The sequence below is a fragment of the Atractosteus spatula genome (genome assembly GCF_055471065.1).
Source record: "Atractosteus spatula isolate fAtrSpa1 chromosome 10 unlocalized genomic scaffold, fAtrSpa1.hap1 SUPER_10_unloc_2, whole genome shotgun sequence".
NCBI lineage: Eukaryota > Metazoa > Chordata > Actinopteri > Semionotiformes > Lepisosteidae > Atractosteus > Atractosteus spatula.
Window position 1 is genome coordinate 634658 of NW_028296622.1, and position 72089 is coordinate 706746.

General features: G+C 40.1%; 1 protein-coding gene and 1 non-coding gene across 2 annotated transcripts; both read left to right on the forward strand.

Moving 5' to 3' along the window:
- Window positions 1-10135: 10135 nt before the first annotated feature.
- Window positions 10136-19941, forward strand: LOC148812555 (uncharacterized). Its single transcript, XM_088908571.1, has 3 exons — window positions 10136-10182; window positions 17337-17482; window positions 17990-19941. Exons 2-3 carry the CDS (start codon window positions 17448-17450, stop codon window positions 19602-19604), a joined length of 1650 nt encoding a protein of 549 aa, XP_088764697.1. The 5' UTR covers window positions 10136-10182; window positions 17337-17447; the 3' UTR covers window positions 19605-19941.
- Window positions 19942-66304: 46363 nt separating this feature from the next.
- Window positions 66305-66376, forward strand: trnap-agg (transfer RNA proline (anticodon AGG)). Its single transcript has one exon. It is a non-coding gene; the product is annotated as a tRNA-Pro (tRNA).
- The last annotated feature ends 5713 nt before the right edge of the window (window positions 66377-72089 follow it).

Sequence of the window (72089 nt, forward strand, 5' to 3'; positions counted from 1 at the left end):
TCTCTCACTGTGTCTCCTGTCCAGTTGTGTGTGTTTATTGCTGAGGGATTCTCTGTGATCTCCTCTCTCTCACTGTGTCTCCTGTCCTGTTGTGTGTGTTTATTACTGAGGGATTCTCTGTGATCTCCTCTCTCTCATATTGTCTCCTGTCTTCTTGTGTGTGTGTTTACTGAGAGATTCTCTGTGATCTTGACTCTCTCATATTGTCTCCTGTCTTCTTGTGTGTGTGTTTACTGAGAGATTCTCTGTGATCTTGTCTCTCTCACTGTGTTTCCTGTTCGGTTGTGTGTGCTTATAAATGAGAGAGCCACCAGCTGTTAGGAAAAGAGCACAAAATAACAAACAAAATGGCAGCTACAGAGGTTCTTATGAAGAGTAAACACACTCATGGTTCTGATAAACGACAACTTTTCTCAGAAACGATAACCCTGTGAGAGGTGTGGAGACCTCTGCAGGACAGACACACTACTGGGGTCTGCCAGCTCTTATACAGTATACAGTACAGATACATGTGATGCAGGACAGACTCAGTGTATTATATGCCAACATTAACACCTGTGAAACAGTTACCCTGATGCTGTATCTGTTGTTGCAGGAGACTTTAATCGGGTCAACCTGTGGAAGGTTCTTCTTACCAGCATGTCTCCTGCCCAGCAAGGGGTGCAGATACTCTCGATCACTGATACACCTCTATCAAAGATGTCTACCGCTCCATACTCCACCCACTCTTCAGACAGTCAGATCATCTGTTAGTGCTTCTCCTGCCAGCTCACAAGCAGAAGCTGTTAGCTGGCAGTCCTGTGCGGACCAGCTGGCCACGGTGTTTATGAATATTTTTAATCTTTCACTTTAACAATCTTCCATTCCCATGTGTTTTAAGAAAACTACCATTATTCCAGTGCCAAAGAAAAATACTCCTGTTTTAATGATTACAGGCTAGTAGCACTCATATCCACCATAATGAAGTGATTTGAAAGGCTGCTCATGAGGCACATTAACACACTTGTACCTGAGTGCTTAGACCCCCTGCAGTTTGCATATGGTGCAACAGGTCCACTGACGACGCTATTTTCCTGGCTCTTCACACTGCCCTGGTTCACTTGGCTGACAAAGACACATACGTCGGAATTCTATTCATTGATTACAGCTCTGCCTTTAACACAGTAGCTCCTTCCAGACTGGTCAGGAAGCTTAATGACCTGGGCATCGGCACCTCTCTGTGCAAGGGTATTATGGGTTTCCTGACCAGCAAACCACAGACTGTGAGGGTAGATGGACAGCTTTCTTCCAAACTGACTATCAATATAGGTGTCCCTCAGGGCTGTGTGCTTACCTCCTGCTGTTCTCCTTGTTTACCCATGATTGTGTGGCCAGACACAGCTCCTATTCTATCTTCAAATATGCTGATGACACTACATTCACTGGCCGAATCACTGCTTATAAGGAGACAGCCTACAGGGATGAGTCAGGAACCTGGGGGAGTGGTGCACTGACAATAACCTCCCTCAATGTCAGCGAAATGAAAGAGCTGGTCATTGATTTCAGAAAGCAGGGTGGGGACCATACCCCTCTTCACATCAATGGAGTGGCTGTAGAGATGGTTAGCAGGTTCAAGTTCCTGGGTACCTTCATCGCCAACAGGGTCCCAGCATGTAACTGGAGCTACTGAGAAGGTACAACAGTGCCTTTACTTCCTCAGACAGCTGACGAAATTTGGACTGTCTTCAGCTGTCCTTACCACATGTTACAGGTGTGCTATTGAGAGTGGCTCCGGTGTGGGATTACAGTGTGGTTTGGCAGCAGCTTGTTGTCTGACTAGAAGGAGTTACAGGGGGTGATCAGGTCAGCCCAGTCCATCACTGGAGTACAGCTCCCTCTATTTCAGACATTTTTACTACTCGCTGTCTCAGGAAGGCTGGGAGTATCGTTAAGGACACCAGTCATCCTGGTTCCACACTGTTCTCCTCCCTTCTCCCTGGTGAGAGTTATAAGGGCATAAAGGCATGAATGTCTAGACTCAGAGACAGCTTCTTCCCTCAAGCTGTCAGATCACTGAACTCTACCCACACCACTCATACTGATGTGTTTTATTCTCTAGTTGGATGTTATTTAACTTGTTGTTATTGTTTCTGCTGTTCTGTGTTTTTGGTGTTTCCTTGATGTCTTGTATAGGAGCACACATGCAAATAAGCATCTCATTGCACTTGTGCAGATGACAAGAAACTGAACTGAACTTCTCTGTTCTGAACCTGTATTGCTACTGTACTGAAGATTCACAACTTAAACATTGTGTCTCTAGTCTTGTCCTTTCAAACCTTTACTTGTTCCTGTGCAGCCTGCTGACACAGAATTTTAAACAGGCATAAGGCTGTTTCTCCAGATTTTTTCTATGTGTAGGAACTTGAATGAAAAAGTGAACGTAATCTTTTTTTGTGAAATGCTCCTGTTTTATTTAGCCCTGGTGATGTTATATATGTCCTTGTTTGTATTGTATGTTATTTTCTGCTTGTTTTGTTTCTTCTTGCAATAAAAAACTTCTGCTTTCTGACCATCACTTGTTGTGGCACCCTGTGGTCAAGAGGGGGCGCCATTACATCACATTTCCTGACTGCTTCTCTGAGGCCTAGATCGCCGGACATGAAATCTCAGTAACAAAATAAATTCATGGATCATGTAGAAAAAATCTACATATTTTGAAATGAATCACAATAACTTGGACTTTGTGGAAGTACTGTCATTCACCATGTTGTCACAAACTCCCATTCCAGTTACCTCGAATGCTGATGTAATGCGGTCCTTCCTGCTCATTAGTCTCCATAATTACTGATGTACGAGTGAATAATTACAGGTTTTTCAGCAGACATTTCCCTGCAGAAATGTTTCAACTCTGCATGCAGAGTAAGTAGAGTTTGTCAGTAAAACCATCAGGAAGACGAGAGCACTATTTCCATCGGATCAAAAGAGATATTTTTACAAGCCGGCTTGTTTACAGTGTAATTGGGCTGCTTCACCTCACCAGAAGTTTTGTTGCCTTGTTCTGAATCACAGAACATGGCGCTGTGCAGACCTGGAAATTTCACTGTGTTGTGATGAACACTGAGGTTTTCATGTTACTGTGTCCATTTTACTTTTATTGTGTTTGAAATGCACCCATCAATGCTGAATCTTTCTAACCCTGGAATATAAGAATAGCGTTAAAGTACCCCTTTATTGACATGTCTGTCCTCAGAATAAAGGAAGTACAAGATGATAATAATAATTCTTTATGGCACCTTTTAACAGTCTAGTGTCCCTGTCACTAAACTGGGGCATTAGAACCCACACAGACCACAGGGTGAGTGTCCCATGCTGGCCCCACTAACGCCTCTTCCAGCAGCACTCTCACTATAAGAAATATCACCCCTGTGTGTGAGAGTAGGGGTGTGGACCCCAGTGTCCCGACTGCTGGTCAGTAGAAACAACAGTGAAATTAATAAAATGCCAGTATCTAATGACAAAAGAAATATGTTCTGTAGAGAGAACTGATGAAAGTAAAACAATACCTGTAATACAAATAATAATACTAATTTAAACTTATCAGAAATTGAATGTATACAAGAGATCTATGAAAAGAATTTGTGAAATATCAATGGTCAGTTTCTGAAGAAGAATAATCTGTGATCTTTCTCTCTGACAGGGGAGGCACCACAGCGTCTCTCAGAGATCAGGATCGTGCTGCTGGGGGAACGATGGTCTGGGAAGAGCTCAGCAGGAAACACTATCCTGGGCAGAGAGGAGTTTCAGACTAGGAACCATTGTGTGAGAAGTCAAGGTGAAATAGCTAAGAGGCAGGTCACTGTGGTCGACACTCCAGGCTGGGATCCACAGCAGGTCAGACAGGAAGTTATCAAAAAGGAGGTTGTGCGCAGTGTCTCTCTGTGCCTCCCAGGACCCCACGCTCTCGTCCTGGCCATACCTGTAGACTCCTCATTCACAGAGGAAGAAAGGAACACATTGGAGGAACACCTGCAGCTCCTCACTGACAGAGTCTGGAGACACACAATAGTGCTGTTTACCAGGGGGGGGACACTGAGACACACAACCATTGAGCAGCACATTGAGAGAGGAGGGAAGGAGCTCCAGTGGCTGGTGGAGAAATGTGGGAACAGGTATCATGTTCTCAACAACAAGAACAGGGGCGACCGCACTCAGGTCACAGAACTGCTGGAGAAGATAGAGGAGCTTGTGGAAGGAAACTTTGGGTGGCACTTTACTACTGAGACATATCAGGAAATGGAAGAGAGGATCAGACTTGATTATTTGAAACAGAGCAAGGAGGAGAGACAGAGAGAGACAGAGGAGCTGAGACAGAGGTTGGAGGAGAGACAGAGAGACATAGAGGAGCTGAGACAGCGGGTAGAGGAGAGACAGAGAGAGACAGAGGAGCTGAGACAGAAGTATGAAAGAAGGGAGAGAGAGAGAGAAGAGGAGCTCAGACAGAGGTTGGAGGAGTGGAGCAGGAGAGAAGAGGAGCTGAAGGAGAAGGTAAGAAAGACACTCAAGGAAGAGGAGCTGGAGAAAGAGACAGACTGCCTGTCAAGAGGAGGAACAGTGTGGAGTGGATTCCTCCTGCCAGTGAGTGTGATTGATGCTGTATTACCGAGTCACTTATCTTACTTGTCATCAAACCCAGGGATTCAACCATCTGGTGTCCTATAAGGAATTAAAATCATACTGTGCTCCACTCTGTACTGTATTAGTAACACACTGATATCTACCAACTTAAACTGGTCTTCTGTGCTGTACTTGAACTGTTTTCTATCATTGAGATCAGATTTAATCCATCACAGCGAAGTTCAGTCACACCAACAACCTCTCTGATCTGTTCCTCAAGACTGTCTGACCAACAGTGTCAAAGGCAGCTCTGAAGTCCAGCAGGACAGGAGTGGATGAAAGAGCCCATCAGCAGATCATTAGAAACTCTAACAAGAGGTGACTTAGTCCACTTTACTGTAATTGAACAAATTATTATCTGTTGAGTGAATGATACATTTCTACGTTTGATCTGAGCTCAAGAGTCTAAAATGCCAATAGAGCTGAAACTCCTCAGTTTATCTGACTGAGGATCACTGACAGAAGAGCTCAGAACAGGAGCAGAAGTCTGAATGAACAGAGGGCCATCAATTAATATTAATCTCCTCTCATGTTTAACCTCCCTGATGCTCCTGTCTCTCCTCCTGTTGCAGTGAGTGAAGGAGACCCTGCAGTTGAACCAGGAGGTCGAGTCCCAGATCAGACAGAGACAACTGCAGATCGTGAGGAAGAGAGAGAAGAGGAAACAGAGGGACGAGGAGAGCACTAGAAGGAGCTGCAGAACTACCTCCGCAGGATGGAGGAGGAGATCCAGACACGAGAGGAGAAGATCAGAGCGCTGGAGGAGCGGATAGCAGAGCTGGAGGAGAGGCTGAGGGAGGAGAGGGATGAGGAGAGGAGGAGAGAGCTGGAGGAGGAGCTGAGGAGAGAGAGGGGAGAGAGAGAGGCTGCAGAGAGAGATGGAGGAAGTGAGTGAGGAGCAGGAGAGGGAGAGGAGAGAGAGAGAGGAGACACACAGGAGGGAGATGGAGGAGCTCAGGCAGCGCTATGAGGAAAAGGCCAGAGAGAAGGCAGAAACGCTCCAGCAGGTCAGTGTGTTGACAACAGAGTTCACTCCAGCAGGACAGGACCACAGGAGCTTCAGGAGGTCTGAGGAGCTGAGAGAGACAGTAGAGAGACTCAATTGTAGACAGATACAGTACAGTAGTTTGTTATTTCAGTCCCCTGAAGCAGAAGAAACATACAAGAGATACAGGAGTGTGAATGAGAAGCAGAAGCAGCACACTGAGAGAAAGGCCACAGAAGATGATTGAGAGAAGGTGTTGCTTAAAACATTCTCTAATCTCTAATCATCTGAATTTATGTTATTGATGTATTTAACCTAAATTAAATGAATTCTGTTTAAAGAGAACAATAACAGCAGCTTTGCTCCCTCCCAGCTTGTATCCAATCACAGCAGCCTCCCATCTGAAGCCCCTCCCTCTTCCCTCATCCTACTTCCTGTTCCTGTGGCGACTCCAACATGGCAGAGACGGTATCTTAGCTCAATACTTCTCTTGAAGAAGGCTCCTTTTGCCAGTATTATTGTGTAATGACGTGATTGTTGTGTTGCCAAGTGCCTTGAAAACATTTACAGATGAAGGTTTTTCTATTAACTTTAGTCAAGTGAATCCCAGCTTTATCGATGAACATTTTAAGACGAACATTACCAACAGAAGGGACAGTACAATAGTATTACTTTATGTGCTGCATTGAAATGCTGAGATTTTATATATATATACAGTAATTGGAAGAAACTATTGAGATGTTTCACTGTGTATTAAACAGTAATTTGTGTATAAGGATCTTTCTCCTGTTTTTATACCTCATCAGTTTAATGGACCAATATTCTTAAGAGACTCAGAGAGGCTGGGCTCCAGAGTCAGGGGCAGTGAGATTCTACACTGGGCACTATCAGGTGATACAGACCAGCTCAGTGCTGTTACCCCTGGTGCTCCTCTGACCAGTCCAGACTGGGCTCATAATCATTATACACACTACACACACACACTAAACATTATTTTGAATATATTTCTATTCAAATAATCTTGTATTTTTACCCAATTGTTGACATTTTACTGGAGTTATTACAGTAAACTACCAGCTTCCTATAAAGTCTATATAACACTGTACCTCCCTGTATTCAGCACTAATGATACTTGTATTTATAAAGTATATTGTAACGCTTCAAGGTTCACGTAGGCGCCCTCGCCGCTACCGCATCAGGTCAGCCCCCCACTGACAAGGACTCAAACCCGGGCCTCTGGCATGACTCAACAGGGACCCAGCCTCTTGAGCCAAAAGGAAATCTCCACTCAACCCGACGGTCCCTGCTATTTACAGGGAAGGGCGGTGACGTCACCGCTCTGGTAAGCCAGCTCTCGCAAGCAATGGAGGCCGTTACAATATGAAGGGTTAATTGAAGAATCTTTCAGAAGCGTGGAGTAATAACAAGAAAACACACTCTTGTGTAACAGTGTTGTGAGTTCAGTGAAGTGTAGGTGCAGTGTGGGGAATTGTCCTGTTCAGTCGTGTGTGTGTGTTACAGAGTGTGAGAGTTTTTAAACGGGACAGTGTAACATCATCTGTAATGAGTGTAGGATGTACGAGACTGAGAGGAAGTTCCGCGATACCAGCTGCAGTTCTCCTGTTCTACAAGAACCTCTGGAAACGCCCCCATATTTTTACTAACTTTTTAGAAAAACTTTTAAAAAAGGGATCCAGTGTGAGTTTATCCTCTCAGCGCGCGTCTCTGACTGCAGCCAGCACAGTAAGGGGCCTGTGTGATGTCACCAAGGCCAGGCTGTGTGGGACTCGCCGTGCAGGAAGTTGACTAGGGGGGTTGTGGGAATTGTAGTTCGTAAGTAGTATCTATTGCCTGGTATGCTGAAGCGCTCAGACAGGGTTACACTTAGAGCAAACTTCCTGCCTCCATTAGGAATTTATTTAAACAGCCGTGGGTGAAAATACCAGGCTCATATAACTGCTGTGGTACCGAAATACAATATGAGGTATTAATAAATATTTATATATAAACTGTAGGCTCAAAGAAGCTTAAAGAAGCTGAGGAGATATTAGAAAATGTAGTTCACACTGACGAAGTTCACTTGTATTTAATACAGTCTCGTTTTAATAAGTTCCCCTTGTTTCTCTGGTAAATCTGGGTTTTACTGCTCATTTCAAAGAGTTTTCATTCTTTACATTTCATTAGTGTGAAAGACGCGACCCCGTACTGGATACAGCGCATAGAAACTGGACGGACCTCTGTTCACGACTATAGACACTCAGGATAAAGAGTTAATTAACTGTAATTAATGTCATGAGCTGTAATGAGTCCCGGTGTCGGAGTAACTGTAACTGATAACAACACAGACAGTATTATATTAGTGAGAGTAACAGTCAGATCAAAGATTTTCTAATAAAATGGGACATCACCCGACTAATCCATTACTGTTATTTTAAATTGTTTTCTTGAGAGTGAAGTAACGGGCCTTTTTAATCAGAAAGTGTTGCTGTAAAAAGCAAAGTTCCCGGTTTTTATACTCGTCCAGAAACTCTCCCCGCTCTGACCTCTCCTCCAGGTCGCTTCTAATGTGTCTGTTCTGGCGGGTTTCTGTCTAAAAACACGTTATAGGACTCCCGTCTCATGTGGAGACACGTGTGGGGTCGTGTCAGGGCAGAAGTCCCACATTGTAAACCAGTTTAAACTGGGACTGGGTACAACCCGGATCAAGACAAGAACTGAGAGATTCATCAATCAGTTTCAGGACTCTATCCCATTGGTGCCCTTTTCTATATCTCTGTCCTGTTTCCTAAAAAAAACCCACTAATACCCTGTGTAGGAAAGAAGACTCGCTCGTCACTCCTGTTCTGTCCCGGTGTTGCAGTCAGGGGCGGGTTAATGAACACGCAAGATTTGAATCCCATTGATACTATATAGAAGGACTTGAAGATTGTGGCTCAGGATGCTCCCTATCCAACTTGACAGAGTTTGATGGGAAACACTGGGCAAAAATCCACACAACCCCAAAACATAGGAGAGTTCAATAAATAAGCTCTAATTTCAATTCCAATCCAAAACACAATGGAAAAGCTTGTCAAAGCATCTCAAATGAAAAGGTGTCTGGTAAGACGAAGGTACAGACTGTGCAGTCAAGCAGTGACTTTTACACTCTGAAAATTATTGAAAGTGTATGAGTCTCAATGTTTATAGTTACTTGAATTTGTGGGCGGAACACAAAGTACAGTGTTTTAACATTATTGTATGTAGGTATGGAATCTCCCCCAAAATAATACAACTAAAACCTATATTATATTGTCATACTTCGTCATATGAAGTTCTTGATCACAAATTGTAATTTCTCGACAGTAGGGAAAATAAGTTTACTCTTTGCTGTCACCAGACTCTAAGAGGTATTGTGTATGTGTTGATTGGTTCTAGTGTTCTGTCAATTTGTCTGGGTTTCTCTATCATTCTGATCTACACAAACAGGAAATAAAGTGCACCGTTATACACACGTAGTATGTCTTTGCTGTGTGTACTGGTTATAGAAATTCGCCTTACTTCCAAGAAGTCACATGATTCAAAACACCTTCCAATTATGGTCTGAAGAGTGAAGCAGATCTACTTTGAAAGATCGGTAGATTGACCTCATGATATGAGTACAAATGGTTTCTCGTGTTATTTTCCTCAGGCAGTGTTCTGATTATTTTAAAGCACACAGCATTCGATAAGCAGAAGAAGCTGATGCTGTGATGCCCATTAACTTTGTTCTACAGCTTTTTGTTTAAAACTTAAAGTGATCAGTTTAAGGGTGGAATGAATTTGACTTTGTTCTTAAGCCACTAACGTGTCACTTTGGCTGTGTGCTTAGAGTCACTGTCATGTTGGAACATGAATCTTCACCCCAGTCTTAGGTCTTTTGCTGACTGAAGCAATTTCTCATCAGGGATGTGCCTGTCTTTGGCTCCCGGAATCTTTCCCACTATCCTGCCAGGAGCTTCAGGCACTGAGAAAAGGTCTTTGAACAATGCTGCCACCACTTTGCTTCCTTGGGTACAGGTTGTGCCAGACATTGTGCTTTCAGGATAAAGAGTTTAATTTGCGTTTCATCAGACCAAAGATGTTTTCAGTTTGCCTGCTTATGTTGCCTTTTTCTCAGGAGCACAGCCAGGCAAACATGCTGAATTTGAGCTGTTTCTGAAAGCATCCACCCACAAATTTCAGTATGTAATTTTTACTCATATATATTCCTAAAAAGTCCATAGGCTTTTATTTCATTTGTATATTAGAGCAATAACATGTTAGAATAATGCCATACAAACTACCGCAATGCTGTTTTAATTGAATAATAGTTCTTCTTTTCTTCTTAAAAAGGTTAGTGGTTTCCAATTCTCTGCAGTTGAAACTGTTTCCAAGACATGAGGGATGTACTGTATGCTGACTTCATGAATTTGCTCCTCCCCTCAGTAAAGGGTATAAAAAGGAATTTTGCTTCTTACAAGAACTAAAGTCTTTCAGATTCTGAGACTGAGAAGAGAACCCATAACTCCTAAAACTTTTCTACTTTGGTAAGCTCAGACTCAGATATTCTGGTTTTATTTTATTCTTATTCTACCTTGTGATCGTTTCATATGATATAAATTTAAAAAATAAAGCAAATTTTATTCTTATTCTTTGCTCTTTGATTTTTTCCATTCATAGATTTTAACATGTACAGTATGTTATTTTAAGATTTGTGAATACTTTAAAAGTAAGCATTTACTTGCAAAACAAAACTGACCGACTTAATGTCTTACATATACAGTACAGTACCTTTTCTGACTTAATTTGAGCTTTGAGATATGTTGGATGATTTTATTTTTTACAGCTATAAGGTATTGCATACATTAATACACTTTTTCCTAATCTGGAGCCATACAGTATATGCTGATGTTAAAAACTCCCAGCATCCCTTTATTATTACAGATAAAGGCTAAAAGGCATGCCTAACTATCCCTATACAATGCATGAAAAGAGGTCACTTTTAAACTTTTTAAAGTTTTAAAGTTTCTAACAAACGTTCACGAGGGATAATATAATTAAGATGGATTTTCCTTGTATAAAGTTTCAAAATACTATATGAAATTCTTCTTAGTTTGGTATTTTAATAAAATGTGAGCTTCAAGTATGTGCACAAACATACACTGACATACATGTACATGTCTGAAGAATGTTTGTAGAAGTGTTTAAAAATCTAGACGAAGAATGCCTGCTCATGTCTTTGTGGTCTAACAGCCATGTTTCATGCCATTTCACTGGAGATGTGTAGTTCTCTGGTACAAATTTGTCTAGCATCTCTGGGGAGACTAACTTAACGTCTCTAAACCTTCCCAGAGCATTGAATGTTTAGGACCAGATACCCAGTTTCCCAGATGTTAAATGTGTTATTTTTTATATTTATTATCTATATTAATTTATTATCTGTGTTATTCATTATCTCCTCTGAGACTATTTGATGTTTTGTTCCTTTAACTTCCTCTTCTACCTGAAGGACATTTTCATTAGAATCCCCAAGCTCTTCTCTCTGAGGCCTAGACTCAGGTTTCCATATTTCACCTAAAAGCTCTCAATTCACATTTTACCATCTGATGTCCTTCTAACTGTGTGCCTCAGAAACTGTTGCCTCTCAAAATGTTGCTCTAGTGTTAGGAATCCCTGGTGGATAGATACAAGGATCCTGTGCAGACGCAGGAGTGAGTAGCTGACAAGGCAGGCGAACAATCCAATCAGATAGGCAAGTTCCTGGTCCAAAGGAAAAGGGTGTATCAGTAACCAGGAAGAGCGATAGAAGCGAACAACCCAAAGCAAGAGGCCGTGGTCAAAAGGGGTAAGTCGTAATCTGGGGAGAGCACAGGAGGCAAACAGTCCGAGACGAGAGGCGAGGTCCAAAGTCAAAAAGGCAGAAGGGGAGTCCAGAATCCAGAATAAATTAATTCTGTCTTATTAACAAGCATTACCGCTATATGAGGTACGGGGGGAAAACGCCAGGTAGAGCTCTCAAGGAGTAGACTCAATACGGAGCAGCGGGAAGCAGGTCAGGATGGTATAAATAGCACGGCATGCCGCTCGGTAGAGCGTTTGCAGGTGTGTTAACGTGTGCGGCGGCGCTTGTTAATAATAACCCGCTGCTGGTGCTGATTAGATCACTTAAGAGATGGTCTCTGCTGGCTGGCGGTCGTGACATCCAGTCTTGTTTAAATTCTTTCGCTCTTCTTACTGTATATTCATACTAGATGTCAGTGTCTTCCTTGTGTGTTTTCTATGTCACAATGTGACAGCCAGCCAAACTTTAGTGTTTTATTGAATCAAACACCAAGCATGTTACTATGAATAAGAAGTAAATGCTAACATGATACCGTCACGGAAGTCTGAAAAAAAAGGACGAACCGTGGAGAGGCAGGAGAGCAGAAAATGACCCTACAGATGCAGCCATTCAAAATGCGCGGGCGATACCGCATTATTTTCCGGTACGCTGTACGCAGTCTACCGCAAGCTACCGGTAAATACCGCGAGTTACCGGTAAATACCGCTAGCAAAATAATAGTATCCGGAATTTCCGCAAGGTGGAGCTAATAAAGCTCAACCTCTCATGTTTGAGCTGTAGCCATCAAAGTCTTTAACGAAGATATTAATAATAGTATTAATAATAAATGACCTTGGACAAGCTGTAAACTCAAAGTATTGCCCTGGTCCACATTCTTTTTTTCATTGACCGTCTTTGTAAAAGTAACGCCACAGCATTTCGCAATCACGCATTTTTTTCCAATCATGCAAAGTACAGTGATTCACCATGCCTTTCACATGCTCATAAAAGAGATTGATTTAGGGACATAAACATATTACCGTATGCAAACTGTACTGTATACAGTATGTATATGTATATTTAATGTCTTAACTGTGCCCGTTTAAGTATTGAATATTCATATCTAATTTTACCACTGAAGGGAAATCTTAGTAGCTGAGCATAAAAACAATAGGAGCATACTGCAACGCGTGTGAAGGCCATAAACGATATTAATTTTGGAACATAAACATACAGTATATGGCTGGTCTCGGTACTTTAAAGAAAACATACACGAAACATGGTTTCATTATGACCAGAATCTTGAGATATTTTTAACTTGATTTACAGTATTTGAGAGGTATGTCTTAACACCGATACTACAGTGCTTAAGTACTACTCACGTATATGTTTCTAGGTTTATATTATGCATTTCATACGGTCAAATTACTTTTGAGCAACTAATAAGAAGCGCGAAACGGTATGCGTTTTACTTTCGTTTCGTGCTGGGACCCGTGGATTGATTAGAGATATCAAGTACATACAAGTCATTTTTTAAATGTTGTAGTTCGTCTTGAAAAAATGTTACGAGTACATCATCTATCAACAATTACACAGGTTCTGTTTCCATATTGCGGATTTTGGTTACGTAATATTATTTTCTAGATTTCACGTTGTGAATATATGATTTGGGCAAACAGAGCCGCAAAGAAGTACATTATGGGTTGTTGTTTTTTTTTGCAGTTTTATCTAGAACAAGCGATGCTTAAACCTTTGTCTGATTCTTGTGAAACTATCCACACGACAGTTACAGTACCTAGGAGTTGACTTCAGTGATGTCACTGATGGGATGTTTCTAAAAATCCATCCTCTGTAAAACGTCTTCTCTAGTTGTCCTGCATATGTATTCGCTAATGAAGCTGTGTGTTCTGAGCCTGGATCTCTACATTTCTGTATGAACCACCTTAGAGGGCTAAAGACAGCTTGTGTTTAAATTGAGTGTAAGGCAATTTATGCTTCTAAAGTCATGGTCAGCATTTTTGTACTGTGCTGTAAACTTGTTCTGTGCCTAGTCACATTATTTTATAGCGTTTTCATAGCGTTATCAAATCTGGTGGCGCTGTGTTAGTTTCCTGACTCCCATGTCACATGGTCTGTGATTGTAACCTGTAATACCGGTTTAATTCGTCACAGCCAGCACTCCGGTTGTAAAGTAGAAGCAGGCGAGATTTCCAGCGAAAAACACCTCCCCCTTCTTCAGGTGTGAGGGTCTTCTGCTCAGAATGAAACGCTAAAATGTAATGTAGGCTCTGAATGGGTTCTGACTTGCTTTAACAAAATATGTTTACAAATCCTTTCACCTGGCATTTTCGTAGTTAGAAATTATGGAACGCTCTGTTAAAAGCAAGGGAGTTTTTATGTCCGTTGCAGTTCTTTTGCAACATGAATATAATTATATCGTTATTAATTTCTTGAGATACGCGATTCCATATTATATTCCCTTTTAATCAAATTCTAAAAGTATGCTTGTTGACTCCGGTATCGCGTTAGTTAAAGACTTCGATGCTTAAAATGTTTAGGAGAAATGGAATACTGGTGTGTATGTTTTCTTTAAAGTACCGAGACCAGCCATATACTGTATGTTTAAGTTCCAAAATTAATATCGTTTATGGACTTCACACGCGTTGCAGTATGCTCCTATTCTTTTTATGCTCAGGCACTAAGTAAAAGGAGATGCTTCATATTGCTTGACTAATTTTAAAAACTAAGTTAGAAATGCAGACGCTCCCTCGGTGCGCTGCTCTGGTGCGCCGGCTCTTACACAGTGCCTGTCTGCCGTAAGCGTTACAATATACATACCCAACACTGCTTGTACCCATCTGTCATGCAAATAAAACACCTTGAATTGAATTGAATTGAGGGGAGAGGGGGGAATACTAAAGCCAATACTGGCTCAATACCCTCGATGGGCTTTGACGTGCTAATGCGTTGGTTTAACAGTCCGGGTGTGGCAGGCTTCCAATGTCAACTCGACTCGATTGGAAGACAATGAACGTATTTTGTGATATTTAGAAATATAAATTTGTTTGGTGCGAGTGAGGTTTTATTTAATCTCTGACCAAGGGAAACGTTTCATTTTTTCAAAGAAATGTTTGTTAAAAAATAAAGTCATAGTTCTATGGGATTCAATCACAGACCATGTGACATGGGAGTCAGGAAACTACTGTAACACACAGCGCCACCGGATTTAATAACGCAATAAAAACGCTATAAAATAATGTGACTAGGCACAGAAAAAGTTTACAGCACAGTACAATAATAAATGCTGACCATGACTTTAGAAGCATAAATTACCTTACACTCAATTTAAACACAAGCTGTCTTTCTGTATGAACCTCTAAGCTGGTTCATACAGAAAATGTAGAAATGCATTAGCCTGATTATGATTAAAAAACACATAATTAAACACGCGTTTGCGATTTAAATCAGAACACGATTTAAATCAATATAAATGTTTATATTGTAACGCATACTGTCCAGCCTCCATTTCTCTATAAAAATTTACTCTGTTGCACACACACACACAATAGAAGGAGGAACCGCTGTCAGAAGGGAAGATATGTTCAAAATATCGCAAATATCGTTCATGTTGCGATATTTTGAAATATAAAAGTCAATTTATTGTCCATAATATCGCTATTCTATTTTTTCGAAGAAATGTTTGTTAAAAGAAAAGTCCGGCACCAGCTGGATTCGATCACACAACCTCCCAGTTGCTAGTCACGCACCTAGACCAGTCGGCTAGAAGACAGCTCGCATGAACAGGCAGGCGAAAAAGCCCTACACAGCCCTGTCGCAGCACACGAATACCGTTATTAAATTCTTTAGATAAGCGATTCCATATTATATTCCCTTTTAATCAAATTCTAAAAGTATGCTTGTTGACTCCGGTATCATGTTAGTTAAAGACTTCAAAGCTTAAAATGTTTAGGGAGAAATGGAATACTGGTGTGTATTTTTTTCTTTAAAGTACCAAGACCAGCTACAGTATATACTGTATGTTTATGTTCCAAAATTAATATCGTTTATGGCCTTCACACGCGTTACAGTATGCTCCTATTCTTTTTATGCTCAGCTACTAAGATTTCCCTTCAGTGGTAAAATTCAATATCTACAACGGGCACAGCAAAGACGTTTTTACTGTAAGTCTTTCTACGACAGACCAACGGACCACGAGTGCCCCTGTCGGTCAACCAATCACGTACTGCGGTGCCACGCGTCATCTTGCGTCATACTGAGCGACGTCACCTGCGGTACGTGTCTGTGACGCGCACTTTGAATGGCTGCATCTGTATGCGTAGCGGCGAGATGAGAAAAAGAAAAAGGCCTGGGCGCGCAAGTGCAAAGAGTTCAGGAGTGCCGTATAGAAAGCCCTCAGGTAGTGGACGTGTGGCGACCTGGTGCTAGGCGGGCCTCAATGCTGAGCCCGGGCGGAGTGCAAGACCCGGAAATATATAGTCCCAGAGGGAGAGAGCAACACCGGAAGGACAGCAAAGAACCGGAAATGAAAGACAGGACAGAGAAGGAGTGCCCTCTGGCTGCAGAGGGCGTGACAGATACAAAATAAAACTCAACCAAAACTATTTACAGATCTCATATTAATATTAATACAATGTTATCATAACTAACATATTTTAGCTTTGTATTAAACTGTTTTAACCTTGCTGTTACTATACACATCAGATTAAGATAAACTGTACTAAGCTTTGCATTATTTACTAAACAAGTTAATTAGGAATATGATTCTGAAATATACCTATTTAACATGTGAATATGAAATAAATATGCTTCTGCAGGAAAAGTAGATGGCAGTTGTTTTGATGTGCTGGCAGCTGATTACTAACAACATTGTTTTTGTTTTCCTGGGTCAAAGTGTAATGAGTTATGCTTTCGATCTAGTATTAACCCAATTCCTTGATAGTTTTGTTGTTTTTCAGCAAATGTGGGGGGAAATATGATTTATAAAAATGGGATGAATTTAAAGAGAGGTATTCCTGTCACTTAAGTTTCCTGAAAGATAAGAATGACATATTACTGCCCCTAGCCCTTAACTTCAATTAAGGTAATATAAGGACTTAATTAATTAAGAATTAAGTAATAATTACAGGTTTGCAGGATTACAGTGGTACAGGATTGATGCAATACTCCTTATCATTTCAAAAGGTAGCTTTTTTGAACACCACTACCTTGTCCTCAACTGGCCACTGCACAAAAGAAGAGAGATATAAATCAATCTCTTATCTGCAGTAAGGAGTTAAGAAGGGAAGGGAAGGTTTTGGGTTGAAATCCCAGGTGAGATGCTGTGATTCTACTCTTCAGCAAGATACTTCACTTGAACTGAACAAGTAAAATATCTGTAAGTCACTTGGGAGAAATGTATTAACCAGACAAATACATTATTTTATACGGAAAATTGTCACTAGAAGGATGTGGACCTGTTCCATGGTGCCCTCTTGTGGTCTGTATTGAAAATTAAAAGGCTGACTTCCAAGCCAGGTGGGAAGTACAGTTAGTGAAAACAAAGGTGAAGGTTCATCTGCTGTCCTTGTGCCACAGGGGAGGGAAATAATCACCAAACATCCACACCAGATCTGCTCCTTATTTCATTCCTTGGCATTTGTCTTGGATTTACTCTGACACCTGGCCCAATCCATGTACGTGGAAGAAGGAGTCTCATGACAGAGGAAATACATCAAGAGCAGACATTGACATTGTCGGTGTTTGCTGAATCCGTTCATAAAGTTAAAATCAATTACTCATTGGGAAAAAATTGCCGAACCTCTACACGTAGTTGTGATTTGCAAACCCTTGCAAATAATTGTATGTGTTTATCTTTTCTAGGATCCAGAATAAGAGTTCTTCAACAAGCTCAACTTAGCTGTTCAGCAAGCTTACTGCAACAGTTTACAGCAACAACAGAGGTTTATTTTTTCTATTGAATTATACTCATCGATGGCGTATTTCAACGCACATAATTCTAATGAAAAGTAAGAGACTTGTATCTCTTGTTGACTATAAACATTTATGTTGTTTCATGGTGCATTTGCTATTTATAATGAGGTATGTTGGCAACTATGGGTCAATTGCAACAACCTAAGTGCTCACTTTAATTGAAATTGGTGTGTATAAATGTGAACTCAAAGGCATTTGACTGAAACAAAATGTAAAGAAATGTGCAAGAACTGAATACATTTTCATAGAACTGTAGTTACAATGAAATTCCAGCAATTGTTTATTATTATTCATTATTTAAGCACCTACAGTAAGATGGCTTTTGCTTTCTCTAAGACAAGCCTATGTGAGTATCCCGCAATGACATATTCACTAAATTCAAATGTGCATCAAGATGTGAAAAAAAGAAATTGAACAATGAAAATGAAAGACTTGAAGCTCTCGTGAACCTTTATGTTAAAAGAACCATGTTTTTTTGCTATGTTCTCTAAATATTTGCTACTTCTATATTCATTTTGAATTTTTTTTAATTTATTTTTTAGGACAGCACAAAAAGAAGAAAAATGTGCACATCCACATCATCTATATAAAATCATTAATGAAAGTACAGTGAAAACACATGGATCACCACAAGTTTACTTACTAAAGACAAAAACTGAGGATCTTAATCCGAAGGGGATGATCAGAAGGTGTACCTTTGGTAAAAATGACCCAAGGATCAGAAACAGGACAATAATGATGGTTGGAGCCACAGGCTCTGGGAAATCCACCCACATTAATTCAATAGTCAATTATATCCTGGGGGTTAAACAGGAAGACGACTTCCGGATTGAAATTATAAATGAGAGCATAAAGAGCAAATCTCAAGCTGAATCTCAGACCACAGCAGTTACTGTTTACAAAATCAACAAACAAGACAATTTTAGAGTTCTATTTTCCCTGACTATAATTGATACTCCAGGGTTTGGAGACACTAGAGGGATTGAGCAAGACAGAATTATCACTGAAAGTTTGCGCGAGCTGTTCAAATCGCCACGGGGTGTTCACATGATCGATGCGGTGTGCTTTGTGGTCCAGGCATCACAAGCCCGTCTCACACCTACCCAGAGATATATTTTTGACTCTATCCTGTCAATATTTGGAAAGGACATCGAGAAAAACATCATGATAATTGTAACATTTGCAGATGGAAAACCTCCTGCTGTTCTTGAAGCCATAAACGCTGCAGCTATTCCTTGTATTAAAGATAAGAAGGGTAAACCGGTTCACTTCAAGTTCAACAACTCTGCCCTGTACTCTGTTTGTAACAGCAAGAAACAATCCAGTAAAGACAGCGATGATGATGATGACAGCTTTGACGAAATGTTCTGGAAATTAGGTGAAAAAAGCATGAAAAGATTTTTTGAGGCAGTGAATGAAATGGAGCCAAAGAGTTTGCAGTTAACCCAGGAGGTTCTGAAAGAGCGCAAACAGCTGCAGGCCTGTGTGGAGGGACTGCAGCCCCAGATCAATGCTGCATTAAATAAACAAGAGGAGCTCAGACGGACTTGGCAAGAATTCGAAAAAAACAAAGACAAGATGGAGGAAAACAAAAATTTCACTTACACAGTACCGGTATCAGTGAAGGAAAAGAAGGACACGGACCATTACTCAAATAACTGCAACCACTGCAAAATGACTTGCCATGACGACTGTTCCTGGGCTATTGTCCTAAAATGGTGTGATGTAATGGAGGACTCTGAATGTACAGTCTGTCCTGGAATGTGCAGTGTGGACCTGCATGTCAGAGAAAAAGCAAACTACATCCAGACAGTAAAACATGAGAAACGCACCTATCAAGAACAAAAAGCACAGTATGAGCACGCGTGCGGGGCTACGATGAATGCGGAAATGGTGTTAGCAGAATTGCAGCGTGATTTGGATGAAACCGAAAAGAAAGTCGAGATGTTGCTTCAGAAATCACATGAGTGTGCAAGCAGATTAGAAGAGATTGCGTTGAAGCCCAACCCTCTGTCTGCAACAGATTACATTGAGCTCCTGATTTCCAAGGAGATGGAGGAACATAAACCTGGATTCAAGGAGAGAATTGGAAATCTTCAGAAGAAGAAGGAACAAGCTCAAATAATTCAAAGTGTTCAGAGCCTGTGTTGTGACTGAAATCTCCCCATCTCAACTGAAGACATCTCTCCCCTAAAAGAAACCAAGCCCCACTTTTCACAGACTGATCATTAATGTGTAGGCATGCATACAGAAATGAACCTGGTTTAGTGAAGTTTAGTGTCATAGAGAAGGTCAGGCTCACTGACAGTTTCTTTGCCCTGGTCATTCCTTACAGTGGGGCTAATAGTGGAGTTGGGATATTTATTGTTCCAACTTCAACAATGTTTGTTTTTTATTTCCATTTTTTTAATAAATTAAAACACATTATTTCCATTTTTTCCAATTTGTATTTCCTATTTTTTAATCAATTCAAACCATCACATTGTACTTATCAAGATGGAGCCAATTTTAAAAATAGATATGAATAAAAAACATTTCAAAATGCCTGAAATGAAAGTCGTGTTTTTGTGTTCATTGTGAAAGTGAAGCCTGGATGCATGACTGGCTCACAAATAAGAATCAGCCCAAGAAGTCGTGTAATGATGGACAGAAGCAATAAATGACACCTGAAGAAGCTCCACAGCCGACACATTAGGTCTCTTTTCTTTTCAGCACAGAATAAACCCTGTTTATAAACCTTCCCCTGTTCCTTCAAAAGCAGTAAGAATCACTGACAAGCAAGAGAAGACTTTGTGACATCAGTCGATGTGAAAATTGAATAAGGCCAGTGGTAGCTTTTGTCCCAGGTGTTCGACTGTTCTCCTACCAAAATGGTCGATGTGTCAATGTGGACCTGGGAGTTCAATTAGGACAATGGCAGTAAACTTTGCATTGTTTTTTGTAAGCACCCATCCATTAACCGCTGGGGTTTCTTTCTCCATTTTGACTGGTCTCACTGCCTTTTCACAAAGACCAAGACAAAACTAAAGAGAGCATAAAAAAAATGATTTGATAGTTTAGTTCTCATACTTCAGGGCCGCGAGTATCAGAAATAAATGAGATGAGACAGAATCCACCACATTAGCTGATACACATTGTTTCAGAGAGACAGGTAAGATGGATTTAGGGGGAGGTGGAACACTATACTGTATATATACAGTGGTGTGAAAAAGTGTTTGCCCCCTTCCTGATTTCTTATTTTTTTGCATGTTTGTCACACTGAAATGTTTCAGATCATCAAACAAATTGAAATATTAGACAAAGATAACACAAGTAAACACAAAATGCAGTTTTTAAATGAAGGTTTTTATTATTAAGGGAAAACAAATCCAAACCTACATGGCCCTGTGTGAAAAAATGATTGCCCCCCCTGTTAAAACATAAATCAACTGTGGTTTATCACATCTTTGGAAAGCTGAGTTCAATTTCTCTAGCCACACCCAGGCCTGATTACTGCCACAATCAAGAAATCACTTAAAAAGGACCTGCCTGACAAAGTGAAGTAGACCAAAAGATCAGTCTGAAGTAGTCAAAAAATTCAGTGTGACAAACATGCAAAAAAATAAGAAATCAGGAAGGGGGCAAACACTTTTTCACACCACTGTATATAAACTGTAAGACAGACTATTCAGGTACAGGAACTTTAGCAAGAGGAATCAAGTCCCTGAATCTATGTGGGTCAAACTCATTAAAAGCCAACAAATGCAGATATATATTATGATTGATTATGATTCCAAAAAAGTTTTCATAATAAAACAACTCTTGTGCAAAACATTAAGCATTTGATGGGAAACTTCAACATTTCCAGCATAGACTATGAAAGACCAATAGGAATTTCAACAGCAGAAATTGAAATAAGAGACATGTTTAATGACAGATTTCATACCCATAAGCCAGTGCTTGCTTTGATCTTTTCTTTTCAGATAACCAGGATGTAGTAAGGCAAGCAGAGGTGAAAAATCTGGAGATTTAGGATACTATCATCAGAATTAGTGTTCTTTGAGTTGAGTGCAAAATAAAAAAAAACTACATTTCTGGAAGCAGGCTTTGAAAGAATAAGACAACATTTAAGAGATGTCAAATCTGATGTGATAGGAATGAAATCAGTGGAAAATGGATAAAGAGATTCTACTTAAAGAACACATGAATAAAGAGAATAGCACATGTGACTAAACCTTAGACCCTGTTGCAAGCACTTTCAACTGTAAGACCCAGACCATGTGTCACTGATACACCAGGTATGAAACAGGTCCTGTGATCTGGTGGTAATCACCACACCAACCTTGAGTGACACTGTTCTCTGAAAACACAATCAGGCTAATGTGATAATTAACACAATGCTTAACAGCCTGAATTCAAGGTAGCGGTAAGGTTGATTTGTGTGAATTCAAATCAGGACTGCTTCGTTTTATAAAAATAGGGGATTTTATTAGGAACACAATGATACAAACAGAAAGGCTTATGGAAAGAGCTGGAGAACTGGAAGGAAAGGAGATAATTAGAAAAGTGCAAGATGCTAAGATACTACAGATGCTGCCATTCAAAAAAAGCAGGCGATACCGCATTATTTTGCGGTGCGCTTGACGCAGTGTACTGCAAGTTACGGTATTAATACTGTATATGCTCGCATAGTACCGCATGATACCGCAAGTAAAATAATAGTATCCGGAATTTCCGCAAGGTGGAGCTAATAAAGCTCAACCTCTCATGTTTGACACCACCAAAGTCTTTACTGAAGATATTACTAATAGTATTTATAATGAATGACCTTGGACAAGCTGTAAACTCAAAGTATTGCCCTGGTCCACATTCTTTTTTTCATTGACCGTCTTTGTAAAAGTAACACCACAGCATTTCGTTGATCCAATCACACATTTGTTTCCAATCATGCAAAGTACAGTAATTTTTGAGAATCTCCAATTCACCATGCCTTTCACATGCTCATAAAAGTTATTGATTTAGGAACATAAACATATTACTGTATGCAAAACTGTACTGTATACAGTATGTACAGTATATGTATATTTAATGTCTTTACTGTGCCCGTTTAAGTATTGAATATTTATATGGAATTTTACCACTGAAGGGAAATCTTAGTAGCTGAGCATAAAAAAGAATAGGAGCATAATGCGTGTGAAGGCCATAAACGATATTAATTTTGGAACATAAACATACAGTATTACAGTATATGGCTGGTCTCGGTACTTTAAAGAAAAAATACACACCAGTATTCCATTTCACCCTAAACATTTTAAGCATTGAAGTCTTTAACTAACATGTGAAATAACGCGTGTATAAAAAGTGGTAGTTTTAAGCTTTTCTGTGAATACATTCGATACTGGAGCAAACAAGCATACTTTTAGAATTTGATTAATAGGGAATATAATGTTGAATTGCGTATCTAAAGAAATTAATTACAATTTAATTATATTCATGTACAAGAATATAACACAAGAAAAGTATATGCTGTTTCACCACTCTCCATGCAACTGTTCTGGTAGTATGGTGGTTTAGGTGCTGGATTAGTAATCCCCCAGGTTGGCTGTTCAAATCTAGCCAATGCTATGACATTTCTTTGAAAAAATAGAATAGTAATATTATGGACAATTAATTGACAATAAATATAGAAAAGCACATATTAAAATTGGGAAATTTGGTTTCAAAAGTCCTCATATCAATGATGCCTATACTGTTTTCCTCTATAGTATGCTAATCTATTGTAGTGCATTCGCCCCCCTCTTAGGCTGCGCAAACGATCTTTTAGATTTTCATAGAGAAATAGAGGCTGTACAGTATGCGTTATAATATAAACATTTACTGTCAAACTTTAAATCAACAATTGAACCATAACCATAACCATAAAAAACCATAATAACGAACAACCAACAAAAACAACCATATAAACATAATACCAACCAAAAACATATATAACAACCACAATACAAAATCAAATATATCAAACCATTAAAGCAAAACTTTCCTCCAATTATCAACAAATCTCAATATCTTGTACGAATTATTCAAAATACAAACCAAAAACAGCTCTCTCAAATTCTTCCAATTATCATAATCCCACCCCTTATGCAAAACCAAATATTTTTATAAATAAATATAACCAAATAATTCACAAATAGCCAGAACATGTAACGGCACATTCCCAAGTAGACCTAATTTCCATAGTCCCGCCATGATGCAAAACCATCATCCCTCCCCTGTTCTAGTCAATTAAGCTTCCCCCTCTTTTACTTCTTTTTTGGCACCTTCAATTTTATCGCTCCCCCTTTACTCTCACCATCTGATTAAGAATGAATAAAAGCATTTTATTAAAAACACGTTTGCATTTGTCTGGGTGCTGACAAAGTAAACACTCTCTATCTCTGCTGGCGTTTGTAATCGTTTTTATTTTTAAATACATTTTAGCAAAGTCATGTATTTTAAAAATCATACGTTTTCTATATTTATGTCTTTATTTAGTGGTTTCATTAGTGACAAAGGCTAAACTTTCTCGGAAAAAATGTATTTTATGTAAACCATGTTTGCTATTAATTCATTTAGGGCTTACTGACAGAACTGCTGTTTTTTATGCATGCCAAAAAATTTCAGTGCCGTCGTCTCCACTTTAAAGGTACCTCCGTGCTGGAAGAATTTGATCTCGGACCGTTTCCCCAGCGTACTAATATAGGCACATCCCAGAATTTTGACTTCACTGTGTAATGAAGAAATTTTAAAAGACTACTTAGCGTAGATAAAAAAGCTTGGATTCCCATGGACAGTACCTTATACACATATCTTTTTCTGTTGTCTTTGTTGATCTCTTGAGGATCCTTGTGATATTTTGAGCTTTCGTTGAATGATAAAAGTGTCGCAGTTTAAATAATTTTCGTTGTTAGAAATTATGAAAAGCTCTGTTAAAAGCAAGGGAGTTTTTCTATCTGTTATAGTAAAAGAAAATGCCCGACGAACTAGGGATTTAACAGTTTTTCAGTGCTTGTACAATCGATGGAAATGTTCAAATAAATGTGCTTAAGAAATAAAAAATCTATTCCTTTATCATATTGGCTAGCTAATGTCCCATCCTTGTTAGTTAGGTCAACGAAATGCTGTGCTAGGTGTTACTTTTTGTCAATGAAAAAATAAAGTCTTTTCATTTAAAATGACGGTTGCAAATAGTGTGGACCAGTGTAATACTTTGAGTTTTACTGGTGGAGCTCATACAGCTGTCTCTGGATATCTTGGTCAAATATTCGGCTAGTGTGTATTGTCTGTTTGGGATCCTGTGGCATTCCACATGGCTGGGCAGCTTGTTCCCCCCTCCCGCTGAAGACTCGACCACTTGAAAATACCTGTGAAACCAGTTTAATTCGTCACAGCCAGCACTCCCGCAGAGAGTGATGAAAAACACATGAAATACTTTAGTGCTTAAAATGTTTAGGGAGAAATGGAGTATTGGTGTGTGACTTGCGGAGTTAAAAGATGCCTTTATTTTCTTTCTTTCCGTCACAACCTGCCAGCGAGCTCTCCCGCGCCCCGACCAGAGAGAGACACACGACGAGCCCTGCTAATAAAGCACCTTGAATTGAATTGAATTGAGAGAGAGAGTGGGGGAGGGCGAGAGAGAGAGACTGTGCTCCCACTGCCAGCGGGGAGAAATAGAGACAGAGGTGCACGTCCTACTGCACTGTGACAAATTTAATATGTGTTTTTCTATATTTATTGTCAAAAACCGGTGTGTCTCTCTCTCTGCTGGATGTGTCTCTCTCTCTGCTGAATGAATAAAAGCATTTTATTAAAAACGCATTTGCGTTTGTCTGGGTATTAACTTTGTAATCTGTGGTCCTTTTAACTGTTTTTACATCTACTGTATTGCTTTGAGATGCCACTTTTAAAGGTGATATATAAAATAAAGTTTTTTATTATTGTTATAGAGAAACATGATCAGATTTTTCCTGGTTCAAAAAAGATCTAAAGTATACTAGTTTGTCACTCTTCTCATTCCCTCTTTAAATACTAATCTGATCAATCTAACTGCCTATCTTCTGTGATTTCTCTATCCTTTAAAATAAACTATTATTCCACAATGCAGAGTATTACATGGCCAGTATCACAGGCCAGTTCACAGGTTTGCATGCATAATTTAATTTTGAAAGCCAAGCAAGCGAACGGGCGAGAGAGAGAGTAACTAGGGGTGCAGAACCAGGGAACTATTTACATATTAAAACTATTTCCCAAATTTAATATGTGCTTTTGTATATTTATTGTCAATTAATTGTCCATAATATTGTTATTCTATGTTTTCAAAGAAATGTTTGTTAAAAAAAAAGTTAAAGCACCAACTGGATTTGGACACACAACGTGTGAGTTACTAATCCAGCACATAGACCAGCAAGCTAGCAGGAAGGTCACATGAGCAGGGGTCAAGCCCTACATATACAGAATCAACAGACATTTTACTGCATGTATTACTGTGTTGCAGTACACAAATATAATTATATCGTTATTAATTTTTTTAGATACGAGATTCCATATTATATTATATTAACAGAAAAGCTTAAAACTACCACTTTTTATACACGCTATTTCACCTGTTAGTTAAAGACTTCGATGCTTAAAATGTTTAGGGAGAAATGGAATACTGGTGTGTATTTTTTCTTTAAAGTACCGAGACCAGCCATATACTGTAATACTGTATGTTTATGTTCCAAAATTAATATCATTTATGGCCTTCACACGCGTTATGCTCCTATTCCTTTTATGCTCAGCTACTAAGATTTCCCTTCAGTGGTAAAATTCCATATAAATATTCAATACTAAAATGGGCACAGTAAAGATATTTAAATCTTTCTACAACCAACCAACGCAGCACGAGTGCCCCTGTCGGTCAACCAATCACGTGGCGCGGTTTTTTGCATCATTGCGCGTCACGTGTCTGTACCGTGCATTTTGAATGGCTGCATCTGTAGATGTGCATGTGTGTTTTTATTAATTTGTGTGCCGGCCTGTGTGCGTGTGCGTGCGTGCGTGCGTGTGTAGGTGAAAGAGCTCAGTGTGTGACTGCGTGTTTCAAAATAAGACTATGTGAATGTGTTTAGCCAGCCGGACTGGCTAGACATTAGAGACTTGATTAAAGTAAATCAAGAAGCAACTCACATGAACAGAAAATATAAGACTATCTAAAATGTATAAATACAAATACCAACAGAGTACAGGTAGATGTAACTGACTTAGATATATAAATGAGCCAGATAGTATTTGAATAAAATTAGCTTTATAAATTTAGTTGAAACTAAGTTGAAATATATGAGGAGAGAACAATCTCAAAGTAATTAGCATTTGTGTCTCATACTGCTTAGCCTTGGGTTTAATTAATGGGGTGCTGTGTGCATTGAGTCTATAAATTCTGCCCGTATTTGTGTGGGTTCTGTGCCTATGCTTCAGATTCCTCCCACAGTCCAAAGACATGCTGGTGGGTCAAAGTTTGACCTTGGTGTGAGTGTGTACAGAGCTCCGTGTCTGTGTGTGCCTTGTGGTGGACTGGTGCCTCATTCAGGGTGTTAGACAGGGATGAGCTCCAAATCCCCTGCAAAGCTGAGATAGATAAAACAGTAAAAAAGTAACATGAAAAATAAGACTAGGACCCCTGGTCTTCACTTTAGAAGACCTCAAAAATAGTTTATAGTTCTCAGATTGACAGGGAGTGAGCTTCAGAGCTGTGGAACAAGGTGGCTAAAATCACGTCCTGAAAATACTAAAGAAACTATTAATAAAAGATGTGCCTTAGCGGAGAGTTAGGCCCTGCTTATTTCACAGTTAGTAATTAAAATGTAAAGCATTGCAGGGCTCAGAATGTGAGACTGCCGAGGGTAAAAGTTAACAAATTTAAGTCAATGTGCTGAATAATGGAGAGCCAGTGCAGAGATGCCACAGTTGGGGCAATGTGATCCCAGAGCCTTAAATGTGTTAGGAGTCACACAGTGGAGTTTTAACCATTTGGTTTATTTAGAAGGTGAACAGAGGGACCCACTGTAAACTTATTACAATAATCTAGTTTAGGTGTGATGGAGGTATGAGTAAGGGTGTGTAGGAAATAACCGGCCCAGGGATGACAAATATGTAATCATAGTGGCTCTCTGAAGGCACCAGTTCTGTAGGGTTTGGGCATTTACTGAAACAATTATTAATTTACTGAGACAATTATTAATTGTAGCAGTAAATCACAAAGTTGATTCTTTTGATGGCTTTAGAATCCAACCATGCGACATAACTCAAACAACACACACACATAGGTACTAATACACGAGGATACATTTATTAATACATAGAATATGCATATAAAACTAACAGATCTTATCGAGAGGGTTATCAGAATACAAAAGGTATATATTCATTCAGTTACGAAGTGTTACACATATCAAGAGGACATACGTTCAGTATATCATTCATTTAGACCGTTTCATAAATGAACTTGGTTATAACTTCTACATTAGATACTCAAAACAAGTACATAACTCTTAGGAATTAAATTGATATCAACTGGTTGGGATAACAATTGAATTCTCGAGCTGTAATGCATTGAAGTTGAATACTCATCCAATCTCTGGGGATTCATATCTCCTGCAGGCACAAAGAATCAGCTGCAGGCTTGTTGCTGTCCAATCCGCGCTCTCTGGCTCCGTGCCAGGCTGTGCTGTGCGGCTTGCGACGGTACACTGCTGATGCTCACTGACCGGCTAGTTAGTGTTGGCTTTAACTAGCACAGTTTGTGCACAGGAGAAAAGATGACTGTGGGTCCCAGCAAGTCAGGAAGAGGACCGGTTCGTTCCTGATGAAGAGCTAGTTCTGAATAGTGATTCAGCTGTCCACAGTTCCGACCTGTTCACGAGGCCTGCTGCTGGTGCTAACCTCGGGTGTATCCTCTCGGCTGCACCACAGAGATGAACAGAGAAATGGGGCCTCATTTGGGAAGCTCAGAAACACTTAATTCTGCCTTATTATTAAGCCTCGCCGCTACATATCCCCCCTTTTTGAAGGTCACGAGGTCCTGAGGCGTTGTTGCCTTCAAAACAAAACAGAGTTAAGTGATGTCCCTTGCCATTAGAACATTAACCTTAAATGTCTACATTACTCCTCAAGAATTCATACCGGAACCAGCATTGGATACAAACAGGATGAATAACATATGTATAAACACGGTAGGAGACATTATCTAAGTCTAGGAATTACACATCAGGAAGTTCACTGTCAATATCTGATACCTCTGTGGCTGTGGTAGATATTTGGGGAGAAGTCACTTCCTTTCTTTTGACATGCTACTTTTGACTCATTCGTGCTACCCAGAGTACATCTTGATGTGAGAGTACATCATTCAGAGTACACTGTCAGTCATGATCCAGCTATCCGGCAGCAGTGTTACAATAACACCAGTTCCTGTTCCCAGCCCCCCGATAAACCACAACACCTGTGTTGGGTATCTGCTAGGGTGGTTTGGAGGTTTGTTCCATTAAAGCAAACTAAACTACCTGTACCTCTTCAGGGCATACTGTTTCTTGGATTTCTATCCAATTCAATAGTGTGGCACCTGAAGGCATCCATGACCTCAAGTTTGGTCTTATATTGTCTGGTTCTAGACAGTACAGTGTTAAGTTCAAGAGCACTGTGGCCTCCTCAGGAACTTGCAGGAAAACTATTTGGTTAGGTAGCTGCATTGTGGTAGCTGTATCATGCCTGTCACAAGTCATAGTGACAGTTAAATGTGGTGTGCTTACCAGCCATTTACTTCCCACCTGCTCTTCATGGGGTTCATTAACCTCCCTCTGCTCGTTAGTAGCTTTACACCCTTCATTGGTGAATCGTTTAGACACAGCCAATGGATAGCTTTGGTAGCCATACCCATCTCAAGATTTGGAACCGAATTCAATCTTGGATCGCCTTCTGGGTGAGCTATGAGCGATGGGGTTAATGTCACATACTCCTCTACTGAGAAGAGTGGAATCAAGTGGGTTGGGAATTGTGCCGTGGCTAGACTGGCTGCAGTGGCACTAAACTCCCTTAACAGGTCTTGTGTCAACATTCTGGCCTGTTGCACACAAGCATAAACCCACTGTATAACACCAACAATCATGTCCACTGGTTGGAGAATAAGGTTTAACCCTGTTGCATAGGAAATTGCCTGTTGGGTTTTTCCTAAGCTTTCCAACTTTTGCTGCTGTCGATACAGTCTGTCACTACCCTCTGGCATCTCCTTCACCTGCCTTCTTGGGGCAGTCAGGGTGAGAGTGCCAGAAACAAACAAACCTACCAAAAAGAGCAAATGCAAAACAGTGGTGGCAGCAATCAGTCCTCCCAAAAGTCTTTTAGGGTGGCTGATCCCTTTCAACTCCTTCTGAGTGACTGTCGCCTTTCTAAGCTGGCGCAGCGTGTACATGGTGTCTTTCTCAGTATGCCCTGTGGCATCTTGGGCACCAACATCCTGGAAATCTGGGGAGATCTGACGCAGCGGCTGATGCTGCTCCTCCATTTCCAGGGCATCTGCTTTTTCGATTTGTTCATGCCTGTGCTCTAGGAACCCTGCAGGGGGCAGTGCAGCGGTGGAGCATGCCTGACCCTCGGCTGAGTGGTCATCTGGAACACCTGAGTGATCTGGGATTGTTATCCCATTCTCACTGTTCAGGTCCATGAACAGAGAAATGGGGCCTCATTTGGGAAGCTCAGAAACACTTAATTCTGCCTTATTATTAAGCCTCGCCGCTACAGGTGTTTGCAGCACTGTGTAAAGGGTAGTCTTGGCAGTTATGACTGTTGGTCTTCCTCACTATATGTTTGACTTAGATGTCTGAAAGCTGTAGTCATCTTATGTCTAGGAGAAGACTGACAATGACAGAGTCACAGCATATTTAACAATGTGTTCTCAAAAGGGATTCTACAGTTGTTTGTATGCAGAATGAATAAGGTGTGGGACAACATAGAGCCCCAAGGCAATCCAGTGGGAGAACAAAGCTGCTCTGATATAACACCTTTAGATCTCACTCTTTGTGATCTGTTGGAACACAATATTCAAGACTAGATTGAAATTTGCAAGCCATTTCTCTTCTTACATATGTAGCAAAAAGGTAATCTTCTATATGTAAATATGAGAGATTTAGTAATTTTAAAGTATCATCTTGGACACCTGATGGCATTTAGAGATAGATAGATACTTTATTGATCCCGTGGGGGAAATTACAGTGCAACAGCAGCTTTACACAGACAACACAGCCACAGTGTGACGAATGATATAATAATAATAATAGTACAGTACATACAATACAATCAGTACAGTGAGGGGTGCACTAAAAGAGTTACTCACAGTCCGGACACACAAAGAACAAACTAGAACAGAACAGTATGCAGAAAAATCGTAAAACACATATGAATATAAATATAGATGTAATATAGATATAAATAGATATAAATATAAATGTATCGCATGGGTCCCTGGCATATATTGCACAAAAAACAGTTGTGAACGTGAAAAGAAAGAGAGCAGATGTAGGAGTAGATGTGTAGATGTGTTCAGTCCAAAAACAGGTCACTGTGAATGTTGCCTCTGCCCAGACGCAAGGTGGATGCGTTGTACAGTCTTATGGCAGAAGGCAAGAATGACCTGCTGTAGCGCTCCCTGTCGCACCGTGGATGAATCATTCTATTGCTGAACATGCTCTTCATTTCTACAAGCCTGTCATAGAGGGGATGGGAGATGTTGTCCATGATGGCCTCTAGTTTGGACACCATTCTCCTTTCAGCCACTACCTCCAAGGGGTCCAGGTCAGACCCAATGACAGAGCTTGCTCTCCTGATGAGCTTGTTCAGCCTGTTAGAATCTACTGCTCTAATCCCAGAGCCCCAGCACACGACTGCGTAGAAAATGGCACTCGCTACCACCGACTGATAGAACATGTGTAGCATCTTACTACAAACATTGAAGGACCTGAGCCTCCTCAAGAAGTAAAGTCAGCTCTGTCCCTTCTTATAGATGGCCTCGATGTTCTTAGACCATTCCAGTCTATCGTCGATGTGCACTCCCAGGTACTTGTACGAGTCCACCATCTCCACGCCACTCCCATGGATGTAGACAGGAGTAGGCTTGACCTTTTTCCTCCTGAAATCCACCACCAGTTCCTTTGTCTTTGTTACATTCAGTTCCAAGTGGTTCTCCCCACACCACTCCACAAAGCTGCTGACCAGTCCTCTGTACTCCTCCTCCTGCCCACCCTTGATACATCCCACAATTGCATAGTCATCTGAGAACTTCTGCAGGTGGCATGACTTTGAGTTGTACTTAAAGTCCGAAGTATAGAGGGTGAAGAGGAATGGAGAAAGAACTGTCCCCTGAGGAGCCCCTGTGTTACTCACTACCTGATCAGACACACAGTTCTGAAGTCTCACAGACTGTGGGCTGCCAGTCAGGTAGTCAGTGATCCACAAGGTCATGGAGGCATCGACTTGCATCTCCTCCAGCTTCCTCCTTAGAAGTAAGGGCTGGATGGTATTGAAGGCACTGGAGAATGCCATATGATGCCAGAGATGCAATATAGTACTCAGCTGCCTAACACATGACTTCAGTACTCGCTCACTGATGATAGGTTTAGGCCATTACAGAGTAGAAATTGCAAATATCTAAGATCTCCAAAGATGAGCCTCCTTTAGAGATGAGGCAGAATGGAAACACTTGTTGAGAAGAGAATCCAGAGGTATTCTCAGCAGGGAAATACAGGAACTCTGAGGTACTGATAAGAGTCACAAGAGTCTGCCTGTTAAGCAATGAAATTTGATGACAAGTAATTGGGCATTACAGTCAGTTCTGTGACCTCACGGAAGGAGGACAAACCAGTAGGCCCTGGCTGATCAGAGCTGAGAGGTAACTGGTGACTGATCATGACTCCCTTAGTTAGGAGACAAGGGAAAAGCATTGGACTAGTCCACTGGGCAGGATTTATATCCAGATCAACATGAAGTCTTAATGAATAACGACCCATGTTTGTTTGCACATCTTGTGAGAAAAAGTTGAAAGTAGACAGAAATATTTGTCTAAAAAACTCTGTTATTAACATTAACTGTTAACTGTAATAACAGTTAACATTATGAAAAAAAGAAGAAAGAGAACACGTTTCGGCCGTGGAGCTTTCTTCAGGTGACATCTGAAGAAGGCTCCACGGCCGAAACGTTGTGTTCTCTTTCTTCTTTTTTTCAGCATGGAATAAACCTATTACTTGTTCCTTTGCAGCCTACACATGCTGACGCAGCTACCCACCTGAACAGTTAACATTAACTGTTAATATAATAACATTAACTGTTATTATAGCTATAAGTGTTGAATTTTATTTTGGGCACATCAGAGGTCTGTGCAATATCCTGTTATTGCAGAGGTGCCTGATGATATTCTTTATGTTATGATACAGCCAAGGAAAGTGTTATATATTGCAGTCTTGTGTCTGAAATTGTGTTTTCCATTAATTCCAAAGTAACTGGATTATCTACATTGCATTTGAGCAATGACAAGTCAAGCATTTGGAGAGTGTGATACCAATTGGACTAAGTTAAACATGATAATTTAAAGTAGTTAATTTAGTAGTGAATTGGTGGTGATTTGTGCAATGGTGTGGAAATGTAGAAGCCATTCTGAATCTTTTACTGGTATACCCTTCCTCAGATAGCTCTGCGTAATATTTTAGTAATTAAGCTTATCTAGGAAAGCAGAGTTTATCATAAGGACCATAGAGGTTATAAAATATAGTCTGTGGAATAGCACAGGTGACCACTCAGTAAGTAATGCACTAAGTCAGTTCATTAGATTACTTTTCTCTTGTGGCACTGCTTAAATAAATATGGTAAATGTTAAATAATACCAGTTCTGATATAACCTCTTCTGAGCCAATCACTACCTCTTTAAGGGCTATACAGAGGTCGCCAACCCAGTGCTGTTTTTCTCGATATCGAGGCACGGTGTGCCTGCAAAGTCTGTGCTGCTTGGTGCCACTGGAATCCACGTTCTGCCCACAAGTGTCAGGCTCCTTCACGCTAGAGGGTTAGTGTCATTTAAACCCTGGTGGAGTGCAGATGAAGATGGAGAACTAGGAGAGGTGGCTTAGCCTGCAGTGTCCAGTAATTAACAGGCAGGACAATCATTCAAGAAGAGTAAATTAAAAGTCAGTCTGGACCACGGAATAGTGATGAGGTTGGCAGACTCTGTGATGATTGGTGTGTATATACAGTGCCTTGCGAAAGTATTCGGCCCCCTTGAACTTTTCAACCTTTTGCCACATTTCAGGCTTCAAACATAAAGATATAAATTTTTTATTTTATGTGAAGAATCACCAACAAGTGGGACACAATTGTGAAGTGGAACGAAATCTATTGGATTTTTGAAACTTTTTTAACTAATAAAAAAATGAAAAGTGGGGCGTGCAAAATTATTCGGCCCCCTTGCGTTAATACTTTATAGAGCCACCTTTTGCTGCGATTACAGCTGCAAGTCGCTTGGGGTATGTCTCTATCAGTTTTGCACATCGAGAGACTGAAATTCTTGCCCATTCTTCCTTGCAAAACAGCTCGAGCTCAGTGAGGTTGGATGGAGAGCGTTTGTGAACAGCAGTTTTCAGCTCTTTCCACAAATTCTCGATTGGATTCAGGTCTGGACTTTGACTTGGCCATTCAAACACCTGGATACGTTTATTTGTGAACCATTCCTTTGTAGATTTTGCTGTATGTTTGGGATCATTGTCTTGTTGGAAGATAAATCTCCGTCCCAGTCTCAGGTCTTTTGCAGACTCCAACAGGTTTTCATCCAGAATGGTCCTGTATTTGGCTGCATCCATCTTCCCCTCAATTGTAACCATCTTCCCTGTCCCTGCTGAAGAAAAGCAGGCCCAAACCATGATGCTGCCACCACCATGTTTGACAGTGGGGATGGTGTGTTGAGGGTGATGAGCTGTGTTGCTTTTACGCCAAACATATCGTTTTGCATTGTGGCCAAAAAGTTCGATTTTGGTTTCATCTGACCAGAGCACCTTCTTCCACATGTTTGGGGTGTCTCCCAGGTGGCTTGTGGCAAACTTTAGACGAGACTTTTTATGGATATCTTTGAGAAATGGCTTTCTTCTTGCCACTCTTCCATAAAGGCCAGATTTGTGCAGTGTAAGACTGATTGTTGTCCTATGGACAGACTCTCCCACCTCAGCTGTAGTTCTCTGCAGTTCATCCAGAGTGATCATGGGCCTCTTGGCTGCATCTCTGATCAGTCTTCTCCTTGTCTGAGCTGAAAGTTTAGAGGGACGGCCAGGTCTTGGTAGATTTGCAGTGGTCTGATACTCCTTCCATTTCAAGATGATCGCTTGCACAGTGCTCCTTGGGATGTTTGAAGCTTGGGAAATCTTTTTGTATCCAAATCCGGCTTTAAACTTCTCCACAACAGTATTACGGACCTGCCTGGTGTGTTCCTTGGTCTTCATGATGCTCTCTGCGCTTTCAACAGAACCTTGAGACTATCACAGAGCAGGTGCATTTATACAGAGACTTGATTACACACAGGTGGATTCTATTTATCACCATCAGTCATTTAGGACAACATTGGATCATTCAGAGATCCTCGCTGAACTTCTGGAGTGAGTTTGCTGCACTGAAAGTAAAGGGGCCGAATAATTTTGCACGCCCCACTTTTCATTTTTTTATTAGTTAAAAAAGTTTCAAAAATCCAATAGATTTCGTTCCACTTCACAATTGTGTCCCACTTGTTGGTGATTCTTCACATAAAATAAAAAATTTATATCTTTATGTTTGAAGCCTGAAATGTGGCAAAAGGTTGAAAAGTTCAAGGGGGCCGAATACTTTCGCAAGGCACTGTAGCTCTTAACACAATTGGTGAGACATTGGGCGGTTGCCACATCAGGAGCCTCAGTGCTAGTTTCTGTGACAAGCATCATTATTACCAAACTGTGAGATTTCTATTCATGAAATAGTAATTGGCCTTCTAGTCAGATACGAGGAACTAGGGTTTTACCACTGACCCCTCACCCACACCACCAGTTCTTCAACAGAGTTAAGGTAATCAAATCTAAAACTCCCAAGCTCAGGTTCTTCCAATAGGGAATGGCTAAGGCTGTAAGAAGAGTGCAAATTACCCAAAACATCAGGTGAAATGAGTCGACGGGCTCTGCTGATGTGTATGTGGGGGGTAATAGGTAACCTACCGGGGCTATCGCCAGGTGGCTAACAGGATAGACTGAAGTAGGACATGTATATATCTCACTTATTCAGTATCACAGTATCACCACCCACAAACAGGATAAACCAGACCAATGTCTGCTGCATATCAAAGGACAGAACCTAGAGCAAGACAGAGTAGGACAAGTAGTAATTACATATCAAAAAACAGGAGGAGAAGCACTCAGATTGTAAAACAAACTTTCTTCTGACTGTTTATATAAAAGCTGGGAAACCCTTGCAGTTTGTCTGTTCTGTGGGGCAGACCCAGCGCACGTTGTTGGACTTAATGAGCTCAATAAAACTGAATCTGCACAAGACTGTGTCCTGCTCCTCTGATGAAGAATTTCCCACAACATTATTGTTATCAGGTTCTACTGCAGCGCCCCTGACCATTACATTATTTTCTACCCCAGCATTCTCATTGTGTGGATTGGGTTGTGTCTCTCTCTGAATCTTTTGTGTCTCAACAAAAATGCTTTTGCAAGCTAAATTCTTTTATTAACATACTGAAGTGGGATGTTTGTAAGGGGTCTGTCTTTTAACCACTTTTGAGACAGCATGTTTAGTCATTTATACCCATCAGCATCCGGCGCATTTGTACCATAAGATACCATTGCCAGGTTGCAAAATGCTGCCTTTAGGGCTGCATCCCCTGCAGAAGTTATGTCTCTAAATGCCCTACTAGTTCTATCCAAAGGTCTGGCACGTTTTGATCGAGACAACGTTTTGTTCACTACGGCCTTCCGTGAAGAAATGCTCTCCACTGGGCCTAGCGTCTGCTCCCCCATTTCTCCCACATCTCTTTCCACTCTCAAAGAGTATTAAGGGTATTAAGGACTAGTCAGCAATGCTGAATATATCAAAAACAGAAAACTGAGTTAACTAGGAACTTTTAATTAGTTAACATTCCTCCAAAAGAAGTAACTGTTTCAGTGATATGGAACCAAGTTCATGTTTGTTTTGGGGTAACCTTTTAATTGCAACTGATAAAAGAGGTGTTTTACAATACAACTTGCCACCGCTTAAATAATACTAACCTTTTTTCATGGTTGTGCTGTGCCTTATGTTTTGGGCCCCACCAACATTATTTGAAGCCGGAGCAGAGTTAGGTGTTGACCATGATACCTAATACCACAAATTACCAAGAAAATAGAAAACTGATGTAAGCAGGACATTTTTTTAATTAGTTAAATTCCCCTTTAAATGTGATTGATAAAAGTGTGTTTTACAATGCATCACAGACAACTCTTAAGTAATACACACCATTTGTCAAAGATTATTTAGAAATGCTCTGCTTCTCTTCCGCACATTAATTCCCCGTCGAGCCTTCTGCCTGCTGCAGTTGTATAACAGGAGCATCTAATGGACATGCTCTCGTTAGCAATGGTGTTAAGTTCTCTGAAGCTGACACTTGTGTCGCCGTTTATGTTCGCTACAGCCATTGGCTTATACTCAGACTCTAACACTGTCCACAATACAGATGTACACGGTTGTAATTCTTACCCACTGATGCCGGAGAGTTCTGACGACTCCAACACCACAGATTTATTCCCTGTTGAGCCTGTCACCTGTGTCGGGTGTATATCTGCTGCATGTAATGGAAACGATATGGATGCATCAAACAACGCTGTAATTTCATTTTCAAAAAGACGAATGTACATACCCAAGAAAAATTCATCGTCATCCATCAAGTCCTGCAGTGCAAGGCTTCAAAAAAGGGAGTCTTCTACTGTCTGTATCTGCTCTTTGCGTGCCACTGTTCTATTCTTCTGAAGTCCAAAGATCTCCCAAGACTGACAGACTCGGATACTGCAAGCCAAGTCCTTATGTAGGTTTTTAAGTCACTTCACTGTCCACGCCTGAAACCGTAAAGTTCTGAGAGATGTTTTTTTTAGAGATATGAACCTACCCCTTTTATGACCTAGCAGTTCCAACTGCAGAGAAGTTGTCAGTAAAATGTAAAGATCTACACATTCCACAAAAGCTTTACATTTTTAATCTGATATAATTTTGCACATAATTTTCTTTTTCTTCCCCCAAATCATGGGGTTTGTGGTTGGGGTGTTCTATAGCACCCCAACCAATTTAAAAGTGTTTATGCTTAAAACTAGCTGGGGTGTGTGGCATCAACTACCGACTGAACTGTCAGGACCAGCCACTGGCTGCTGCGAACATGGCTTCTTTGAATGAAGAACACATTGTTGGGGAAACTGAAGTGGTACATTATTACAATATTTTCTGATGAGGGTTTGTTGTTTCAATCTATGTTTAGTGTCTGTTATTTTCAACATTTGGATTTCTTTTTAGCAGACACCAGACAGTGCATCAACCCAGATGGACTCCAGATTTTCTGTCCAGAGAGTTTCAGCATGTCTCTAAATCTTAGCTTTGCAGTGGGGTGTAGCTCAGTGGTAGTGCACATGCTTTGCATGTATGAGGTTCTGGGTTCAATCCTTGGCATCTCCAGGTGTTTTGTGTTACCACCCTCACATAGCAAACATCTCTTTGCTTGTGTTAATAGAGAGACATGTTTAAACAATTAGATCTTGATACTTTCGAAGTGCTACTATGTTTCTCTACTGCTTTAAAGGTACTTCCAATGCGTTTAGTCTTGATAACTACCAAATGATTTTTACTAATTTAACGTCATCTACAATAAAGCCACAGAAGGCCTTCCGATTTGTCTTGGCTGTTGAAGAAGCACCTGTTTAATCTCAGCCAGGATTTCTTGAGAGCTCGTTCATCGAGCGAGTCCTCCCTCTGGACTCCGCACTGAGCTGAAAACTGCGCATGCTCCTCACTGCATGTCCTGTACTGTTACATGTGCTCTCGTGTAGATTATCTACGTACAGCACAGAGACAAGAACACCTTGAACTTGTTCTGTATGGGAAGAAAAATGATAAAGAGAACGTGTAAAATATCCATGGTACAATTCAAAAACCTGAAGGACAAAACAACGACTTTTGAAGATCACAAGAGATTCAAGAAACACAACCATCCACTTGAATGCTGAACACTTAAGTTAAAAGACTGATTGTTTACCTACAAAGCGAAGGACATGACCTGTAAATCTCTTCATGGTTTATAGTTTATGAAATAAAACAATTTCTTTATTTCTTACTGCTGATAGATGATTTATTGAATTTAAACAAAATCACAATTACAAACCTTTTGGGTTAAACTGTTATACACACACTCTGACAAAGAGTGTCTTCCGGTGTGTGCACACCCATTTCTCAAAAACAAAAAAATCTACCTTTTATGCTGCATAGTTTTTTTAATATTTCTGTTAAATCTTGTCTTCTTACTAGTCGTGATATACAGTTTTAGAACATGGTGCAATAATTTTGTTATTAGTTTCAGTTTTGGAAAATCACGGCCAGAAGCTACCGAAACTGGTAATGTTCACATAATAGCAGCATTTTAGGTGGAAAAAGGTATTTCTTCATATGAATCCTAACACTTTTTATGGGCGGCATTCTAGGGCTTCTCACTTCAGATAAAACTGTCAATACATCATACATTTCTACTCCATCAATATCAGCAGTGCTATTGCTACCAAACGCTAAATGTAGATCCTAGCAATACTTCATGAGATCATTTTTAGAAAATTGTTTATTTTAAGTTTTTGTGAAATATTACAGCTGAGAATACAAAAGGAGTATGAAGATCAAATTCAATGTGTGAAAATGATTTTCTTGGAAGTTGCCGATGTTGGTCATTATTGATCAATCCAGGTGGTATTGACTTAGGTACTAAACTGATTACTTGTTGTAGCTAGAAACGTGCAAAGCACTTGCATTTCTTCAAAAAATCAAGATGTTTTAGAGAAAAGTAATTGAGTTTTGGCAGAGATGATGTTTACATGGGAATCACGAGAAGTGCGCAACTTCAACTAACAATCTTCCACTTATGAGAAAGAGTTATTAGAACTAACGTTTTGCCAAGTTATAAGAAGACCTAGCTAGAGAAATGTGGCAGTGAATGAAGAAGGCACGGACAGGGTTCAAACCCATAATCTTCTTTTTCATTGATCTTCGATCTTTGGTGACACCTTACCACTTGGCACCGTGCCTTCGTGTTCCAGTAAAACCAGCTCCAGCTCAACCTAAATGGAGGCACACGTGTTTCCACGGTAAATTTATTCCTGCTCCCAAACCAATATGGTGCAGCGATATCTAATAATGGCACTGTCACTGCATGTGAGTCACATGTTTCAGCTGTCAGCCTACGATACCATGTCCAACCAACGCTAGTAATATCACTGTTGTGATAAAGGAGCAAGAGAAGCGCAGTTGGTAGAGCTGGCGACCCTTAATTTCAGAATTGTGGATTCAAGGGTCGTTTGTGTCTTTTCTGATCCCTTTAATCTTTTAGTAGAACAGTGCAAGCAGGATGTGATAGTGTACAGTGACAACCCAATGTCTTATGAGCTTTGTGTAATTCAGATTTCTTACTGCTTTGAGGCTCAATTCAGATATCGCTGTGAAAGCAAGGGGCAAGCAAAGGTTTTTCTAAATCGAGGGTGATCTGCTCACGAGTAAGTATAAACACCTGAGCATTTACTGTTTGAAGACAACACTTTGTTGCAATGCTTCTGCTTCTTAATTTCACATAATGGTATTTTGGCGGGGCAAAGTAGTCTAGCCCTTGTACAACTTTGATCACCGATTAGAGCTTTAAGTTACGGCAGCAGGAGTAACAGTAATGGCAAGATCGTATTTGGAGTCCAGCATTTCTCATTTCTTATGCAGAGCCGTCGACTCGGAAAGCACTGCCGAGCGCAATAAGGAATTGTGGCTTCAAATCGCTTTAACTGAGAGCTGCCTTGGTCTGTTCATGCTGCCTACATGCTTTGAATTGCTGGCATTTTCTCCAAGTGTTCCATTCTGAGGTTTCATGAAATTCCTTACATTTGAGACAACACTAAACTATTTCATTTGGGTCACCTAATTCATAGTGCAAACTGTATCTGCATGGGAATCCTGTGGCTTATGAAGCCATTTGTTATCCTGTTGTGACGTGTGAGGGGCGGAATGCAAATTGAGTTGGTGAATCGAAAATGAAACAGGAGTCACTTCTTGAGCTACGAATTCCAAAAAAGTATGAAAACCCGCTGAATACTCACAAATTGCACTGAGTTGCTTGCTTTCTTCTGCTGCTTTTATATTTCAGTCGTTCACTGTCAGCTAGCACTGGAACAATTCAAGACAGGTAAAAACAGAAGCTGTCAGGGGTGGGATTTGAACTCACACCTCTATTTGGAGACCAAAACATCCAAGCAAGCTAGAAAGACACATGTCCTTGCGTCTGGCACCTTAGACCACTCAACCATCCTGACTAGCACAAGCACTAAAAGGTGTGCTGGATGCACCAGTAGTTGACTAAACTGAGTTTCTTCCCTGAAATGATTTGCTTGCAAAGCGCCAAGTTGCCTTGAACAGATCTTGGAAATCAAATATACGGATGGATTCAGAGTGTGCTTTCCAAAGTTTGTGTAACATTTTCCTTTGCTAGGGCGCAGATGTCTTCCCAATCTTGATTACCTAAAACCGGGTCCCATCAGTGTAAAACAGTTTTCCTTCCTGGGGAACAAAGGTTGTTTTCAATATTTCTAATTTTGGTTTCAAGATCGCAATTTAGTGTGATCACAAAATCACAAAAGCCAGCTGGATAAATCTCTTACATGTCATTTATAATGGCCTTTCAACTAATAGCCTGTGCAGGGATCAGACCCCAGCTGTTGGTTTGAGTTGCGTTACCCTCTGCAACATGCAGACGAAAAACTAACATCCGCTTCTTCATTATATACAGTGAGCAATATTTGCAAGCCTATTGCCCCCGGCGAACTGTGTATTTGATTGCAGTACAGGACCGGTCTTGAAGAAATGAAGTGAGGAGGGTGTGTTCATTAAAAGGCATGCAGTATCCATGGGTAGGCTCAAACCACCATGCTTTCATTTAAAAGCCGAGCCACAAAGACTCAAGTACAGCTTACCACTTCTCAGTCTCTGTGAAATTGATAAATTCGGTGAGTTTCCGGAGATTCATTTTTTTAAAGGAAAAAAACCGACAGCGGGCGAGATCTGCAGGATTTTTTTCATTCTGTACAGTGATTACTAAAGGGTACCCTGTGAAAATATGAGTTTTGATGAGAAGGGATGGACATACAAGGTCAGCAGGCTTGCAGAATGAGGGTTGCAGGTCCAGCAGCAGCAGAACCTGAACGGTATTAATAAAGCCAAGTTGCCTTGATTATACAATCGTATAATGCAAAATGAGGCGTTTTTAATAAAATGCTTTTATTCATTCAGCAGAGAGAGAGCTAAAACCTGGGCGTAACAACTGTTCCTTTTTCTGATCACTCGCTCTCTGGATAAACGTCTCACCTGTCCTGTTCTTTGTTTTCCTAATTTGCTGATTATGCCTTCTGCGATCCACTCCTGCCCTCACACCTAAAGAAGACTATATTAAATTTCTTTGCGCGGTCCATTGTGCAATTAACCCTTGTATGTGCTGTCCTTAAGGTGATATCACATAAAGGTGATATGTAAAATAATGTTTTTATTATTGTTATAGAGAAACATGATCAGATTTTCCCCGGTTCAGAAAAAAATATCTAAAGTATACTAGTTTGTCACTAGTATACTTTTAATACAGTCTTTGCTGTGCTCTAGAGGATCCTTGTGATATTTCGAGCTCTGGTTGAATGATAAGTGTCGCAGTTTAAATAAATTTCATAGTTGGCAATTATGAAATGCTCTGTTAAAAGCAAGGGAGTTTTTATGTCCGTTGCAGTTTTTTTGACTGAGCTCCGTTCTGTACCACACAATGTCTGTTTTTTTTCTGCTGTCCTTTGACAAAACAAGGCTCACCAGATAATATGAATCAAAACCTGTTTTTCTAGCTTTTAAAGTCGTGCGATGTGTAAGTGGGAACACATCATTATATCTTACATATGAAAAATACATAATATAGCTCCCAAACAAATGCAAACATGTTTTTAATAAGATGCTTTTATTTGTTCATAATCCGACGATTTCAGGAAGACTACTGGAGGTACAGCTTTTTTTCTGGAAAACCATAACTCTGGTCTTGTCCAGATTGACTGTCAGCGCTCAGGTCTGACAGTGCTGCTCCAGCAGTGCCAGGTTCTGCCGCAGCCTCTGTTTTGTGGGCGACAGCAGGACCAGGTTGTCTGCAAAGAGCAGGAACTCAATTTCTGTAAATAATGCAGATCAGTAAATCAAGGGACAAAACAGTTATTGCGCCCGGCTCCTCAATGGGCTTTGATGTGCTAATGCGTTGGTTTAACGGTCTGGGTGTGGCAATGTTTTTTATTACTGTTTTTATTATTATTATTTTATTAATGTTTTAAAGTACTGTATACTAGTTTGTCACTCTTCTCATCCCCTCTTTGCTAAATGGCTTTTGAATGGAGTCACATGAAGAGAGAGGTGAAACAGCCCTACACAGCCCTGTCGCAGTACACAAATATAATTATATCTTATTAATTTCTTTAGATACCCGATTCTTTTAATACAGTCTTTGCTGTGCTCTAGAGGATCCTTGTGATATTTTGAGCTCTGGTTGAATGATAAGTGTCGCAGTTTAAATAATTTACGTAGTTAGAAATTATGGAACACTCTGTTAAAAGCAAGGGAGTTTTTATGTCAGTTGCAGTTTTTTTGCAACATGAATATAATTATATCGTTATTAATTTTTTTTAGATACGCGATTCCATATTATATTCCCTTTTAATCAAATTCTAAAAGTATGCTTGTTGACTCCGATATCACGTTAGTTAAAGACTTCGATACTTAAAATGTTTAGGGAGAAATTGAATACTGGTGTGTATGTTTTCTTTAAAGTACCGAGACCAGCCATATACTGTATGTTTAAGTTCCAAAATTAATATTGTTTATGGCCTTCACAGGCGTTGCAGTATGCTCCTATTCTTTTTATGCTCAGGAACTAAGATTTCCCTTCAGTGGTAAAATTCCATATAAATATTCAATACTACAACGGGCACAGTAAAGACGTTTACTGTAAATCTTTCTACGACAGACCAACGGACCACGAGTGCCCCTGTCGATCAACCAATCATGTACCGCAGTACCGCGCATCATCGTGCGTCACAATGCGCGACGCCGCAGCCAATTACCTCCAGAATGTGTGTGTACCGCGCACTTTGAATGGCTGCATCTGTACAGTAAAGAAAGTAATACTGAAGGGCTGGAAGTCCTGGAAAAGATTAATAGAAGCTTCTTGCTTCTGCCCTGGAACAGAGCCCACAGCTGCCAGATCAGTGACCCCTGAGCCCAATTCACAGAGAGGAGAACCAGGAGCTCTTTTATGTCTCTAAGAGGGCTGGGAGAAAGGAGAAAAGGGGGAGATGTGACTTGAGTCCAGGCTGTTCTGTCTGATATTGTTCATGTAGCAGCACTGATTGTCTGAATATCTTCTGGTTCTGGATTGTGATGATAGAGAGCAGTACGGAGTTGAGCTTCTGTCTGAGTGTGAGTCTGAGCTGTGAATCTGACTGAGAAGAGAATAATGTTTTTTTTTTATTCTGCCTCAGAATTTTTCTTCTTTGCCAAGTGGTGTTACATCCCTTCACATGGTGTTACATCCCCCTACTCTGCACAGACTGCCAGAGAGAAGAGGAGAGAGAGATGGACAGATAAGAGCACACAGAGAGAGAGACATACGTCTTGATTTACTTTGAAGCAAGTGTTCATTTCCTTTCTGGAACAAGTTGTTTCTGAACTTCAAGAAATTCATACAACTTCTGAAAACAAAATACAAATCTTGCTTATCAGGACAGAAGAAATACCGCAAGAAAATGCCAGTGATTTTTCTCCTTTTAATGAAAAGTGGAGAAAAACAACGGCAGTGCATTTCCATCGGCTTGATTTAGCTTAATACAAGTATTCACTTCCTTTTCTGTAAATTACAGCCTGCGAAAGATGAAATAAAATTATTGGTTATTCATGGTCACTGCAGGAGAAATACTGCCGGCTGGCAGGAAAATGTCAGTATTTTATTTTCTTTATCTACAAACGTGTGAATGGTGAAAAGCAATGGGAGTGCATCTCTGTGCAGCTGTTAAACAAAGAGCTGGTGGTTCAAACCCACTCAGGGATGTGCTTCAGATTGTTCTGCTGTAAATAATAATCTCTGCTAAAACTTCATGGGATGATGTAAACATTGAAGGGATTTCTTCGCAAACCCTCTTGAACTTTGCAGGAAATGTGCATTTTACTCGTGTGGAACTACAAGTAAACAATTAAGTACCTAAGTCAATGTCCAAGAAAACCATTTTTTACGTGTGGAATTTTATCTTCAACTGGCTGTTGGGAGAATTCATTTATACACCCGTTGTATCCTTAGCAAAAATATTTTAAAATTAGAACACAGATTTGTTGGAGAACTTGACAATCCTTGACAATCATTATTAAATGAGCATTATACAAATGTGCGTTGATATTTTGTGTATGTAACTTAATTGCAATAAATATAAACATAATTGCTTTGATATGGATGTTCATTTGAAGGATTTGAGGAAACTATCAAGGATCTCAGAACAACCAAAGATACATTTGGACATCTGCTATTGGTAAAGATTAACGAATACAGTAAGTGTGAAGCTTGCACACACACGAGAGAAAAAATCAGTTTTAATTCACTTCATTAAACTGATGGTGTGCTGAACAATCATGTGTAAAACGTGTATAGCAGAGGATGGTTTCAATCCATTGACCTCTGGGTTAGGGGCCCAGCATGCTTCCGCTGCGCCACTCTGCTAACAGATGTTGTGGAGAAATTCAACACAACTGCTCTATCTTTGCTTTCTAAAAGTGCGCCCGAGATGAAAAGTCTAAACGGTAAACGCAGACGTCACTTTGAGCACTTGGTCTTTTATAGTACAAATATCACACGCTGCTCTACATGGGCGTGTCTTCAATATCGTTGAGAACCAAACCTTCTGGTTTCCGACGCAACTGATTCTTTCGTCGTTAATTCCCAAATCTTCAATGAGAATCAGTGAAATGAAAATGAAACACATGTACACACTCGCGTCATAGCGTGAAAGAAAAATGATGGAAGCATTTGAGAAATACCAAGAGTAGTCTGAACAGCTCCAGCCTATCAACTGCTCTACAAAGAGATCGCTCCCTCCACACCCAGTTTATAACACTGAAAATGATTCAGGAAGCACAGCAAAGTTCTAAAACCAGTGAATGCCACTGCATACATAAAATGTCAATTTTTCAAAAGTAAAATCTTCAGCTTTGAAGGATTGTCATTCATATATTTTCGTTTTTCTCTTTTTTATATAGCACGCTTTCGAGAAATAAACTGTCTTGTAATTAATGCTGCATTAGAAAATGTGTATCTAGCTTTGTGCAATTAAAATCGGGACATCCCAGTGAGCAAAAGTTGTAGAATATATGTCTATTAAACTCATATGTTAGACATATAAATGTGGTCCGTAATTCGTCTAGAATGAAATTCTAATATGCGTATATCGTTATACGTCAATTAGATCTATGATTATATGTTCATTATACATATATGGTTGGAGTTCTATTATACGGATAACTTTAGAGGACTATTATACATATATGGTTAAAGCTCTTTTATACATCAAAGATAGATGTTATAGCTGTAGAAACGAGTAAATCAAGCCAATGATTTGTTTTAGAACTTTATTCTGAAAATAAACAATTATTCACACCTGAAAAATATGTAGTTCAAATTATACATTATATACAATATTGTAATAAACAAATTTAATCATCATAAAAACCACAACTAGTAAACTTCAGTTACAAATTCTAGTAACATGGCAATATACATATAGTAATGACAAACACAAACTAATTACATAAACACGCTAATATTTAACTCAAACCCACATTTCAATTCAAATATAAATTTTAATATTTACAACAATCAATATTTCTACAAAAATATTATTAATGTAGCACAAACGCTACTTTCTAATAAAGACAGAACGAAGCTGTTTGTTTTGTGTCTCATGGTGATCTTTCTCTCCATCCTAATGAAATGTTTAATATGATCCCTCGAGAAAAAAAAGGAGTCCATTTCCGCATGGAATGATTGATGCCCCATCAAACATTTTGTAATATCCCAGGAAGTTTATACAGTAGAATCCTGGTTCGTGGCTTAAATTCAAGGTAAACAAGACTAAGGAAATGAGTAAAAAACACTTTGTTTTGTTTGTTACACTTGTTTTACAATCGAGAGACTTTCTGTAAGTAAGAATTCCATTGTACTAGTACCGGTTACAAATGGCAATAAAGTTCAAGTTCAAGTTCGAGTTGGAAACTTGCTGTCGAAGTGGGATTTAAATCATCCGGAACATTTCACTACATTGCCAAAGAACTTGCTGCCATCCCTTCGATAGCTCAGTTGGTAGAGAGGAGGAGTGTAGTGGAATCAGTAGGGAACCCTTAGGTCGCTGGTTCGATTGCAGCTTGAAGAAAGGTGCTTTTTGTGTACTTTAATGAAAGAGTTAAAAAAGCGAATCTGTTTCATTCAGACATTGATCAAAAGCTCAATCAACGACGAAGTAGAGGTTCCTGTTCCGAATTCAGCCCACGTCTGATTGTCTTGTTTTGGCCAAGATCTGATCTTTGAATTAAGGGACTACACTGTCTGCTTTGTAATTAAAAAATACATACAAATGTCAAGTTTTTTGTAGATATAAAGGTGTTCTCTGTTTTCAAAGGATAGGTACTTAATTGGCATAATGATTTGGTATTGATTTTGTATCGTTGTATTATAAAGTTTGTGCTTTCTGTGTTTTTATAGTATTGTGAACTTATTTTTTAAACAAATGCTTACAATGGCAAACACGGCACACATCTGTTTATACCAGCGGTGAATTGTACATTTTTATTAAGTACAAGCTACTGTGCACTTCTGGGAGTATAACAGGTTCGATATAAAGTGGCAAAAATATAAAAGGGGAAAATACCCCAGACTGCGTGTAAAGCCCTCGTTGTGACTGTTTTAGATTAAAATGGCGTACTGTGCACGAAATGTTGCAGAAACACAATCTGATATTTTGATAATTATTATTTTAATAATTTGATCAAATTGAGGCCCAGGATCCAAATCTTCAGTTCTGATTTTTTTAAGTAATATCTTTCCTTCCTGTCGTGGAAGTCACACGATGTGAGCAATTGTTTTTTTTACGTTACGACCCAAAGAGCCTCAGACGCACTGTAACCAAACCAGGATGGGTTCTGCTGGAAGCCAGACTGAGCTCATTCTCACTCCCTGTGCTGAAAACAGAATTATTTGTTCCCCGAACATCGTCTACAGATCACTTGGGCGCTTTTAACCTTCTCGCAGCTACGAGCGAGACTGACGGTCGCGATATGAAGGCACCCATTATTGCTTACACTTATATAGCGCTGTTCTGGATACTCCACTCAATGCGCTTTACAGGTAATAGGGACTCCCCTCCACCACCACCATTCTCCTGAATGATCAAAGAGAGTCAGGACCTCGGTTTTACGTCTCAGCCAAAGGACAGTACCTGTTTACAGTTTAGTGTCCCCGTCATTGTACTGAGGTATTAGGACCCGCATGGACCGCAGGATGTGCGCCCAGCGACAGAAACCATACGTGTATCGGGCTCGGCTGCGAGCAGGACAATGACGTCATGGGGACAAAGTAGAGGAAATCAAAACGGTTCTATAAAAGACCTGTGTCAGCTGTTGGTTTGCACTCTGGACTCTAAATCCTCCGATCTGATTTTAAATCTCTCTAATACCTGAACTGCGGCTTCTTCCGAGTATTTATTCGTATACTTATTATGTGTAAGTGTATAGATGAAACCTTTCATATATTGTTCAGTTTAAATCAAAATGCTTTACTAATACAAGAGAGAAGTATAGTATGAAGGATGTGACAAATTTATGATTTCTTGGAACAAAACGGTTTTTATTTGCATTCGAAATGAAGCGGAATTTTAGCGCGACACACAAACCCTTTGTCTTTTTTAGTTTTTAGAGTGAACAGATATAAATGTAGAAAACGTGTTTTTTTTAGTACTACAATAGGAGGGTCAGTGGCGTAATGAATAACGCGTCAGGCCTCGCGTCAGAACATTATAAGTTGGACTGCCGTCTGGCTTGTTGCGTTTATACCACTTATGTTCTTTTATATAAATGAACTCCACCTGAAAGCTATAGAAAACACTTTGGGTAAGTTGTCTACAGCCTCATGCGAATTTCGACAACTTACCCAAAACACTGTACTGTCTGGAGATCAGTTCCAGCTCTGAACTCAATTGCAATGAAAAACCATGCGTAACAAAACTGGAGAACAGCTGAACTTGTGCTCAGTTCGGTGATGAGGGATCAGAACTGTCCTTGTTGAAATTAGCACGAACTGCACAGGCTCTGAATCAGACCATTTCAATTAGTCTGATCAGTGTAGGACACGTTAATGTAGAATTATTAATAGGTTTGTTAGTTCAAGTTTACACACCTGAACTAATGTAGAATTATTACTTGGTCTGTCAATTGTTTGTATATAAATAAATGACTCTGACAACTTAATGTTAGATTTTAATTTAGTTTTACGATGTAGGTCAGACGTTGACATATGCATTCGTATACAAAATGTCTCACTCCTGATTCAATTCATATTCTACAGGAGATTGGCGATTCCTCCTGTTTCTCATACAGCCATATCAGAACAGAAGCCCGTATCACTCAGCTCTGATTCAAGAGCGACTCGCATCTTTATCACTTTTTGGTTGGAGATAATTATTTTCTTTAGTTATGATCAATATTGAAATTTTTCAAAATTAAATGACAATAATCAAACATGCAGGCAGATTTTTTAAAAGTATTCGGAATTGGTCTTTGAATGGCTGGCGGGAAAATTCACTTATACTTCTGTTGCACCCTCAGCTGAATCATGTTAAAATAACAACGCAGATTTGTTGGAGAACCTGACAAGAATTATTGGGTTAGCACTGTGTGTATTCTGGTATATTTACTTTAATTTTAATATAAATGTTTAATTGTAATATAAATACAACATGCCTGCTGTATAATATATTGTAATTTTAAAATATGTTAGCTGAGGATGTGAGGGGGGCTATTACACCTTGTGAAACACGCAAGGAACTGTAAAAAAGGCTGGTATTTGAATAAAATTGGCGATCACAAGAAAACCACAATTTATGTGGTATTATCATCAATATCCTTCAAAATTGACGTTCAAATGAAGGATTTGAAGAAACTATGAAAAAAGCAACAGTAATAGCAGAGGATTTTGATTTTTGCTCTTCAAGTCAGTAGATCAATGTAGAGTTGCACCCCTGCAAACAGCACAAAGGATGAATCTCACCTCCTTCGTTATTGCTATGTTTGTGCCGGTGAAAGTAACGTTTGTGCTATTGAAAGCATCTCGGAAGATGAAGGTGCAGTCACTTCCACATGTCATGATATCATTAGATCCGACGACAAGAGCTGAAGCCCCCGGCATTTTCCAAGCCAGCAATGTGAGGAAGATGGGCATGGAGGAAGGGAGTTTGGCCGAGTGGTCTAAGGTGCTGGAGTTCAGGCTCTAGTCTCTCCTGGGGTGTTGGTTCAAATCCCACCACTACCAAATGTTAGTGTTTTAAGACTTGCAATACGATCAGTAAAAGCGCTTTTTGTTAGGCTGCGGGAGGTGTTTAGAGATAGACTTTCTATAAAAGACAGGCTGTCAGCTTAACCTCAAAGCAGAAAAAATATTTTGTTTTCTCAACAGAAATTCTCCTTGGCACGTTCAGCTACATGATAGTGTACCGGCAAGTACATTTAATATTGTCTGTGGTGGTGAGCTGCTTTTGTCTGTGAAACTTTTAATTCTTCACGCCGAATCATTGGCAGGGGTAAAGCTTATTACATCTTTGAACATAGCGCTCCATCAGAAATACTTTGTTCGTGATCAAAAGAGATCAGAGGATTAACTTCATGAATTCACATAGCATACCTTACGGGAAAGATTTAAAAGGGGAATTGATTGTGCTTCCTGATGTTGTTCCTGTGGTTTCTTTGGATACAAAGGTGAATGTTATTTGACGTTCTGCTAGAGTATCCACTGGGTGGGCTTTATCAATCAGCTCGGATAGGTCATCAGTGCTCCGTCTCCGGAAAATAATCAGCACTGTCGTGTTTTCCTGTGCTGGCTTTTAAAACATATAAGATCACGAGTTTACAGATTTCTTCAAATAACAACTATACATTTTAACCCAGCGGTTAGCATTCCTTCAATCCAATAGTTTTACTCCGGGTAAAAAGCAGCGAAATATATAGAGAGATGATATTCATCTGAATTTCAACGTTCTTATTGGATTACCTGTATGGAGATATCGCTCAGAATTCCTAATATGATTTTGAGTTCAGTTTTGCTTTACTACTTTCAGAGTCTTTTATCGACCTTGCTGAAGCAGAGAAGTGACATAATCACAAATGCAACCTACCTGTGCTGCTGTTTTTGGTTAATAATGATTATTGCGAGGAAAAAAAAACAGCTCCTTGCATTAAGACCAAGAGCAGCCAACGCACTCGCTTGTTGAGTTGGTTTTTTTTCCGTGGTGCTCTTCCTCAGATGCAAAGTTATTTGGCGAGCAAGGACCTCTGAGAAGGAGCCTGAACTCCTCAGAAATTCTAATATCGCACTACTGTCTTGTGTACAGAGATCTGCTTCTTCCTTTTTGAGTGTTTTGGTGTTTAAGAGCACGCTTCCTACATCGAATGTTAGTTTCAGGAGATGTGCTACCGGATAACAGATTATCTTGAAAAGGTTTGGGGATGCACTGGCCGGGATTAAAACCCGGCTCAATTATTTGGAAGTCACCTGTACTACCAACACACTTCTAAGAAGCACCCGCACATTTTCGCAATCCTCTCTCTCACCTACAAAGTTATGAAGACACAGACGACCAAGGAAAACTAATTTGATTCACTCAAGGGTTCACTCTTCTGTTGTGATGTCATTTTAATTAGTGTTAGCTGTGATGAGGTGTTGTTTCTGTCTCTTAAAGTTTAAGAGTCTGCTCCTTTCTTCCTGGTATAGAAATAACATGTTCCATCTTTGTTTACAAACACCACTGTAAATTATTTGTCCATCTCTAAAGCCTGTGTGTATTGACAAGGCAATTCAAAAGCACATATTAAATAAGAACACGATCCTTCTTGTTACCATTCACGTGGTTAGAGCGTTGTTTCGCCCTTTAACGTTCTTCTACAATATTTACAAACGGGGCTTTATCACTGGAGTTGTGTGCATCGGTCCATGAACATCAACTACACTGCTGTTTTTCTATGCGTAATTTAATTGCAAGCACTTAAAAGATGCAAAAAGATTTCAAAGAAAACATAATTGAAAGACAGTCGAGTAAGGAGGTAGAAAACGCACTCCCCTGTTGAAGAATCAACCACTGTCGCCCATGTGACTGGATATAAAAATAAATTATTCATTTTGCCCAGTCTCTGGAAGCTTCGAAGCGATTATTTTCCCTTCCCTATTTCTTCATTCCCATGAATTTAATTTGTAGTTAAATTTGTAGTTCAGTGAACATATGCTCATCTTTACGTCAGTTCCACCACCTTCGCCCTAGGGGATGAAGCTCAGTGGTAGAGCGCATGAAAAAACTGATGGACTAAACAACAACATTTGATGATTAAAGAGATTCAAGAAACACAATCATCCACACACGGGCTTGGATTCTGAACACTTAAGTTAATTGACAAAGCGAAGGATATAACCTGTAAACTCTCTTCATGTCTTATAGTTTATTAAATAAAACAATTTCTTACTTTCTTAATAATTTCTTACTGTTGATGGACGATTTATTGAATTTTAGCAAAATCACAATTACAGCTTTTTCGGTTAAACTGTTATTCACATACTCTAACGTAGATAAACGTTCGTGTCTTCTGATGTGTGAGACATTTTCTCAAAAAAAATATTTGTTAGTCTCTCTGGAGGCTGCACACGGTGTTTAGAGAAAGAATTTCAAAAAGACAGGCTCCCTAAGCTTAACATCAGTGCAGAAAAAAATGTTTTCTCAACAGAAAGGCACTTTCAGCTTTACGTAAGGAGCAACGTCTGCCGAAATCACTTATGAGCCAGTGCACATTGTAGTGTGCCAGCAACTACATTTAATATTGGCTGTGGTGGTGAGCTGTTTTTGTCTGTGAAAGCAGTTGTCTGTGATACTTCACGCCGAATCATCGGCAGGGGTAAAGCTTATTAAATATTTGCGGATAGCGCTCCATCAGAAATAACTTGTCCAAGTACAAAAGAGATCATAGGGTTTACATCAAGCAGTCACAAAACATACCTCACATGTCAAATTTAAATGGGGAATTGATTTGGTTCTTGACGTTGTTCCTGTGGTTGCGTTGGTTACAAAGGTGAACGGTCTTCCACATTCTACTAGAGTATCCACTGGGTTGCCTTTATCCATTATCTTGGAAAGAATCTGTGCTTCAACTAAAAAAAAAAAATCATCAGTACTGTCGTTTTTTTCTGTGCGTACAGCCATCACTTAAAGCATATAACAATCCGTTCAATCCCCCGCATCTCCAGGTGCTTTATATTACTGTGCTCACATCGCAGTCTTCTGTTGAGTGAGAACTCTTTGCTCGTGTTCATAGAGAGACAGGTTTACACAATTAAACTCAGACACACTCGAAGTGCTACAGTGTTGCTCTGCTGTTTTAAATGTACCTCCAAAGCATTTAGTTTTGTTTACTACTGTTACGGATTCGGCCAGTGAAACCGAAACCAAGTAGTGAACCCACTTGCGGGAGCCGACAGAGACAAGTCGTGATCCAAATACCGTTGCCGAAAGAGAGAGCCGAGAGTCCAGGGGAAGCCAGTGATCCAAACAGGGAGAGAGTAGCCAAAGCCAGACCGTAATCCAAAACCGTAGACGAAGGAGAGAGCCGAGAGTCCAGGGGAAGCCAGAGAACCAAACTAGGAGAAAGCAACCGAAGCCGAGCCGTAATCCAATAGACGTAGTAAAAGGGGAAAAACCAAAGTCAGAACCAGAACAGTACGAGGAGGTAGAAGGCGTAGCGCAACTTAGTAGCTCAAAAGGGAAACCAATACTGAGCGAGGAGGTAGGGAAAGACGAATGCTTAAATACCAGATGAGACGGAGGTGTGGTGGTGAAAGCGTACACTGATAGGTGGACTGATGAACTAAGGCTACGCCTTCTTCTGCCTCTTTCGTTGCCGAGAGGCAGGGATCGTAACAACTACCAACTGATTTGAACTAATTTAACTTCATATTCAGAAAATCAAGAGAAGATCATCAAACTTTTCGTGGCTGTTGAAAAAAACACCTGTTGAATCTCACCAGGGATTTCTTGAGAGATCATTCAGCGAGCGAGTCCTCCCTCTGGACTCCAAACATTTTGGGTTAAACTGTTATTCACATACTCTAACGAAGAGAAACGTTAGTGTCTTCCGGTGTGTGAGCCCATTTCTCAAAATATAAAAAAAATAAAAGTTATATAATTTGAATTGTTCTACTTTTTAGGCTTGCATAGTATTATTAATATTTCAGTTAAATATTTTCTTCTGTAGTAATATGAGTTGATATTAATATTAGTCCTGATTTATAATTTTTTGTCATGGTTGATCTTAAGTAATTTTATAATTAGTTTCAGTTTTGAAAAATCGTGCAGAGAAGCTACCAAAACTGGTAATGTTCACATAACGTGTAATGCAATAGCAGCATTTTGGGTTGAAAACAAAAAGTATATCTTGGTTTGACTCCTAACACTTCATAAGTAGCGTTCTTGGATTTCTCACTTCAGATAAAGTTGTCTATACATCATAGATTTCTACTCAATCAATATCAGCTGTGTTATCGCTACAGAACGCTAAATATAGATCCTGGCAATACTTCGTGAGATTGTTGTAAGAAAATCCAAAATACTACAGAAGGAATCAAATTTATATGTTTCTTTGGATCGAGAAGATGATCATTATGAGACTCAAAACATGCCTGTCTTTTCTTTTTTCGAGGACAAATGGATTATTGAGGTGTAAAGATGGGTTCAAAACTAAAACCACCTTCTATCGCTGCTGTTTCCTTAAATCCTTCAACTGATCATGGATATTGAGGAATAATATTATATAGTTTCTTCAAATCCTTCAACTGATCAATAAAATGAAGGTAAAATGACTTGCTTGCGAAGCACCAAGCAGCCTTGAATGGTTCGCAGAAATCAAATATACAGTACAGATGGATTCAGAGTGTGCTTTCCAACTTTTGTGCAACATTTTCCTTTGATAGGGCAGAGTTGTCTTCACAATCTGGGTTGATTAAAAAGGTGTGACATCAGTGTTAAACAGCTTTCCTTCTTGGGGAACAACGGTTGTGTTCCATATTTCTAACTATTTTGGTTTCAATATCGCAATTTAGTGTGAAACATAAAAGCCAGCTGGATAAGCTTGATTAATTTCCCTCAATGGATCAATAAAGTATCTATCTATAAATCTCTTACACGTAATTTACAATGGCCTTTCAACTAATAGCCCGTGCAGGGATCAAACCCTAGCTGTTGGTACGAGTTGCATAAGGCCCTGTAACGTGCAGATAAGAAACTAACCTCTGCTTCTTCATTATATACACAGTGAGCTATATTTGCGAGCCTACTGCCCCCTGCGGGCTCTGTATTTGATTGCGGTACAAGACCGGCCGTGGAGATAAAGTGAGACGGGTGTGTACTTTAAAAGGCTCATAGCGTCCCCGGGGGGGCTCAAACCACCACCCTTTTTGTTAACAACCGAGCCACAAAGACTCATGTACAGCTTAACACTCCTTGGTCTCAGTGAAAGTGATACACTCCGTAAAATTTCAGGAGATTAATTTGTTTTTAAAGGAAAATCACCAACAGTGGCCGAGATCTACTGGAGTTTTTTCATTCTATACTGCGATTTCTGAAGGGTACCCTGTGAAAATACGAGTTTTGACGAGAAGGGATGGACATATAAGGTCAGAAGGCTTGGGGAATTTAACTTTAAAGTGAAGACTGCGGGTTCAGCAGCAGCAGAACCTGATCAGTATCAGTTGACTCCGATATACTTTGAAAATGAACTTGGAGATTTAGAGTCAGACGTGCTACCGTTGCACCATGGGGTACTTAATAAAAAAAAATAGAAAAACAGTCAGTGTTCCTGGATCTGTTATTGAGAACAACACCTGCACAAGAGCTGCGCAGGAAGAATAAAATGTGGTCTGGGATGAAGAGACTCTCTTCGGAAGAGAGGCGCTCTTCACAGGAGATTTTTTTTTTGTGAAGTTGATTTGTCTCCTTTGGGGAATTCAGGAATTCAAAGGCGCTGATAGCCGTGACCTTGTGGCGCAAAGGTAGCATATCTGACTCTACATCAGAAGGCTGCATGTTCAAGTCACGTGGAGGTCTGCTTTGAGCTTTTCAGGTTCTGCTCATCCTGAACACAGAATTCACACCATGTAGTTGAGTTCTATATGTACACCACATAGATAATCTAAACAAAATAGAGCCCTACTGGACATACAGTTAGGATCTCACACAGCGAATACCCTTGAACACAAGAGAGAAGGCACAGTTCACATCTGCAAAACATCACATCCGTCTTTAGAGACAGCTACATCAGAGAATGGAATCCCGGAAGTTTCAAATAACTTCTTTTAATACAGGTTCAAGCAAACCTGAAAGTTAGGGAGTTTCCAGACACTTTTGTTTTATTAAAAAGTGTCTGAAGCCTGAAAATGTAATTTGAAAAAAAAAAACGAAATTGGACATTAGCAGGTACTTTTTGTAACGATTTGCTATTTCATGCTGGAAAACAAAGGAAACAGACCCAATTTTTTTCTTTCAGGTGCGGTTCATTACATAATAGACATCTATTACTGAGGAGCTTGAATAAAATTTACACGAGCCAAATAGAAGTCGAACCTACAATCTTATGATCCAAAATCAGATGCGTTATTTAATAAACTGCTAGTATTTCACATAACCGGAATTCCCCCATAGTGTGCTCAGCGTCGCTACTAGTAATATACCGCCCCGTCTAAAATTTCAAAGTGAGAATACAAAGTGAAATATTATCTCTTTAAATCAGACAAAGGGTTTATGTTTCGCACTGAAATTCCGATTGATTGAGAATTCAAAGAAAGACTGTTTTCTTCCACAACACCGTATAATTATCACACCCACCAGACTCTCCAACTTCTCCAGCCCTTGCTGGGTGAGCATTTACTCCGATAAATTAGGTCACGTATCATGTTAAATCACCTCTTCTCAACACAACATTTCCTGGTGCACGTTTTCTCTATGAAAAAAAGACATTTTTCCCTTGCACGATTTCTCGTTTTTTAATCAAAGCGTACAGAAATAAAAAAGAAGAAGAAATAGTGTTGCCCTTGGGAGATGTCAAACGCTTTGGACATGAAAATGCCAGATAAAAGCCAGTTCTCTTCGTTTCTCAGTGTCAGGGCTGCTACTGTATGTAAAAGAGGCAATTTGCTCTGAGAGCAGGTTCAGCGCTTTCTGAACGCAGATGTCTCAGAGCGGTGTGTCCAAGTGGCTGTAAAAGGTGATGGAAGTCCTGTCACTGTAGCTTAGTTGGTTAAAGTGCCTCTTTATTAAACAAAAGAACCACGGTTCAAATCCCAGCCGTGTATTTCTTCTTATCTTGTAGTACAGAACGTACTGTAGCATTTGCAGGTTCTTTTTCAGAACTAAAGAACAGTGGAGATGTAATTAACCAAGCACTGACTTTATTTAACAACCACACCAAAAACCAAACACAAGATCTACACACACATGAGGAGACTGACGAACACGTACACACATTTAGGGTGGTAATTACCTAACAACACACTATACTTTTACAGGACTACACAGGGCACTAGAATTACTAGGACATTATTTACACAGGTAGGGTCAGCCGCTGGTCATCGTGCTGACCCTCAGACTCTTCCCGGCTACCACTCCCAGCATGCCCAGCGGTACCACGAGCGCCTAGCGGCGCTTCCTCCTCACCACCAGGCGAGGGCGTTACAGTACCATTTTGGGCACTCACAAAGGGCTTGATTTCGTTAAATGCATGTGTTCATTTCCTTTCTGGAAAACTTGTTTTTGATTAAATTCACACAGCTTGCAAAACATGAAATTCAGTTCTTGGTTATCAATGCAGAAGAAATATTACCGGCTGGCAAAATAAACGGTAAGAGATTTGTTTTTGATTCGAGGAAAGACTCCACCAGTCAGTCTCTGTGGCGCAATCGGTTAGCGCGTTCGGCTGTTAACGGAAAGGTTGGTGGTTCAAGTCCATCCAGGGATGGGTTTCCTTTGCGATGTAAACCATAGCCATTTTAATATTTGTAGGAAATGCGACTGTTCAGCACGTGTCGAAAATGTCCAATAATGCCCAACATCGCAACTCCCCAGAAAACCATATTCACCCAAGAAAAATGATTGTCGAATCGTCATTTATACTCCCGTCACATCCTCTGCTGAAATATTTTAAAAATACAGTGCAGAGAACTTGACAAGCATTGTTTTGTTAGCACTGTGCAGTTGGATTTTGATATTTTGACATATTCACCTTAATTTTAAACTGTAAATACTGTACAATCTATTGTAATTGTGTTGTAATATTAAAATATGTTAGCTGAGGATGCAAAGGGGTGAAAGGGAAAGGTCAGAGGGTACAGTAACAACAAGGTTAGGATTGGTGGAGGTGGTAGGGGTGTTGATGGTTTTTCTCTGTAGAGGATGATTGAGTTTTTTATCCTTCTCTGAAGTGAGAAACTGGAAGAGTTGGGAGTTGAGTAGTTATAAAAGGAAGTTGATGTGGAGCTGTTAGCTGTAAGAATTCCTTAATGTCTTTGATGTTGTCATCAAAGATAAACTGCAGTAAGCAAAGATAAAAAGAAAATTATCTTTGCATACTGCCCTGTCTTTCTAACACCTGAAGAAGGCTCCACGGCCAACACGTTGTGTTTCCTTTCTTTTCTTTTCAGCATGGAATAACCTTTTACTTGTTCCTTTGCAGCCTACACATGCTGACGCAGCTACTGTACTCACCTGATATTTAACATTCCTATAATCACAAATATGAATGTCCACTGTGGGTATTTTTTCCATGATTATTTATTCTGTCATTGAAGCATATTTTATGTCATACCGAAGTGTCATAATCACTGAAATTTTTTTTTCATTTAGAAAGTAAGAAAATGATAAATTACTATGAATTGCATTTAGTCTGTTCTGATTTGATTCTATATACTTTAACATGCCATGTTCACAATGTCACAACTCAGAAATGCAACAGTGAAGTGTTGTAATTACCAATGTACATAGTGTCGTCACATTGAGATGTTTTGGTAATGAGGAAGGAGGGACATGCCATGTTCACAGGGTTATATTTAAAAAAAATGGCACAATAAAATTTCCTAAAGTTCAGGATTTTGATAGTCTGTTCCATTGTCTCTCACACCTCAGTGTCAGAATTTGTAGATGTTTTTATAACCAGGGGGTAGGTTTATAGCAAGAAGCAGAAAGTGCCATCACCCGTTGCTCATCCTCGGTTAACCATATATTCTCATATGCCATGTTCTAAATGTCCCATTTATATTAAAAAGTTCTTGTAAAATGCAAGATTTTAAGACTTTTTATGATCAGAAGGTAAGGTCGTGGTAAATATGCAGAAAGTGCCTGTGAACTTATGTTTTGCCTTTGTTTTTTTTACTTATTGTGTTTGTGTTATTGTGAGTTTTGAAAATTGGTTTACAATTTTCTGAAATGTGTTTCACACAAAAATTCTATTTGGATATTCACTACTTACATATTCCCCTTTACTGAGGATAAATACAGTAATCCATCCCGATTAGTACTTTTAAAAAATACTGTAAAGAGCCATCTACAGGTGAAAGGCGGCATAACATCACAGCAGCAGCATTTAAGGCAGAAGAAGCTGGCGAATAAGAAGCCAGATTCAGCTTCGTTAATGCAATACCATTGGGTGAGGTGGAAAAATATTTCTTGCTCTGAACCCTAACATTTTTATAGGAGGTGTTCTAGTACTTCTTGCCTCAGATAAAACTACCAATACACTTATTTCTACTCCATCAATAGCAGCAGTGTTATCGGTACTGAGTCCTAAATGTATGTCTTGTCATCATATAAAATGTCAAAAGTTTCGACTGCATTCAACTGATCAAATTTCTCTTCGATGACAGTTATAATTTTATCCAAAATACATCCGAAACAAATTTGCACTGTTTTTTTTTTATCCAGAAGAGCATCATCATGAGACTCAAAACATACCTGTTTTTTCTTCTTTCCAGGAGGAAGGATTGTTCAGATGCAAACATTGGTCCAAAATCAATGTACTCTCCTATTGCTGTTGCTTCTCCAACAAATCTGTGTCGTAATTTTAAATATTCTATCTAAGGATGCATCGAGAGCATAAACGAATTCTTCTGCCAGCAATTCGAAGATCAAACTGTTCTCTGCTGCATTCTGGATTAGCAGGTAAATATTGGTTTCCATGCATGTGTAGGGGTTTTGTGTATTTACTGGGACAATTATTAATTGTAGCAGTAAGTCACAAAATGATTTTTTGATGGCTATGACCTTGCGGGTTAACTCATTAACGCACACACACAGATACTAATACACTTATTAATACATAAAATGTGCATATAAACATAACAGATCTTAAGAGTGTGGGTTAGCAGAATACAAAAGGTATATATTAAATCACGAAGAGTTCCAAACCAAGAGGGACATACATTCAGTATACCATTTATTTAGACTGTTTTGTAAATGAACTGGGATTACAACTTCTACACTAGATACTCAAAAGCAAGTACATCACTCATAGGTATTAGATTGATATCAATTGTGGTTGAGGTAACAATTGAATTCTCAAGCTGTAATGCAGAATGTTGAATACTCATCCGATCTGTGTGGATTCAGATCTCCCGCGGAAACAAAGAAGCAGTGGCAGGCTGTTGCTGTGTCCAATCGGCGCTCTCTGGCTCGGTGCCATGCAGTGGCCGGTGCGGCTGGCGAGAAGGAGAGGAGGGAGAGATTCCTGCTGCGATGTGCTGCTAATGCTCTTAGAAGACCGGCTAGTTAGTATTGGCTGAAACTAGCAGAGCTTGTGCACATGGAAAGTGACTGCGGGTCCAAGCAAGTCACACTCTTTAGATGGGAAGAAGACCAGTTCGTTCCCGATGTAGCGCTTGTCCTGAATCCTGTGATTCAGCTGTCGACAGTTCCAACCGTAGTTCACTCGTTGATCAGGCGAGCTTTGGCGGTGGAGTACCGGGGGTTCACGAGGCTTGCTAACCTCGAGCAGATCTTTTTATTATGCACGAGCAACCTCCGTTCTCGACTCTTAAAACAAAGTTAAGTCCTGGCACTCGGACACACTGGCCGTCACGTGATTGTCCGAGCTGAGTCTGAGAACGTCCTGGAGGGGCACCTTCTGGGCATTGTGCTGCCTGTTTTATCTGGAGGAACTACGGTAGTTCAGTGGCTTAAAGTTCCGCGGGCATTCAAGACCCACGTGGGGTTACCCTGCCCTTCCAGTTCCTGATTGGCTGATTGAGGTGGAGGATGAGTAACAATGACCTCTGACCTTAGGGTTGTAAACCTTGGGATGAGACTCTCCCATGGAATCTCCCAGACAGTAAGGCGCCAGAGATGACCATTTCTTAGGGTGGCTGGTGAATCTCAGCCTTGGGAGCTGTTCCTTATCAGGAAACTCTATCAGCTAGAAAAACACCTTAAATGTGAACCAGATGGAATGGCCTCTCTGTATACAGCTGCACTGAGATGAGGGAGAGAGGGACTGGCAAGGGAGCAGCAAACTTAATTCCTGTATTTTAAATAAGCCTTGCCGCTACAGAAGTGTCCTTAGAAGAAAAACATCTTCTATGATAGTGGTACAGTCCATCACGCCCCTCCTATAGCCTTTCCAAGAGAAAAAAAACTGACAACAAAGTATGTCTATGTGTGGTGTAACGTTGCCATAGCCAAAATGTAATGTAGTGTGCTCTCTGAAGGCACCAGTTCTGTAGGGTTTGGGCATTTACTGGGACAATTATTAATTGTAGCAGTAAATCACAAAATTGATTCTTTTGATGGCTTTAGAATCCAACCATGCGATATAACTCAAACAACGCACACACACAGGTACTAATACACGAGGATACATTTATTAATACATAAAATATGCATATAAACCTAACAGATCTTATCGAGAGGGTTATCAGAATACAAAAGATATATATTCAATCAGTTACAAAGAGTTACATATATCAAGAGGACATACGTTCAGTATATCATTCATTTAGACCATTTCATAAATGAACTTGGTTATAACTTCTACATTAGATACTCGAAACAAGTACATAACTCTTAGGAATTAAATTGATATCAACTGGTTGGGATAACAATTGAATTCTCGAGCTGTAATGCATTGAAGTTGAATACTCATCCAATCTTTGGGGATTCAGATCTCCTGCAGGCACAGAGAAACAGTTGCAGGCTTGTTGCTGTCCAATCCGCGCTCTCTGGCTCGGTGCCAGGCTGTGCTGTGCGGCTTGCGACGGTGCGCTGCAGATGCTCACTGACCGGCTAGTTAGTGTTGGCTTTAACTAGCACCGTTAGTGCACAGGAGAAAAGATGACTGTGGGTCCCAGCAAGTCAGGAAGAGGACCGGTTCGTTCCTGATGAAGAGCTAGTTCTGAATAGTGATTCAGCTGTCCACAGTTCTGACCTGTTCACGAGGCCTGCTGCTGATGCTAACCTTGGGTGGATCCTCTGGTTACTCCCTGGCAACCTCCGCTCTAGACTCTTAGAACAAAGGAAAGTTCTGGCACTCGGACACACTGGCCGTTCCGTGGTTGTCCGGGCTGAGTCTCAGGATGGTCAGGAGGCGCTCTGCGAGAATGTCCTACCCTTGGGAGTCTCCTGGGCCGTCCTGCCCTGGAATTCTCCTTTGAATTCCCTTTAGAAAAGTCCACAGAATTCTCCTGAATCTTACTGAATCTCTTGAATCTCTCAGGCTCTCTGTGTTGCCTGTTTTTACCTGGAGGAACTTCAGCTCGTTGATTGGCTGAAAGTTCCATGGGCATCAGAGTCCCACGTGAGTTACTCGGCCCTACCAGTCCCTGATTGGTTGATCAACGTGAGATATGAGTCACTTACTCCTGACACTTAGGAATGCAGTCCAGATGTCCATCTGGCACTCCCTAGACAGATAGGCGCCAATGGATGACCATTGATCATGATAGCCAGGCTTAGCTAAGTGCATCCCCCTTTGGGAGCTGTCCTGGGAAACCTTATCAAAGGAAACCTTAAATCAGCCTGCATGAATAGTTTCTCTGTGGCTGCACCACAGAGATGAACAGAGAGATGAGGCCTAATTTGGGAAAGCTCAGAAACACTTAATTCTGCCTTATTAATAAGCCTCGCCGCTACAGTGGTAATCAACCAGGTCTTACAAATATTCTTAAACCCTTCCACCTCTTTTCATTGCAAATGATTTGTACATGTTAGAAGGTTAATTTTGGCTTCTGATATTATGGTGGATTAAGAGTCCTGGAATCTTTGTAGAAGTACAAAGATGAAAGAAAGAGCAGTGTAATCATGGCCAAGAGAAGGCAAATGTTGGATTATCTGCTTGGAGTGAATGGAGCAAAACGTAGGCAACTCCTTGAGCAGAACCTGCTTCATCCTTCAGACTGGGGTTTCTGAAGATCTGTACATTTGAACTTTCAAAGTGACTAAAGTAAAGGAGTTTTCCCTTTTTACCACATAATTCCCACAGATCAACACTAACAGAGAGCCTAATTCCAGCCAGGATTCAATCACTGTCTCTCAGGCATCCCAGCAGTGGATTTCATGACTTCAGAAAGCCATCTTCACCAGTGGAGAACTCAATGCTCTGAGGTTTACTGGCAGAGTCTCACACTGGGTAATGTTAGATGTTGATAAATAATGTCCTATGGAATTCTACTATTGATAAATTCTACTATGGAACTGTGATGTGTCCTGAAAAAAATCTTCTATGATAGTGGTACAGTCCAGCACAGCCTTTAAAATAGAAAAATAAACGGACAGCAACAAAGTAAGTCTGTGGTGTAATCAACTAGGTCTTGCAAACAAACTTTACCTCTTCCAGCTACCAACATTACAAATGCTGTTTACACATTAGATGGTTATTTTTGGCTTCTGATATTATGGTGGAAAAAGAGCCCTGGAATCTTTGTAGAAGGACAAAAGATGGAAAGAAAGGGCAGTGTAACCATGGCCAAGAGAAGGGAAATGTTGGAGAGATCTTTTTTCATTCACTTTTTATCATTGTTTTTCCAGCCCAACAAAGATCAACATATATGAGCAGGCGTCCTGTGTCAAATCCAATCTGCCTTCCTTCCAAGCATACAGGAATGTCAGTGAATTAAATATTGACAAATGAAAATACGCAAAAATATGCAATCACACATATGGAGTTTGAGCAAATATAAGACAATAACAAAGTACCACAAACTACCAGGCATCTAGTATCATTAGCAGTTCAGGTGGGAAGCTGCGTCAGCATGTGTAGGCTGCAAAGGAACAAGTAATAGGTCTATTCCATGCTTAAAAGAGAAGAAAGAAAACACAACATTTCAGCCGTGGAGCCCTCACACCTGAAGAAGGCTCAACGGCTGAAACGTTGTGTTTTCTTTCTTCTCTTTTCATCTAGTGTCATTAGCCTTTTAACAGTTCCTGTCAAAATAAAACAGAAATGGATAACATTCTAGAGAGAGTTTGAAATACCAAGGTACAATTTAAACCATATTTCTTCCACTACAACCACAATATTTTGGAGAGATCGTTGAACCTCACTGTTCTGACATGTCCGTTAGCCTCCGTCCTGCTTCAGCAATGAATGTGGCGGGGCACATTCTGAGGGAGATGAGGTCAATCAGGTGGCAGGAAAACCACACTATGCTTTTTTTTTAGATCCTGAAAAGGACAGAGGGGCCATCTATATGTGTGCAGCTGGATATGTAATTGCAGGTGGCGAAGCAAATTCTGCTGAAGCCCCACTGCCTGGTGTGGACAGTAGCTGTGCATGTTGCAGCAGAATTGTGCATGTGAGATCAAGGGGGCATGTCATGTGTTTCAGCACTTCACTCCCTTCAGTAGCACATGATTCCCTGAGTTCTTTGGATGACCTGTGGACCGATCTTTCATGATGAAGAATTCCTTAAGAAGAATAGATCTCGGCCCACAATCCCAATGCCTCCGTCTCAAAACAGCAACCTTCCACTGCCCTTAATCTGCAAGGCAGTCCTTTCAAGTGCGATGACGATGCCTGGACCTTCGTTGCCTATTGTACGAGCTGAACTTTTGTGCTCATCAATTCAACGCTCTTTCCATCAACTCATCTTGTCTTTTGATGCTTCGTGTTTTGCGCTCCTTTGCCTATCGGCATATCGGGTGACTGCAAACACTGAAGTTTTTGCTTACGGAGTGTGGAACATTGTTTTGAAATGATCGCTGTTCTGTCATGTTGACGCCAAGTGAATCTTTCTTTGGCAACATGGGCAGGCTGACAGCAGCGCGAGCAAAAGTAATGGCAAATTTCTTGACTTATTTCTGAATGTGAATGTTCTTTAGAAAAGGGATGCGGCGTTGCTTCTCCCCCTTGTAAAGGTCATGCATTCCGGACATGGTTATGAGCGAACAGTTGCCGCAAGTGTTCTGCCCCGTGTGAGGATCAAACTCAGGCCTTTCAGATGATAAGACTGACGCACTACCAATTACGCCAACGAGCCCAGCTGCAGTACACACACCAGAAATTTGCCTCACATGGATATCAGTCGCCCGTTCCCTAATCTTTAGATGCCCTCTGCTGAATGTTGCATTTGCCTTTTGATCTCACCTATACATTTTTGGTCTGTTTCTGTTGCGAGTCCGTCTTTCAGATCTCACCTAGCACAAGTCTCTCTGGCTGAAGTGGCCTGTCTGCTTCAGCATCGTGCCCTCACTCAGCCATTAAAAACGTCACTCGGACTTCTGATATGCTGACATGAAATGTCAAGAGAGAGTGGCGGAGACGTTTAAGCCAGAGAGAAGATGAAAAGGGGGCGTGGCTGCGAAACGCTTGACAGCTGCACAAATGCTCTCCACGCAAGGCGTGACCACAGGCTAAAGGACACCTTTCGGCACATCAAGCTCTAAGCACACACCTGGAGAATGCAGGAATTGATCCTGCTACCTTGCACGTGTAAAGCAAGCGCTGTACCATACAAGCCAACCCCCATCACTGGGGCGCATTCCTCGGCGTCAACTAGTGCCGCTTGTTCCCCTCTTACCGGGCGCAGTTCACTGCCCTTCGTCTGCAAGGCAGTCAAGTAATTGCGGCTTTCTTGACTTATTGATGAAGGTCTGACTGGACGAGTGAATGACACCTCTTCCCCATCCTCAAGCTCGCTGACAGATTGAAATGGAAAGTGCTGCTGCGGCTCGTTGGTCTAGTGGTATGATTCTCGCATAGGGTGCGAGAGGTCCTGGGTTCAACTCCCGGACGAGCCCTTGGGTGCTCTTTTCCTCCTCTTCCACAAGACTGGGAACTGATATCCACATCACTTCACAGCGTCTGCTTATGGCAAACGATGGAATGTGACTAATGACTGAACGAGCCTGGTGAATTCTCATCACGTGGCACAATGAGAGCATGCAGTCAGCTGTCCAAGGCGGCAACCTCATTGCTCGTTCAAAAGAACACGTACTGAAAACTCATCACCACTATGTCGTAGATGAGCACCGCGATCGCTTGTTGTCATGCGTCCTTACTTGGGAAATGCAGAAGCAAAAACTGCCCTCTCTCAGCCACCGAAACGTGTGCGGTTCGCCTTGCGCTCTCAGCGCCTCGCATATTTGTGGAGCTGTCTGCTATTCTTTCTGTTGAAGTAGTCAAGTTACGAGGCGTCCTGCAGACTATGATGTTCTCACTGAGAGCTTTCAAGATTTGAAGGAAAACTACGCGCTTGATGGCTCAAGTCGAACGAATGTGATTGTTAAGCAATCGATGATCAAAAGCACGTCTTCTAACAATTCGTGAGAGTATTATCAGCACTGTTTTCACTCGGATATACTTTTCACTTGCTAAGCTGACAAATTGGACGAGAAAATGCCGGAGACGCATTCAGTGCAGACTGAGGTTGGGAAGGAGGTGTGGCGCACAGCGACAAGAACACCTTGAACTTTTTCTATAAGTGAAGGAAAATTCAAAAGAGCATGAAAAGTATGGATCGTATAAAATATCCATGATACAACTCGAGAAAAAACTGAAGGACTAAACAACGACTTTTGATGATAACTAGAGATTCAAGAAGCACAACAGTCCGCACACGGGCTTGGATCCTGAACGCTTAAGTTAAAAGACAAAGCGAAGGATACGAACTGTAAACTCTCTTCTCGTCTTACAGTTTCTGAAATAAAACAATTTCTTACTTTCTTCATAATTTCTTACTGCTGATAGATGATTTATTGCATTTTAACAAAATCACAATTACAAACATTTCGGGTTGAACTGTTATTCACATACTCCAACAGAGAGAAACGTTAGTGTCTTCAGGTGTGTGAGCCCATTTAAAAAAAAAAAGTTATATGAAATTAATTGTTCTACTTTTTAGGCTTGCATAGCCTTATGAATGTTTCGGTTAAATCTTTTTTTCTGTAGTAATTTCGGTTGATATTAATATTAGTCATGATTTACAATTTTTGGACAAGGTTCATCTTAAATAATTTTGTAATTAGTTTCAGTTTTGGAAAATCGCACCCAGAAGCTACCAAAACTGGTCATGTTCATATAATGTGTAATGCAATAGCAGTATTTTGGGTGGGAAAACAAAGAGTATTTCTTGGTATTAATCCCAACGCTTCATAAGCGGCGTTCGAGGACTTCTCACTTCAGATAAAGCTGTCAATACATCATAGATATTTAATCAATATCAGCAGTGTTATCGCTACTTAACGCTAAATATAGATCCTGGCAATACTTCGTGAGATCTTCGTAAGAAAATCCAAAATACAACAGAAGCAATCAAAGGTATATGTTTCTTTTGGATCGAGAAGAGGATAATTATGAGACTCAAAACATTCCTGTCTTTTCTTTTTTTGAGGACAAATGGATTATTGAGGTGGAAAGATGGGTTCATAACCAATCATCTGCTATTGCTGCTGTTTCTTTGATAGTTTCTTCAAATCCTTCAACTGATCATCGATATCGAGGAATAATATTATACAAATTGTGATTTTCTGTTAATTGCCAATTTTATTGTAGTTACATCTTCGTTTACAGATGTAAGACAAAAGTACAATATGCTTAACAACATTTATGGTTATATCTATATTAAAATGAAGGTAAATATACCAAGATATTATAATACAATGTTAAAGCCCTAACCTAATAATGCTTGTGAAGTTTTCCAAGAAATCCGAACTGTAATTTTGAAATATTATTGCTGAGAATGCAAAGAGAGTACAAATATCTAATTCAATGAGTGAAAATACAAAAGTAGTTCACTAAACTGAGTTTCTTCCCTGAAATGATTTGCTAGCGAAACACTGAGCAGCTTTGAACGGATCGCGGGAATCAAATATACAGATGGGTTCAGAGTGTGCTTTCCAACTTTTGAGTAACATTTTTCTTTGATAGGGCGGAGTTGTCTTCACAATCTGGGTTAAATAAAAAGGAGTGACGTCAATACAAAACAGCTTTCCTTCTTGGGGAACAATGGTTGTGTTCCATATTTCTAACTATTTTGGTTCCAAGATCTCAATTTAGTGAGATAAAAAAAAGCCAGCTGGCTAAATGGTCTTTCAACTAATCGCCCGTGCAGGGATCAAACCCCAGCTGCTGGTACGAGTAGCGTAAGGCTCTGCAACATGCAGATGAGGAACTAATCTCTGCTTCTTCATTACAGATGCAGCCATTCAAAGTGAGCGGTACAGACATGTACCGCAGGTAAGATGACACGGGGTACCGCGGTGCGTGATTGGTTGACCGACAGGGGCACTCGTGGTCCGTTGGTCTGTCATAGAAAGACTTACTGTAAACATCTTTACTGTGCCCGTAGTAGATATTGAATTTTACCACTGAAGGGAAATCTTAGTAGCTGAGCATAAAAAGAATAGGAGCATACTGTAACGCGTGTGAAGGCCATAAACGATATTAATTTTGAACGTAAACATACAGTATATGGCTGGTCTCGGTACTTTAAAGAAAAAAATACACACCAGTATTCAATTTCTCCCTAAACATTGTAAGCTTCGAAGTCTTTAACTAACGTGATACAAGCATACTTTTAGAATTTGATTAAAAGGGAATATAATATGGAATTGCGTATCTCAAGAAATTAATAACGATATAATTATATTCATGTTGCAAAAGAACTGCAACGGACATAAAAACTCCCTTGCTTTTAACAGAGCGTTCCATAATTTCTAACTACGAAAATGCCAGGTGAAAGGATTTGTAAACATATTTTGTTAAAGCAAGTCAGTTTTTTCCGCAACACATAAAATACATTTTTCCAAGAAAGTTTAGCCTTTGTCACTAATGAAACCACTAAATAAAGACATAAATATAGAAATCTTAAGATTTGTTTTATTTAATGTTGGTAGCAGGATGAACTGTCAGAGTATATATTTTGTCGCAAAGTTGCTGCAAGATGTTAACAGTGAAAAAGGTATTTAGAAATGAGTTATTTCAAGATGAAAAAGAAAACATACACGAAACATGGTTTCATTACGACCAGAATCGGTCTTGAGATATTTTTAACTTGATTTACAGTATTTGAGAGGTATGTCTTAACACCAATACTACAGTGCTTAAGTACTGCTCACGTATATGTTTCTAGGTTTATATTATGCATTTCATACGGTCAAATTACTTTTGAGCAACTAATAAGAAGCGCGAAACGGTATGCGTTTTACTTTCGTTTTGTGCTGGGACCCGTGGATTGATTAGAGATATCAAGTACATACAAGTCATTTTTTAAATGTTGTAGTTCGTCTTGAAAAAATGTTACGAGTACATCATCTATCAACAATCACACAGGTTCTGTTTCCATATTGCGGATTTTGGTTAGGTATTATCAAATCCAGTGGCGCTGTTAGTTTACTGAGTCCCATGTCACATGGTCTGTGATTGAAACCTGTAAAACCGGTTTAATTTGTCACAGCCAGCACTCTTCAGGTGTGAGGGTCTTCTGCTCAGAATGAAACGCTAAAATGTTTGTGTATATTCTAATGGTAGTGGGGGCAGGGTGTGTGGGAACAGGTTTGGTTGAAATTGCATTGGAGATCTATGTTCTTCACACCTGAAACATTTTCTCTGAAAGCATTTTCTTCGCAGTTTAACCGATCTTGTTACAGCATGTTACAGTTGACTATTATTAACCATATTAATTTTAAGTGCTTAATGTAAAATCTTGTAAAAATATATTTTCATTGTTCAAATATACATTAAGTCTGACTATCATATAATAAGTTAAATACAAAACTAAAGAAAAAATAGGGTTAAATATAATTCAAAATATTTTGCTAACAATGTTAAGTGTTTATGAATAATAAAATGTATTAACTAAGGAGTAGGATGGCACAGTTGTTAGTATGTTTTTTGTTTTGTTTCTTTTTCATAAATACAACAGTAGTACCTGATGTCTCAGTGGCTTTCAAAATTAAATTATGCATGCAAACCTGTGAACTAGAAAGATAACTAAGATATCCATCCATTATATTCCATAATATCCATGAAATATATGGCGCTGAAATATGTGTGACGCAGTGGTGGCCTGACACGGTGAGGTGCCCTGGCAGCTGTGTGATGCAGTGGTGGTCGGGTATGTAGTGCACTGGCAGCTGTGTGTTGTGACGCAGTGGTGGCCTGGCACGGTTACATGCGCTGGCAGCTGTGTGGTGTGACGCAGTGATGGCCTGGCATGGTGAGGTGCGCTGGCATATAATGAATATATTCATGTGCATCCAACACACAGTTCAACGCTAGCAACTACACAAAATCTAAAATATGAGCTCTACTTGCCACTTACAATACCAACAGTACCAGCTAACTTTAGTAGTGACATTTTCATGGATCTTTTTAACAATAAAATTTACAAGCGCATGTAACCGTGCCAGGCCACCACAGCGTCACACCACACAGCTGCCAGCGCACCTCACCGTACCAGGCCACCACTGCGTCACACCACACAGCTGCCAGCGCACCTCACCGTGCCAGGCCACCACTGCGTCACACCACACAGCTGCCAGTGCACCTCACTGTACCAGGCCACCACTGCGTCACACCACACAGCTGCCAGCGCACCTCACCGTGCCAGGCCACCACTGCGTCACAACACACAGCTGCCAGTGCACCTCTACATACCCGACCACCACTGCATCACACAGCTGCCAGCACACCTCACCGTGCCAGGCCACCACTGCGTCACAACACACAGCTGCCAGTGGACCTCTACATACCCGACCACCACTGCATCACACAGCTGCCAGGGCACCTCACCGTGTCAGGCCACCACTGCGTCACACATATTTCAGCGCCATATATTTCATGGATATTATGGAATATAATGGATGGATATCTTAGTTATCTTTCTAGTTCACAGGTTTGCATGCATAATTTAATTTTGAAAGCCACTGAGACATCAGGTACTACTGTTGTATTTATGAAAAAGAAACAAAACAAAAAACATACTAACAACTGTGCCATCCTACTCCTTAGTTAATACATTTTATTATTCATAAACACTTAACATTGTTAGCAAAATATTTTGAATTATATTTAACCCTATTTTTTCTTTAGTTTTGTATTTAACTTATTATATGATAGTCAGACTTAATGTATATTTGAACAATGAAAATATATTTTTACAAGATTTTACATTAAGCACTTAAAATTAATATGGTTAATAATAGTCAACTGTAACATGCTGTAACAAGATCGGTTAAACTGCGAAGAAAATGCTTTCAGAGAAAATGTTTCAGGTGTGAAGAACATAGATCTCCAATGCAATTTCAACCAAACCTGTTCCCACACACCCTGCCCCCACTACCATTAGAATATACACAAACATTTTAGCGTTTCATTCTGAGCAGAAGACCCTCACACCTGAAGAGTGCTGGCTGTGACGAATTAAACCAGTTTTACAGGTTTCAATCACAGACCATGTGACATGGGACTCAGTAAACTAACAGCACCACTGGATTTGATAATACCTAACCA

What these genes read in the sequence shown, in the direction of transcription:
- LOC148812555 (XM_088908571.1), top strand. Translation starts at nt 17,448, where the DNA reads ATGGCGTATTTCAACGCACATAATTCTAATGAAAA. An exon ending in GCACATAATTCTAATGAAAA is followed by an intron (nt 17,483 to 17,989) that starts GTAAGAGACTTG and finishes TTTATTTTTTAG; the next exon opens with GACAGCACAAAAAGAAGAAA.